This window comes from Trichosurus vulpecula, chromosome 3 (assembly GCF_011100635.1).
Source record: "Trichosurus vulpecula isolate mTriVul1 chromosome 3, mTriVul1.pri, whole genome shotgun sequence".
Lineage (NCBI taxonomy): Eukaryota > Metazoa > Chordata > Mammalia > Diprotodontia > Phalangeridae > Trichosurus > Trichosurus vulpecula.
The window spans coordinates 354,174,282-354,246,370 of NC_050575.1; the positions used below are offsets into that span (position 1 = coordinate 354,174,282).

A 72,089-nucleotide genomic window follows, 5' to 3' on the forward strand; every position below is an offset into this window, starting at 1 on the left:
AAAAGAGGTAAAAGAGAAGAAGATCAGCAAAAAGAGCATTATGGTAATGGGGTGTATCAGGAGGGCCGAGTTTATAATCTCAAAGAGGATCATAAACATGTCTGAAAGGTTCGGAACCGCCGGATATAAGAAACTCTCAAAGTAGAAGGCAGAAGAATCAAAACATTTATTTAGGCTCCACAGTAACCAACCCATGAACCAGAAGCCCCATTTTGATATGTTGATCAAAATCTTCCAGGCCCAATAAGTACGCCTTGCAAGAGTAACCAGGAGGCTACAGAGAAGCATGATTGCGTAAAGCAAAATCATGCTTCCCCCTCGATGGTAATAAGATTACCCACTGGCCTGAAGTCTTTGTTCAGCTTCCTCCCGTAGATCAGCTCTGCTACTGGCAGCTCCTGCCTCAGCTATGTCTGTGGCTGAAACTGACGTAACTGTCGTAACTGCCTCTGTAACTGCCTCTGGCTCCAACTGTCGCTGTAACTGTCGCTGTAATGGCCTGAAGTCTTTGTTCAGCTTTCTCCCGTAGGTTAGCTCTGCTACTGGCAGCTCCTGCTTCAGCTGTGTCTGTCGCTGTGGCTGTAACTGACGTAACTGTCGTAACTGCCTCTGTAACTGTCGTTGTAACTGTCGCTGGCTCAAACCGGAAAAGGAAAAGAAGAATCTTCAAGCTGTCCTCTCCCCTCTTATAGGGTTTTTGACATCATCAAGCTCCGCCCAAATGACCAGGGCCGATTGGTTCCTGAGTTGGCTCCTCCCCCTAGGGTAGACCAGGTTCTGGAGCTAACACCTCCCCTCAGCCAGCCCCATGACTCATCACACAGGAAGTTCTGGTCCTGCCCCGGAAGAGCAAGCCCCAGCGTCCAGGGAAGCTCAATGAGGTAAACTGAGTCATTCAAAGAAAACAAAGGCCATTCTGGCTACACTCCACCCCTTGTTATAGGATACATAATCTAATCAGCCATGTATCCTAGAACATACATTGTGATCCAATTACAAAGGAAACTAAAACATATCATTCATTATAAAGCAAAACATATCATTCAGTGACATTCCCAAACATTGGTTTACGATTCAAATGTGATCCACCCCTAGGTCCCAGCAAGATAATCTCTTCAATCAATCATCCCCAAAATAATTATTAATAATTCAAATGTCCACCCCTAAATCCTTGTATCCATTACATAGGATCAATAATATCATAACAATAAAACAACACAGCAAGGATAACACAAAATAAGTAAACAGAACACTATCATCATTTCCACCCCCCTTGAACGATTGGGGCTCAAAATCTTGGGGTGAGGGGTGAAGGTCTCATTTTCCATAGCTTCTTCATGCTGAAATTGGATGTAGAGATGGCCCTGCCCCCAAAAAGTCCCATTCCAGAGGTCATTTCTTTAACGAGCTGGCAGGAATTCCAAGAATGCTACATGCTTAGGCAGTCACCGGAAAGTGCAGGGTGCTTAAGCCTGAAGGAAACAAAACTAGCAACAAGGTTAGCCAAAACAAAGGACAAAAAGAATAGACAAGTATGGACTATAATTCTTCAAATAAAATCATCTCAAGTTTGGTTGAGATTTCAGTTATGCAAAGATCCAACATCAGAGCCAAACTCAGGTAGGAAATGTTTCTTTTCAAAAGGAACATAATGAGGAAGCCAAGAGGATCCCACCCTAGATATAGACTAAGATTGTCCTCCCAGCCTTTCCCCAAATGTACAAGTTTTCATCCGTTGATCACACAAGGTCACCTTCACTCTGAGTGGCTTGTGGGCTTGCAGGAGCAGTTCTTATTTCCCTATTTCTCGTGTTATCAAGTCCTCTATACATTCTGTATAATTCATTGGTTGGAATTCCATCTATCATTTCAAAATCTACCCCTGCTCTCAATAAAGCAGTAAACATTTCTTTCCTTGTTACTCTCCTTTGGCGCCAAGTTTGCTGGTTATTCACCCTTCTCTCTCGAGGAGATCTATCCCCTCCCCAGTCACCTAAGTCATGTAACTGTAAAATCTTATTTATCACTGTTGTAAGACGGCTCCCTACTTCTCCAAGTAATAAATTCAAAATTAGTTGTTTATAAGCAGGGGGAGCTGTCCTAATTATTAAATTCCTATGAGGCAGTTCCATTGAATCATTGTAATATTTGTCTGCAGTTCCTACCATAATGGCAGTCTTCATTACCTCCTCCTTTAGTCTCATGATACAATCTCTAAGTGAATACCAGGGTCTGTGCTCAGTGGGCCACATAGAATCAGTAGCATATCTCTTATTGCATCCCACAGCGGCTAATGCCAACAGAGTAGTCCTGCTATCACCATCTCCTTGCTGATGATGTTCCCTAAAAGCTTGTTGAACTAGAGGATCATGGCTGATACCTATGAATCTCATGCAGTCTGTCCCATCTACTGATATTCCACCGGCCCCTTGATCACTGAGTCTTACCATCCAAGATATCAATGGTTCTCCTATTCTTTGGCTGAATCTACTCAAAATATCTGTGACCTCTTGCGGTGAGAAATCTTCCTGAATTTCCCTTGTAACTGAATCTTCACCTCGGGTTTCTGTCTTCCTCCTTTGTATGGGTCGAGCCCTTGTCTGATCATTTAACCATCTCCTATTCTCTGTGTGAGGCACATCCTGAACCCCAGTAGTGTTTTGTGCCTCAGCCCCTAACATTGTCTCATTCTCTCCCCACTCACTTCCTCTGCCACCATGGCTAGGACGAAGCAGGCAGTCAGGCTCTTTCTGGGCTGGGTTGAAATGCACTCTGGGCTTTTTTGGTCTCCTGTTGCTCTTAGCCACATTAATAGAAAAGTTCTCATTTGAGTCAGTTTGGTCTTCTGCTATCTGAGATTCCCCTTCTTCCTGTGGGGTAGGAGTGCCCCCATGTCTTTCACTTAATCTCAATCTTTCGTATACTAGCCGGTAGGCTGATAACACTATCCAGCTTTGCCTAGATAGTGATGCCCCTGACTGAATCCCAACTTCTCGTAAACACTTTTCCAAATCCCTAGGATCTCCTCTCCGTAGCCTTGGTTCCCAGTTTTCACAGGGTCCAGCTTTTTTAGCCAATTCTTTTGCTAGGGAGGAATAAAATGGATCCTCCCATCCTGGGATATTCATCTCTTCCTCTGAAATTGTTCTGCTTCTAAATAGAGATCTTATACCTAGCGATCCTGTTCGTGACGCCAAATGTATCAGGAGGGCCGAGTTTATAATCTCAAAGAGGATCATAAACATGTCTGAAAGGTTCGGAACCGCCGGATATAAGAAACTCTCAAAGTAGAAGGCAGAAGAATCAAAACATTTATTTAGGCTCCACAGTAACCAACCCATGAACCAGAAGCCCCATTTTGATATGTTGATCAAAATCTTCCAGGCCCAATAAGTACGCCTTGCAAGAGTAACCAGGAGGCTACAGAGAAGCATGATTGCGTAAAGCAAAATCATGCTTCCCCCTCGATGGTAATAAGATTACCCACTGGCCTGAAGTCTTTGTTCAGCTTCCTCCCGTAGATCAGCTCTGCTACTGGCAGCTCCTGCCTCAGCTATGTCTGTGGCTGAAACTGACGTAACTGTCGTAACTGCCTCTGTAACTGCCTCTGGCTCCAACTGTCGCTGTAACTGTCGCTGTAATGGCCTGAAGTCTTTGTTCAGCTTTCTCCCGTAGGTTAGCTCTGCTACTGGCAGCTCCTGCTTCAGCTGTGTCTGTCGCTGTGGCTGTAACTGACGTAACTGTCGTAACTGCCTCTGTAACTGTCGTTGTAACTGTCGCTGGCTCAAACCGGAAAAGGAAAAGAAGAATCTTCAAGCTGTCCTCTCCCCTCTTATAGGGTTTTTGACATCATCAAGCTCCGCCCAAATGACCAGGGCCGATTGGTTCCTGAGTTGGCTCCTCCCCCTAGGGTAGACCAGGTTCTGGAGCTAACACCTCCCCTCAGCCAGCCCCATGACTCATCACACAGGAAGTTCTGGTCCTGCCCCGGAAGAGCAAGCCCCAGCGTCCAGGGAAGCTCAATGAGGTAAACTGAGTCATTCAAAGAAAACAAAGGCCATTCTGGCTACATGGGGAAGTTCAAAATACAAATTCAGAAAAAGGAAATGGCTCCAAAATATCTACAAGCTAAGCCTCAATGAAAAAATCAATTTCAGAACAAATCTAATCAGAAATCCTGCAAAAGACTAAGAATTAAGAGCTAAAAAATTATTTAAAATCAAAATGAGACATGCAAAGAAAAAATGGGGAAAGAAATGAGAGCTATAGAAGGAAGATGTGGGAAGAGAATTAACAGCTTGAAGCAAGAAGTACAAAACTTTATCCGAGAAAATAATTCCCTGAAAATTAGAATTAACCAAAGAGAAGCTAAGGATTCCATGAGACATTAAAACATATTGAAAACATAGAGAACATAGGAACAAATAGAGCTTTTCTTAACATGATAAGTACTTTCTATCTAAAAATATCAACAAGCATTATCTATAAGAGGATAAGCTAGGAGCATTCCCAATAAGATCAAGGTTGAAACAAGGATGTTTGTTATCATAATTATTATAAAATATTGTGCTAGAAAAATTATCTATAGCAATAAGAGAAGAAAAAGAAATTAAGTAATTAGAATAGGCAATGAGGAAGTAAAACTATCACTCTTTGCAGATGATATGATGGTATACTAAAAGAAAACTAGAGAATCAATTAAAAAATCTACTTGAAATAATTAACTGTAGCAAAATTGCAGGATATAAAATAAAGCCTCAGAAATCATTGGCATTTCTATATTTTACCAACAAATCCCAACAACAAGAGATAAAAAATGAAATTCCATTTGAAATAACCATAGATAATATAAAATACTCAGCAGTCTACCTGCCAAGACAAATCCAGGAATTACGTGAACATAATTACAAAACTTCTCACACAAATGAAGTTATATATGAATAGCTGGAAAAATATCAATTGTTCATGAATAAGCCAAGTAAATATAATGTCAATGATTTATCACTGCAATACCAGTTGAACTACCAAAAATCATTGTATAAAGCTAGAAAAAAATAATAACAAGATTCATCTGGAAGAACAAAAGGTCAAGAATATCAAGGTAATTAATGAAAAAATGCAAAAGAAGGTGGCCTAGCCATACAAGATCTCAAACTATATTATAAAGCAGAAATCATTAAAACTGTCTGGTACTAGCTAAAACATAGAACGATGGATCAGTGCAATAGGTTAGGTACAAAATAAACATGAACACAAAGAACTCAGCTTCTTGCATAAGAACTCACTACTTGACAAAAAAAACTGCTAGGAAACTGGAAAATGGCATGGCAGATATTATTTATTAGCTATAAACCAACATCTTATACCATGTATCAAGATAAGGTCAAAATGGGTACATGATTTAGACATAAAGGATGAGACCTTAAGCAAATTAGGAGAGCAAAGAATAGTTTACCTGTCAGATCTATAGAGAAAGGAAAAATTTAGGACCAAGCAAAAGACAGAGAACATCATGAGATATAAAATAGATATTTTTGATTATATTAAATCAAAAAGATTTTTCATAAACAAAATCAATGCACCAAGATTAGAAGGAAAGTAGAAAGCTGGGAACCTTTTTTTTTTTAAACAAATGTCTCTAATAAAGGCCTCATTTCACAAATATATAAAGAAAAAGTTAAATTTATAAGAATACAAATCATTCCCCAGTTGATAAATGATCAATGGATATGAACAGGCAGTTTTAGATGAAAAAAATCAAAACCATCAATACTCATGTGAAATAATGCTCTAATTATTGATTAAGCAAATTAAAACAATAACACCTCACACCTATCAGATTGGGTAATATGGCCCCCTCCAAAAAAAAATAAAAGAAATTGATAAATGTTGGAGAGGATGTGGGAAAATTGGGACACTAATGTACTGTTGGTGGAGTTGTGAACTGATCCAACCATTCTGGAAAGCAATCTGTAACTATGTCCAAAAGGCAATAAAACTGCATACAGAGAGAGAGAGAGACAAAGACAGAGAGACAGAGAGAAAAAAACAGAGAGAAAAAGATAGAGAAGTTCTTATTTGTGCAAAAATATTTATAAAAAGTTTTTTTTGGGGTGATGGCAAAGAATTGGAAATTGAGGAGATTCCCATCAATTAGAGAATGGCTGAATAAGTTGTGGCATATGAATGCAGTAGAATATTATTGTGCTATAAGAAATGGCAAGCAAGTGGATTTCAGAAAGACCTGGAGAGAATTACATGATTTAATGCAAAGTGAAGTGAGCAGAACCAGATAACATTGCAGTAATAGCAGCATTGTGCAATGATCACCTCTGAATGAATGCAATTATCCAAGACAATTCCAAAAGACTCATGATGGAAAATGCTGTACACATCCAGAGGAAAAAAATTGTTGAAGTCTGAAGGCATTTTTAAGCATACTACTTTTACTTTCTATATTTTTTGTTTTTTTTTCCTATTGGTCTGTTTCTTTTTCCATAACATGACTAATATTGAAATATATTTTACATGATTGCACATATATAACCTATATCAAATTGCTTACCATCTTAGGGAGAGGGGAGTTGAGGAAGGGAAGGAGAAAATTTGAACTCAAATTTTATTAATGCATATTAAAATTGACTTTACATACAATTTGAAAAATAGAATGCTATTTAAAAAAGAAATATTGATAAAAAATGTCTCTGAACAAATTCTAGAACTGCAGAACCCATAAAATAGCAGAGGGAAGCAGGGCTCCAGCCCAGGACAGCCTGGATGGTCGCTGGGTGAGGTCCATCATGCACGGAGTTGGGAGCAGAGGGGAGTGGAGCAGAGCCCAGTGTGGGTGGCAGCAGGACCAACCAGACCCGGAGTCAGGCAGAGCGGGCCCCAGCACCATGAATCAGTGAGTTGTGGCAGTTAACAGACTTCTCAATCCACAAACACCAAAGACAACAGAGAAGGTTACTAGGAAAAGCTGCAGGGGAGAGAGTGGAAGGAGTTTGTGGTTTGGCCATACCCCAGGGGCAGCGGGGGTGGTGCAGCTACAGAACTACAGCTGCAGCTGCTTCTGGCCCCAGGCCCACCTGTTGGGAGGAATTAAGTGACAGATCAGAGCAGGAGTGCAGAGCCTGCTTAAGATTTTCCTCAGGTTTAGGTTGGCTGTTCTTGGGGAAGGAGGAGTGCTGCTGTGGCAGAGCTGACTGTAATAGCTCTGAAAACAACAGCGCATCCCCTCAAGCTTGGAACAAAGTACTCTTTACTCTACAAAAGGTCATACCCCGACGAAAAACTCAAGGGTCAAGTAAGTTGGCTGGGAACATGGCCAGGCAGTGAAAATGTACTCAGATTCAGTCTCAGACTTTGGAATCTTTCTTTGGTGACAAAGAAGACCAAAACATACAGCCTAAAGAAGTCAACAAAGTCAAAGATCCTACATCAAAAGCCTCCAAGAAAAACATGAACTGGTCTCAGCCCATGGAAGAGCTCAAAAAGGATTTGGAAAAGCAAGTTAGAGAAGTAGAGGAAAAATTGGGAAGAGAAATAAGAATGACGTAAGAAAACCATGAAAAACAAGTTAATTACTTGCTAAAGGAGACCCAAAAAAATACTGAAAAAAATACTGAAGAAAACAACACCTTGAAAAATAGACTAACTCAAATGGCAAAAGAGCTCCAAAAAGCCAATGAGGAGAAGAATGCCTTGAAAGGCAGAGTTAGCCAAATGGAAAAGGAGGTCCAAAAGGCCACTGAAGAAAATACCACCTTAAAAATTATATTGGAGCAAATGGAAGCTAGTGACTTTATGAGAAATGAAGATATTATAAAACAGAACCAAAGGAATGAAAAAATGGAAAACAATGTGAAATATCTCATTGGAAAAACCACTGACCTGGAAAATAGATCCAGGAGAGATAATTTAAAAACTATTGGACTACCTGAAAGCCATGATCAAAAAAAGAGCCTAGATACTGAAGCAAAAGAACATGCTAACTTGCTATTTGGCAAATTCAAAGGTCCCAGATATTTAGGCAAGAACTTAAAATTTGACAAAAACTATTGGGAAAATTGGAAATCAGTCTGGAAGAAACTAGGTATTAATCAACATCTCATGCCTCACAAAATCTCAAATAGGTATTTGATTTAGACATAAAGCATCAAATCATTAAAGTAAAATGAAGAGCATGGGAAACAAATACTAGTCAGATGTATGGATAGAGGAGGAATTCATGACCAAACAAGAAAGAGGGGTTTACAGAAAGTACAATGTGAAATTTGATTACGTAAAAATTAAAAGTATGTGCATAAGCATAATCAATCCATGTAAAGTAGAAGAAAAGCAGGAAACTGAGAGGCAGAAGAGGGGAGAGAGTCTTTGTTGCACATTTCTTAGACAAAGATCTCATTTCTTAGATATATTGGGAACTAAGACAAATTTATAAGAGTAAGATTCATTTCCCAACTGATAAATGCTCGAAGTGTATGATGAATAGCCAGTTTTCAGGTGTAGAAATTCCAACTACTGGTAGCTACATTAAAAAAAAAACTGTTCTAAATTCCTAATATGTAGGGGAAAGCAAATTAAAACCACGGTGAGGTTTTGCTTCAAACCCATCGAATTGATATGACCAAAAAAATAAAAGGAAAATGACAAATGCTCAAAGGGTTCTCAGAAAACAGGTCCAACGTTTGTGGTTCTGTGAACTGGTCCAGCCACTTGGGAAAGCAATTTGGAACTATTCCTCAAAAGCTATTAAACCGTGCAGAAACATTAGAAGATATACACACACATACATACATATACATATGTGTGTATATACATGAACTGCTACAAATTAAAGTGAGCAGAACAACGAGAAAAATTTATTTAATGATGTAAATATTGTAGAACAAGCAAATTTTTAACTAATCAAAACAATGACCAACCACAATTCCAAAGGACACATGATGAAAGATGCTGCCCACTTTCTTTTAGCAAGGTGATGGACTCAGAGGATAGACTGAGGCATAATTACTGTATGTGGCCAATGTAGAAATTTGTTTTCTTGACTATACATATTTGTAACAGGTTTTGTTTTTCTTGTTTTCTCAATGGGGAAAGGGAAGTGTTGGAGGGAGGAAATGTGGACTTCAATATAAAATTAAACTAAAATTAAAAAATAAATAGATATTTTGTTGATATCTTTTTTGTTTTATATAGTCAACATTTCTGCATATATCCCTTACTCTACCATTTGATGAGTCATCCTTTATAACTAGAAAATATAAAGAAAAAGTGAAAAAAATTTCAACAAATCCAGTCAATATATTTTTTTAAAAAAATCTGATTATATGTACAGTTTTCCATGCCTAAGAACTCCTTTCTCTACAAAGAAGAGTATCTTTGCATGTTTCTTATTTAGGGCCAACCAAGCTGGTTCCATATTATTTCACAGTATATATCTTCAATTGTTTTGTGATGATTCTTTCCATTTACATTTTTAGTCATTGTGCTACGTTTCCCATCTCTTCATACTTCCCTGTCAATCAATTCATCCGTCTTTCTATGCTTCTTTTATATTAAAAAATTTTAATGTTTTTAAAAAGAAATATTCCATTATATTAATGTGCCATTCCTCAGTCTATTAGCATCTATTTTTGTTTTGATTTCTTTGCTCTCACAAAAAAGTGGTGTCCGAATGATATTTTTTTTTCATAGAGCATTTCTTGTTCTCATTGATATGCAACTAGTAGTGGAAAGTTTTGGCAAGAATGTAGGGATGTTCTAGTTGCTCCCTTTGCATAATTTCAAATTTCTTTCCAGAATAGTTGTAAATCCAAACCAAACCAAACAAAACAAAACAACACAGTTGTATACCTGTATTTCCACAACTTCTCAAACATCTTTCTGTCTTTTGTCATCTTTGCCCATTTGTTGGGTATTAACTGGAATTGAGTGATGTTTTGATCTATATTAATCTTTTAAAACAAATATTGATTTTTTTTACATTACTAAATTTCTTTTAGCATCCTCCTCCTTTGTTTTCCCCAGAAGGACAGGAAGAATATAGTTTAAAAGAACAAAAACAGAGAGAAAAAACAGCCATCATTCACATCAAAAAGTCTGAAAATAAATTCAATGTTTTGAATAAGTCAATATGTGTTGCCTCTGACCTTGTTGCTAATGAGCATCTACCATTCTTTTCTACCATGAAAAGTGCTGCTCAAAAGTTTGTAGAATAAATGGAGACATTCTTCTTATCCATAAAGTTCTTGGGGTATAATACCTAGTCATTTCATCTGAAAGATTTCAAAATGCTTTCCAAAATGGTTGCACTGATTCACAGCTCCACCAACAAGGCAGTAGTATGACTCTCTTCCCTCAACATATGCAACATTGACTAGTACCAATTTTTTAAGCTTTTTCATTTTTTTAGGTGTGAGGTAAAACCTTAGGGTTGTTTTTTTTCTTTGTGTATCTTTTATTTTTTTGTTATTTAGATCATTCTTTCATATGGCTGTCAGTGGTTGATAATTCCTTTGAAAATTATTTATTAATATTTTTGTTGATATACCTATTGGGGAACACGCACAGTGTCTAAAAAGACTTAATACAGCTGTAAAGCAATAATGCTGTATATAATTCATATCTATATTTAGAAATAGATATGCAAACACACATGTATATATAAATATGCATATATTATGTATATAACAAAATTTGTGTGTGCCAAAATACACACGCTTGCATGTATGTATTTGTGCAAATGTTAGTTGGATCACTAACCCTGATGTGAGAAATATGAAATAAAGGATTTTTTTCCAAATGAGTTATTTAATTGGAGTTCTTATCATAGGTTCACTAGTTATTTTTGTTCACAGAATCAAATTTATTATTTTATTCCCTCTACCTTGTTTCATATTCTCTCTCTCTCTCTCTTTCTCTCTCTCTCTCTCTCTCTCTCTCTCTCTCTCTGTCACTCTCTCTCTCTCTGTTACTTCTTTCCTTCCTCCCCTGCTAATAGTCCCATTTTCAGAACTATATCTAATAATCATGAATATTGGACATTGCTGCTTTACCTCTGTATTTATTGAGAAAAGTTCTATTATATCCCCATTTGATATGATGATTGTTTGGGGTTTTAGATAGATAATTGTATGATATTGAAATGCCCATACATTTTTAATATTTTTAGCAAAAATGAATGTTGCATTTTTGGAAGTCTTTTTTTCCCATATCTATTGGGATAGTCATGCCATTTTAGATCATTTTGATTAATTGATTATGTTGATTAATATGATCAAGTTGATTGATTTCCTAATATTGAGCCATCCTTGCATCCCTGATAAAAGTCTATTTTGGTCAGAGTGAACAATTTCTTAGAAGAATCACTGTAGTCTTTTTCTGCAGGATTTTATTTATAATGTTTGAATTGATATATGTTACAGCTACTGGTCTACAATTCTTTTTTTGTGCTTTCTCTTTCTGTGGGTTAGGCATTAAAATTATAGTAGACTCATAAAATCAATCTGACAGGATGCTTTCTTTCCCAGCTTTTGAAAGTTATTTGTGCTGTATCTGGCACTAACTGTTTTTAAGTGTTTGATAGAACTGTCCTGTAAATCAATCAGAACAATGGGTTTTTTCACCTGTCTTCGGTCATTCCTTTCCAGATAGTTCTATTTCCTTTTCTGAGAATGGGTTACTCGTGATCTCTAGTTCAACATCTGTTAGTTTTTGTGTTTTGTCATTTTAAAGGTTTCCCACTATTTATTTTGCATTCTCTATTTCATTACTATATAATTGTATAATGGATTCTAACAGTTCTTTTATTTATTTCTTCTACCTTTGTCATTATTTTACCATCTTAATTTGCTATTTTGTTGACTTGATTCTCTGTCATCTTCTTTTTAATCAGTTTGCTATAGGTTTATGTTTATTAGTCTTTTCAAATAAAACATGCTTTAAGATGTATGTATCATTTCCATGTTTTTTTTTTTAATTTCCAGTTTACTACTTTGTTCTTTAATTTTTAATACCCTTTGTTTGTGTTTTAGGTCTATCTGTTGGCTCTCTAAATTTATAAATATACATTCACTTCATTAATTCTTTCCTTTGTTAATGTATGTTTGTAAGAATATATTAATACCACCCTCAAGACAGCTTTAGCTACATCCCAGAAATTCTAGCATGCTGTTTCATCATTATAATTTTTTACATAATTATTGTTTCTGTGATTTCCTATTGGACCCACTCAATATTTGAGATTTTATTTTTAAGTCTTCATGTGGGCCTGTATTTTTTGTTTGTACTCCTCCTGCTAATTACTATTTTTATAATGTTATAGTCTGTGAATGATGTTCTTAGTATTTCTGTGTTTAGGGGATGGGGGTGTGAGAGGGGTTACATTTGTTTGAAATATCTCTGTACCCTAATACATAGCCAGTTTTTTAAATAAAAAATTCATGTAGTGCTAAGAAATATGTATACCCTTTTGCAGTCACATTTAGAAGAACCATTAATTTTAAGATCTAATTTCTTCAGCAATTTGATCAGTTTTCTATTTTTTATCATTTTGAGATCAATTTGCTAAGGAAAATGGAAAGGAAAAAATTTAAATATCTTGCTCCTATTGTATTGCAGCCAATGTCTCCTTGTAACTACATTATTTTTATTTTTTTTCTTTGGAGCATATAAGTTTAATACTGATAATGGATTATTGACTATGGTTCATTTTAGTATAATGTAGTTTTGTTTATACCTTTTATGTATTAAGTATTCATTTTTTTCTTTGTCTGAAAGCATGAGTACAACTCCTGCTGTTTTGGATTCACCATATTTTTCTAGACCTTCATTTTCATTTTGTGTTAATCTTCATTGTTAATTTTTTTGTGTGTGTGAACAAAAAATTGTTAAAATATGCTTTCTTAATTCAATAGTTTTCTTGGTTTCAATTTTATTAATATCTCCTTTGATTTTCAGTATTTCTAATTAATGGAGTTGTGAACTGATCCAGTCATTCTGGAGAGCAATTTGCAACTATGCCCAAAGGGCTATAAAAATGTTCATACCCTTTGACCCAGCAATAGCACTTCTAGGGTTGTATCCCAAAGAGATCACACAAATGGGAAAAGGACCCATGTGTACAAAAATATTCATAGTGGCTGTTTTTGTAGTAGCAAAGAATTGGAAATCAAGGGGATGCCCATGAATGGAGAATGGATGAACAAGTTGTGTTATATGAAGGTAATGGAATACTATTGTGCTATAAGTAATGAGGATGATACAGACTTCATAACAACCTGGATAAACCTACACAATATAATGCTGAGTGAATGGAGCAGAGCCAGGAGAACATTATACACAACCACAGATATATGGATTCTGTGATGACTAACGCTGACAGACTTTGCTGTTCTCAGCAACACAAGGTGCAAAGACAACTCCAAAAGACTCACAATGGAGAATGATATCTACATCCACAGAAAGAACTATGGAGTCTAAATGTAGATTGAGGCACACTTTATGCTTGCCTTTTTTTCCCTTTTTTTTTCCTCTTTTGTTTTTGTTTTTGGATTTTTTTGGTTCTGTTTCCTCTTTCTCATGATTCATTCCATTGGTCATAATTCTTCTTCACAACTTGATTAGTGTGTTATACACAGAAGATATATTGGATTCCATGCCATCTTGGGGAAGGAGGTGCAGAGCGGGGGAAGAAAACCTGGAACTCAAAATTATGTAGAACAGATTGTTGTAAACTAAAAATAAAAACTCTCAAAAAATAAATACGCTTTCTTATCCAATCTATGAATAGATTACTTAGTCCATTCACATTTAAATGTATGGAGTTAGATTTATATTTCCTCTAATTTGTCATATTGTGTGTGTGTATGTGTGTGTGTGTATACACACACATAAATATGTATTATATATGTATGTATATGTGTGTGTCTTTATACATACATATGTAAGTGTGTATGTATTTCCCAATCAGGATTTTTCCCTCTTCATCTGCAAACACATTAATATGTCTCATTCTATTTTAAGGCAGCCCTCTTGCCCACAACTCTAGTCTCCTCACTTTCAAATTCCAGTCTCATGTTTTTGCCCTTTTCTCCAATTTTGGTGTTTTGCCTAAGTGGTTAGTTTCATTTCTCTTGCTTACTTTTATCCAGTTATTTCATTCTTCTATTCTTTTTTCTTCTCAGTTAAATATTCAAGTAATATCCTTCTTTACCACCCTTTCAATTTGCTTTGATCGTTTGTTTTTTTTTTTTACTTAACTTTCTGCCCTTTTTTTTCTAAAAATAAAAGGATTTATTTCCCTCATTCACCTCAACGTTTAGTGTTCCATTTCTGAATATTCTAGGATTTCATTCCTTAATTTGTGATCTTCATATTTATTTAATCTTTGTTTATTCTCCATATTACTCACGAAATTTAAACTTTTGAGATGCCTATTTTGAGTTCTCCTAAATAGTTTCTATTTACCTTGGAGAGATTGCTGCCTTATCTTCCCCACTCCCTTTTTTGGGGGATGGGGGGATTAGGCATCACTGTTAGAAATAGTAGTTCCTACAGGTGACAAAAGAGGATATTGCCCCAATGTAGGAATTTTCCTTTGTCCTTGATCACAGTGTTCATTGTTGACTCTTGCTTTTCCCTTCATAGTTTTTCCCCATCTGACTTGAACTGTCCTCCCAAGTTCCATGTCTTACCACTTTTCAGGATGTCAGTTGTTCCCAGGAGTAATGATTCCCCTCCTTCTCAGGAAGGATGAGTGACCTCTCTAAGAATCAAATCCGTGGAGATCATACCCACTGTATGGTTCCCAACTCTTTTTTTCCCATAGAAACATTCATCAGTGGCACCCTATTACCACCACTGAAACAAGGTTGCCACTTTTCTTTCCCCATTTTCAGTCCCTCCCCTGCCTCTTTACTCATTACCTGGTAGACTCCTTTCTCCCTAAGGCAATACAAGGGTTATTTTTCCCTCATTTTTTGTCATTGACTTAAGAGACATAATGTATTCTGCTCTATTTTCTTCCTCCCATTCCTCCTTTGCTGTACCATCACTTATGAGCTGTGTGACTTTGGAAAAGTCATTTAGCGTGTTTGTGCCTCAATTTCTTCATTTATAAAATAGGGATAATAATAGTACCTTCCACACAAGTTTGTTTTAAATGATGAATTAATACAGGGGTGTATATGTGTATATACATAACATTTGCAAATCCTAAAATGTCATACAAATTGTAATTGTTATTACTGTTAAATTTAGTCTGAAAAAATATTAATTCACATGTGAAGTCTTTTGAGTTTCAGTTCCTGGTGTTTCACTTCTCCACCTTCAATTCCATTTGACTTATCTTTCAATCGGTATTTCCTTGACTGCATTTAGAAGGATATTTAATCTGTTGTTGTTTTGTTGTTGCTGTTATCTTTGGATGTTGTATTTGTTTACCTTTCTTGTATCTCTGTTATTTGAGGTATTTGCAAAGCAAATAATTTCTTCAGATTTGATTTTCTTTCCAGAAATATTTTAATGCTTCTTTTATTTTGTTAAACAACCATCATTTTTCATTAATGGTTCAGTTCAGTTTGGAAGTGTAAGTCACCATTGGTTGTATATTTATTTCTTTTGCCCTTTAGAACATAATCCATTCCCTATTGCAGTTTCTGGTATTAATTGTTTTTAAGTCTGTAGAATTTTCCTGTTAATTCAACAGAATCCAAGGCTCCTCACCCCTACACCCAGCTTTGAAAATTCACATTTAGTTTGGTTTCCCCTTCTGACATGTGGTTAAGATAACTATTTGGTTTTCTGTTAGTTTGGGTGTTTTATAAATATAAAACATATAAGAAATCCTATTTCTTTTATGAACTCATTTCTGTTAACATAAAATTCTGTATAGTAATTTCCAATAATTCTTTTTATTTTTCCTGGTTTTGTTGTGATTTCCCCTTCTTCATTTTATATTTCATTGATTTAATTTTTTTGCCCTTCCTTTTTTTTAATCGGGGTGACTAAATCTATATTAATTTTTGTTACTCTTTTCAAAGGACTGACTTTCATTTTTGTTTGTCATTTTATAGCCTTTCTGGTTTCCAATTCTGTTTTTAGCTTATTTGAGGTTTATTTGTTGGTATTCCAAATTTTAAATACATATTCAGTTCATTAATTTTTCTCTTTTTCCTTTTTTTTTTTTTTGCTAATGTGGTTTCTCTTTTACCTCAAGCAACCCCCTTTTCTGTTTGTCATCTCTTTCACTAGTTGTACCTTTCTAAAATTTCTTCCTTTTGTCAACTTATCAAAATCTTCTGTTATTCCTCTCTTTTCAAAATTTAATTAAAATTCTCCTTATCATACCCTTAAATGTCTTTGATATCTTAGGCTTTTCTTTCTCCTTTCCTGCTTTTTTTTCTAAACAGTATTTCTTTAACTTGTCCTTTATATTAATTTTTTTGCCTATCTCTCTATTCTAAATTTTTTCTTTGATCCATGATTCTTATACTTGTTTGTCCTTACTTTAGTCTCTGTCTACCTCATGAAACTAAAGCTTTAAATTAACTAATTCAAGTTCCCTCTTCTAACCAATTTCTCTTTTATCACCTTGTAGATTTTATCTCTTCCCCTTTTATATTGTTGTTTTGAGCAACTTTTGGAAGTGTCATTTCCTGAGGGAGATAGAAATGTCGTAACTAATGCTTCAAGGTAGAAGATTGCCCGTGTCACTGATTATGTCATTTATTTTTACCTCCCTGCTCTTCCTGTAATCTTTTTTTATTAATTTGCCATGAAATCTACTCTGAGTCCATGCCCTTTTAACCTTCCAGGGGCTTGTTAAAACTCTGATTCTCCTTCTTAACAAGTGGAATGATGTCCTTGGAGATACAACATTCTCCCCGACGGGTTAATCTCTATGAGCACCAATTTCCTGTAGATTATACCCAATGCAAAGTTCTCATCTTTCGCTAGAGAATGTCTCTCCTCTTATAAGAATGCTCTGAAGTAGGACTTGCTCCAGCTACTGAATCAATGTTTTCCCTTTTCTTCCCCCACATTTCCATCTATCCCATTTCAACCTAATCTACTCTGCATAGAGCCCAAACCCTGCCACTCTGTGGTTTATGTCTGCAAAAGTTTTGGTTCACATGTAGGCACGGTGCTTTGTGGTATATAGTCCATGGAGTTTTAGGCCTATTCCACCACCTTTATTTCTTTTTTTTATTTTTGCTTTCACCATTGTCTCCTTGTATACTTTTAGAAATAAATCTTTTAATGATCCCTCTTTTAAAAAGGGGGGTTGTAACACCATAAATGTCTTTCACTTTCTAGTATTTTTCTCCCCTTCTATTAATAGTCTCTAGAATCTGGATATTGCATTTCATTACTTGTTCTTTCTTTGATAGATGGATTTGTTTACATTACTTTTCCTCTTCTTGGGTTTTTACAAATTGAATAACCTCTTCATTTTTTTTTTGGTAAAGATGCTTCAAATTATCTCATACATGAAACATCCATCTTTTTTCATTGATAATTAGGCTCAGATTTGTAGGGGCTAACTCCAAATTTCATTCTGTTTTCCTTTGTTCTTCAGAACATTTCTTTTTTGGCTTCTGGTGATTGCAAAATAGCCTTGTGCTGTTAAATTGTATTTTCTTTTATATTTGAAGATCTTTCTCTTGGTTACTTGCAGAATTTGTTGTTTCTGATCAGAATTGTTAAATTTAACTTCATATGGCTTCAGAGTTTGCATGATAAAGGTTTTTTCTGGAGATGATTGGTGAATTATTTTGATTAACATTAATTTTGTAGATTTAAATATGTATATATAACATATCTGTATATATAACATATCTATATATAACATATACATATACAACATGTATGCATAGGTATGTGTATGTGTATATAAAATGCTTATTTTTTTGAACTTCTATACTTCTTTCCTGATGAGAGTTTAGTTTGAAATCTTCCTGTTCTTCCAGCCTCATCAAATCTCTTAAATTAAATGGCATTCAATTATTGTATTTCAAAGAAATCACATCGTATTTCAAAGAAGTGTTGGTTTACTGTGTTCTTCTATTTTTCTTTTCCAGTTTAGTATTTTCCAACTTCCAAGGTCCCATCCTTCTATATACATCTGTTCTCTCCATGTTTTTCACTCAAAGAAGGGCCTCTTTAAGACAAAAGCTTTTCACTCTCTTTTATCCCAGTCTTCTGTCTGTACATCTGCACATTCTGAAAAAGCCTCCATTAGACATATTTTTGTCTTTATTCCTTCATGTTGTTTAATAAGGAGTTCTTTTTGAAATAGGCTTATTCCTAAAAATATCATTTCATGAAATAGGCAGTATGATGTGGTAAAAACTGTTCTTTAAACTAAGTCAGGCGTTAAAATTCTCCACTCTGTCCTTTCCATCACCATTGAACCTTCCCCAAGCCACTAAATATGCAAAAAAATGCTAAGATCCTGGCTTTGGATCTATGTGCCACCTTCTCCACTGCTAGCAACTCCCAGGAAGCTCTGACTTTTATCTTCTGGAGTGGGCTACAATTCTGGGGTATATGACTTACATTCAGAGGGTCTCTCCAAATTGCCCATTGTGCAAAAACAGTATTTGTTTGGAGTCCCCTGTTGCTTCTAGTCTCCCAATATAGGAACATACTTAGGTATCTTTCTATTACTCTCCCTTTTATGGGGTAGACAATACTCTTTCTCCCCTCACATTCCACTCTCTTCCAATATCTTTAGCCTACTTTCAAAGAACCTTCCAAGAAACTAAAGAAGTTAGTATGTCAATTGCCTCTCACCCACACTTGCAGAGAGTGCACGTCCCACTCTTTTCCATTATCTGAATCTCCTCTTCTCACTTGAATGCCATCTTCAGTGTTATTCCATGCAAAGTATTAATTCACTTAAGAAGGAAGGTTGATTTTAATAAGTAGAATATTAATTCAATTATTCTCCCTTAGCTCCCCTTAAATCTTTATCTTCTTAGGTAATTTTCCCTTGATTATTCCTCTTTAGCCTTCAATCAATGTTTTGTTCTTTTAAAACTAGCTTTCTCTGGCCCTAAGAGAAGGAAGGAATTGATTCGATTAATGTACTTCCCTAGCCTTCTTGTATTTATCTTATTTGATGTATTTTGAAGCCAGTTGCATATATTTTTGATGGAATTAAACAAATGACTATCTTTGTTTAAAGGTACATCTTTTTCCCCTAATAATTGGAGGTGGCATGGCTGGGTAGCTGGGTGTATTTTGGGGAAGAAGGTGTATTCTGATCTCATTTACTTTGGAGAACAAAATGACTTGCCTGTAAGGGTAATATGTAATAATCACAGTATTTATTCTAGTCTTCACAGTCCTATTTTGTTTTTCTCTCTTTAATATTACCTAACCTTCTATTAGAAAAGGTAACATTGAACATGGCAGCCAGAAAGCAGGGACTTGGGTGAGCTCCCTACCAGGTCCCTCCAAAAACCTATAAAAATGGCTCTGAACAAATTCTAGAACTGCAGAACCCACAAAATAAGACAGGGAGGCAGGACTCCAGCCCAGGACAACCTAGATGGTCACTGGGTGAGGTCTATCATGCACAGAGCTGGGAGCGGAGGGGAGCAGAGGGGACCAGAGCTCAACGTGGGCTGCAGCAGGACCAACCAGACCAGGAGCCAGGCAGAGCAGGCCCTAGCGCCATGAATCAGTGAGCTGTGGCAGTTACCAGACTTCTCGACCCACAAACTTCAAAGACAACAGAGAAGGTTACTGGGAAAAGCTGCAGGGGAGAGAGCGGAAGCAGTTCATGGTTCAGCCACTGCCCCAGGAGCAGCGGGGGTGGTGCAGCTACACAACTACAGCTGCAGTTGCCTCTGGCCCCAGGCCCACCTGGTGGGAGGATTTAAGTGGCAGGATCAGAGCAGGAGTGCAGAGCCTGCTTAAGAATTTTGTCAGGTCTGGGTTGGCAGTTCTTGGGGAAGGAGGAGTGCTGCTGTAGCAGAGCTGGCTGTATAGAAATAGCTCTGAAAACAACAGCGCATCCCCTCAAGCTTGGAACAAAGTAGTCTCTACTCTTCAAGCAGTTATACCCTGATGAAAAACTCAAGAGTCAAGTAAATTGACTGGGAACATGGCCAGGCAGCAAAAACATACTCATATTCAGTCTCAGACTTTGGAATCTTTCTTTGGTGACAAAGAAGACCAAAACATACAGCCTAAAGAAGTCAACAAAGTCAAAGACCCTACATCAAAAGCCTCCAAGATGGGGCAGCCAGGTGGTGCAGTGAGTAGAGCACCGGCCCTGGAGTCAGGGGGACCTGAGTTCAAATCTGGCCTCAGACACTTGATACATGTACTAGCTGTGTGACCTTGGGCAAGTCACTTAACCCCGATTGCCCTGCCAAAAAGCAAAAAAAAAAAAAGCCTCCAAGAAAAACATGAACTGGTCTCAGGCCATGAAAGAGCTCAAAAAGGATTTAGAAAAGCAAGTTAGAGAAGTAGAGGAAAAATTTGGAAGAGAAATGACAAGGATGTGAGAAAACCATGAAAAACAAGCTAATGACTTGCTAAAGGAGAACCAAAAAAGTACTGAAAAAAATACTGAAGAAAAGAACACCATAAAAAATAGACTAAGTCAAATGGCAAAAGAGCTCCAAAAAGCCAATGAGGAGAAGAATGCCTTGAGAGGTAGAATTAGCCAAATGGGAAAGGAGGTCTGAAAGACCACTGAAGAAAATAGCACCTTAAAAATTATATTGGAGCAAATGGAAGCTAGTGACTTTATGAGAAATCAAGATATTATAAAACAGAACCAAAGGAATGAAAAAATGGAAGACAATGTGAAATATCTCATTGGAAAAACCACTGACCTGCAAAATAGATCCAGGAGAGATAATTTAAAAATTATTGGACTACCTGAAAGCCATGATCAAAAAAAGAGCCTAGATATCATCCTTCAAGAAATTATCAAGGAGAACTGCCCTGATATTCTAGAGCCAGAGGGTAAAATAGAAATTCAAAGAATCCACAGATCACTTCCTCAAAAAAGATCCAAAAAAGAAAACTCCTAGGAATATTGTTGCCAAACTCCAGAGCTCCCAGATCAAGGAGAAGATACTGCAAGCAGCCAGAAAGAAACAATTTGAGTATTGTGGAAACACAATCAGAATAACACAGGATCTAGTAGCTTCTACCTTAAGGGACTGAAGGACTTGGAATATCATATTCCAGAGGTCAATGGAGCTAGGATTAAAACCAAGAATCCACTACCCAGCAAAGCTGAGTATCATGCTCCAAGGCAAAATATGGATTTTCAATAAAATAAAGGACTTTCAAGCTTTCTCAGTGAAAAGATCAGAGCTAAACAGAAAATTTGACTTTCAAACACAAGAATCAAGAGAAGCATGAAAGGTACACAAGAAAGAGAAATCCCAAGGGACTTACTAAAATTGAACAGTTTTGTTTACATTCCTACTTGGAAAGATGATATGTATGATTCATGAGACCTCAGTATTAGGGTAGCTGAAGGGAACATGCATATATATATATATATATATATATATATATATATATATATATATATATATATGTGTGTGTGTGTGTGTGTGTGTGTGTGTGTATGTGTGTGTGTGTGTGTATGTATATATGTGTATGTATATATATGAGTATATATAAGTGTTTGTATGCATGTGTACATATATATAGACAGAGGGCACAGGGTGAGTTGAATACGAAGGGATGATATCTAAAAAAATAAAATTAAATTAAGGGATGAGAGAGAAATATATTGAGAGAGGCAGAAAGGGAGAGATAGAATGAGGTAAATTATCTCACATAAAAGTGTCAAGAAAAAGCAGTTTTGTAGGAAGGGAAGAGGGGCAGGTGAGGGTGAATGAGTGAATCTTGCTCTCATCAGATTTGACCTGAGGAGGGAATACCGTACGCACTCAATTGGGTATCTTACCCCACAGGAAAGAAGGAGGAAGAAGATAAAAAAGGGGGGATGATGGAAGGGAGGGCGGATGGGGGAGGAGGTAATCAAAAACAAACCCTTTCAAAAAGGGACAGGGTCAAGGGAGAAAATTCAATAAAGGGGGATAGGTCAGGAGTATTGTGGAAGGGTTTTACATAATGATACATAATGATATGTTGAGTTGCTTGCCTTCTTAGGGAGGGTGGGTGGGGTGGGAAGAAGGGAGAGAATTTGGAACTCAAAGTTTTAAAAACAGATGTTCAAAAACAAACAAAAAAAGTTTTTGCATGCAACTAGGAAATAAGATACACAGGCAATGGGGTGTAGAAATTTATCTTGCCCTACAAGGAAGGGAAAAGGGGATTTGAGGGGAGTGGGGTGACAGAAGGGAGGACTGACTGGGGAACGGGGCAACCAGAATATATGCCATCTTGGAGTGGGCAGGAGGGTAGAAATGGGGAGAAAATTTGTAATTCAAACTCTTGTGAAAATCAATGCTGAAAACGAAATATATTAAATAAATTTAAAAAAACTGAAAAAAAGAAAAGATAACGTTAAATTTATTTTTTAAATAATTTTTTCTGATCTAAATACCAATTTAAGTAATATGATAGTAGGCATCAATATGTTATAAAGTGGACATTTACTTAACATTCTCGGCAATGTTTTTTTAAAGAAAAATGTTGCCACGGTACCTGCTGCATTGTCAGGTATATCAGAAGAGACAAGCCTCTAGATTACCTTCTTCAGCCATTCTTCTTGTTGCTGTTGTTCAGTCATTCCGGCCATGTCTGACTCTTTGTAACCTCATTTAGAGTTTTCATAGCAAAGATATTGGAGTGGTTTGCCATTTCCTTTTCCAGCTCATTTTACAGGTAAAGAAACTGAGGCAAACAGGGTTAAGTGACTTGCCCAGGGTTACACAGCTAGTAAGTGTCTAAGACTGGATTTGATCTCAGGAAGAGTTTTTCTGACTCCAGGCTCTGACTCTAACCACTGAGCAACCTAGCTGCCCCTCAGCCATTCTACATCAAATTTTATTAGAAACTCATCACTTTTAGGCTTTTTAATGATTAAAACACAACCAGCAATGTAAATATTTCTACATTGTATTCATGTCAGGACCATAACCATTGTTGAAAACTCACTTAGTAATAGGACTAGAAGGAGAGAGATGGAAGGACTAAGGATTCTTGTTTTTGTATCTGAAGAATCAGGTTAAAAATACTATGAATTTTTGAGGGATACAGGAGTAAATCTTAGGATTTTTATGCTAGATGGCCTCCATCTGCTCATCTTCTTGGTCATCTTCTGGTTTCAAGTTTTATCTCTGATTCTACCATGTTGTATGACTGTGGGCCAGTCATTCAACCTTCAAGCTTGAAAATTCCATCTGTACATTAGAAATAATAATATTTATGTTTTTATGAACAAAATATTTGTAAACCTAAAAGCACTATATAAATTCAAATGACAGAGGTGATGATGGTTGAAGCAAGGGCATTAATGGTGATTAGGATCATGATGTCCCTGTATTCCTCATTGGTCTGACTTAAGGACAGTGAGGACCTACACACACACACACACACACACACACACACACACACACACATAGACACACACACAGACATACACACATAAGCTATATTTCATCAGAGGTTGGTCTACCAATTTTTTTTAAGAATAGATAAATATTCTCCCAAAGCAAATAGGTAAGACACAGTAGAGTATAAAAGCTATTATATTGATAGAAAAAAAGCTTTATTAATGAGCCATCTTTTGAATTAGAAAAAAGGGAAAAAACTAACCTCCATGAAATGTGTGCTTAAAAAACCTTGTATGAATAATTACCCATTGTGAGCAGTTATGTAAGTATTGTTATGTGAGTAAATTCACAAGATGAATTCTAACATGTTACAAACAGCACAACAATTTTGTCAATAATAAAATATTTTACTAGCTATTGGTGACCTTGTAAAGAAGATCAAATATAAATGTTGCTTGTTATATCCTTGATTTAAAGTGACTTCTTGTATAGAAGTATGATCCTCTAAAATAAATTTTGTGATCTTATATTTATAGGAACAAATAAAAATACTGTTCTGCAGAAAAAAATAGAACACAACAGAACAGGGCAAAATAGAACTGGATTTAAAGTCAAAAGATCTGGGTTTCAAATCCTGACTTTGTGACCATCTTCTGTGACATTAGTCAAGTCATTTCAACTCGCTGAGCCCCAGTTTTTTATATGTAAAATGAAAGAGTTGGAGTAGGTGATGGCAGACAGAATCACAGTGACCTCATTCCAATTTAATCCAACTAATATTTGGTCATGAATCATTAATTAGAAAATATCTAATCAGTGATTATCTAAAAATCTTTACTTAAAGACCTATATCAAAGAACAACCTATCCCACCCCCCCACCCCGAGGCAGCCAATTCCATTTCAGACAACTCTAGTTTTTAGAGAAATGTTCTTCACATTGAGCCTATCACTTCCTCAGAAACTTCCAGATGCTGTTCCTACTTCTGAAGCTTAGAGCCAAAGAGACTTAATCTAATTCATTCTTTGTATGACAGCCCTTCATATACTGACATCCAATATTTTAAATTTTCTCTTTTTTTCACATTAAACAACCCCATTTCCTTCAAATGATCCTCAAATGACAAGGTCTTGAAGCCCCTTACCATCATGCTCACCATTCTATAGAAACTGTCCATATCATCAATGTCCATCCTAAAATGTGACTCTAAATTAAACTCCTTTGTTCATATCACAGCAGAATGCTATGAAGTTTAGAAAGGTCCAAAGACATAGTTTCTAGGTAAATAGTCATTTTATTAATAATGCTAGCATTTTATTAATAAAAGAGGCCACTGACACTCTCAAATACCAAAGATCCCTCATGGCAGTGGGCTCACAGTTTCTATGCCCTTGGTAGAGTAGGCATTCCTGAGGGTGGCAGTCAACTCTGATTAGTTAACAATTAATGAGAGAATGAATATGACAGTGAGAAGTGGAATCACTCCAATGAGAGGCTGAGAGAGGGGCATTATATCACTCTTTGACAATGAGAGTATCTCTACCCAGACCACCCCCAACCTTGGGCAATCTAGATGTAGCATCTACCCCCACCCCAACTTGTTTTCTGGAATACAATGGGCAGGAATTCACCTTAGATAAAACAGTCTGGATGGGATAAATTTTTGGCAGAGGTCAGAAATGTCCTGCAAAGGCTGGATTTTGAACAAGAAAATAGGACAGGGAAAAAGCCTAGATAATCCCCATAATTATAGGACAGGGAAAAAGCCTAGATAATCCCCATAATTTAGTTATTAAAAATCATTACAGTGCAATAGAATTATTACCTCCCCATTTCTGGCTAATAAGTCCTGAATGCAACCTTATTTTTAATTTTTTTTTGTTTTTAGTTTTCAGCATTCACTTCTATAAGATTTTGAGTTCTAAATTTTCTCCCTCTCCCTCTGATCCCCTCCCCAAGATAATATGCAATCTTATATAAACTATACATGTACAATCATATTAAACATATTTCTACATTAGTCACATTGTGAAAGAAGAATCAGAACGAAAGGAAAAAACATAAGAAAAAAGAAACAACAACAAAAAGATAAAATAGTATGCTTCAATCTGTACTCAGACTCCGTAATTCTTTCTTATTTCCCATCGTGAGTCTTTTGGAATGGTCTTAGGTCCTTGCATCACTGAGGAGAGTTAAGTCTTATCAAAGTTGGTCATAGCACAATGTTGCATAGCCTTTATATTTTCTTCATTTTTTAAACTATCGTATCATATCGTTAACTCATGGGACTCACAGAACCTTCATTTTTTGTACCAGAGGGACAGTTGTCTAACTATGTTTCCGCATTTGTACTGGTGAAGAAGATTTGTCAACCAAATGATGAGATTTTATATTATCCATATTAAACTTAGATTTATGAGTTTCAGTTCCCTATCCCAGCTTGTGATGATTTTTTTTGGATCTTGATTTCATAAGTCAATATTCTAGTTATCTCACTGTCTTGTCAAGTGCAAATTTAACAAGTGTGTCATTGATTCCTTTAATCAAGTTATAAAGGTGTTAAAAAGTACAATGCCAAAAACCAACATCTAAGACTATCAAAGAAAGCATGAAAGACCTCCTTCCAAGGTGACAGAGGCCCATTAAAGACAATTCTTAAGTACAGCCATTCAGCTGGTTCTGAATCCACTCAATTCTACCATCATCTGTTTCACTTTATTCATCTTGTCCTCAAAGATATGAAAGAATTTGCCCAACAATATGCAGGTGAATGACATAGGTGAAGATGTACAGAGATATTCTGCTCTACCAGCCTGTTGAGCCATTCAGAAGAGGGCATATGTCTAGCCTGACTTGACTTTGATAAAACTATGCTTAATCTTTGTGATTTTAATTGACGATGTTTTAAATGTGTTCTAGATTTTTCTAAGAATAAAAGTCATATTCATTGTATAGTTTATAGAGTCCACTTTTTAATTTTTGGAAATCAGAACTTTTGTCTATCTCCAATTCTACATCACCTCTCCCATTCTCCAAAATTTCTCTTTCAATTCTAAAATCACGATTCTTTGACACTGCCCCAAAACAAAGGTAGAAAAAAGCTGTAGAGAATAATCCTAGCAGCAGCTCAAGTCCTCCAATCCTCCAAGTGCCTTTACTCCCTTAGAAGCACCCTAACTAGAAACCTTTACCCTAAGCCTACCCAGGTTATGATTACATGAAAAGTTCCTACTGTCACAGATGCTAGGCTTCCTTTAATCCATGCCACTGGTTCACCTTGGTCCATAAACCCCTCTCCAATGTCTAGCACAAAGAGAGGTTCCCAGGAACTCCATACAGTGCTTCACTCAAACCAGATCAGCTGACTTCTTCAAGAGCAACTGTTCAGCTCTTAATCCACCCCTCTCTTCCACCTCTTCCATGTTTCTGATGAATAAACTCATACCCATCACATATGCTTTCATTTTCACTCAGACTACTCCACCACCTGCCCCATTGAGCTGTACTTAAGACTTAAAAGAACTAAAGAGCTGTGTGCTATGACAAAGTGAACTAAAGATGGACATATGGGAATATACACATACATACTCTCCTACACACACCAAGAATAAATAATACATAACAAAATAGGTGAAGGGAATCTCTAAATCTTGAACCATGCAACTCTCAACCTTTCATATTCTTCTCCTTTGGTTACCCTATAATATAGTCAACCCAATATTCTGTCTCTTGTCCCTGTCCAACACTTTGCTGTCTCTGTGACATTATCATGCCATTTTTAATTCCTGAATTATTCTCCCAAAATTATGCCTCCTGAAACTCTACCCTTTGAAACCCATCCTTTAAATCCCAAATCAAATGTCAGCTCTTACAGGAAGGCTTCTCTGATTCCTTTCAGTTGTATTGTATTCTTCATTTCTTCCACCTCACATAGCATGTTGTACCTGTCTTACCCTTTTATTATATTCTAATCTAATATATATAGTATATATATAATATATTACTATATGTATTTATAGAAATATATATTACTATATTATATGTATATATATTACTATATTATATATATATAACTATATATGTAGTAATCAAGATTATGATTTCATCAGTATAGAGAGCTCCAAGAAGAGGAGTCTTCCTAATAACGCATATCACCAATTGCTCTGGGATTTATAGTCCCAGAGAGTTTCTTGGAGCACTGAGAGTTTCAGTAACTTGCCTGGGGTTACATTGCTAGCATATGTCACATATAGGGCCTGAAGCCCAGTTGTGGTACAGGAGAATTTCAGTGAAAAGCAGAACAACACAAGGATAACAGGTAAGAAATCTGTATTACTACTCACAAGGAGAAGAGGAGAAAAGATGCCTACAGATCTCATCTCAGTTCACAGCCTCCGTGCCCCTAGTCCCATTGAAATCCAACATAGAGTCTCATGGCTTCGGGACATTCAGCGCTTTTCGTATTCTGGTCAAAGTCCAGAGCCTCTCAGTGCTCAAACTTATACAGGTTTTTAGCCAAAGATTCAAATGGTACCAATAGGGGAATGCCCTGCTATAAGGGAAGAAAGTAACATAGTTGAGACCAATGAGTTGAAGGTATTTTATAAATTACCTAAAAGACATGAGGAATTCAATACAAATGTGTAGAGAATTTCATTCTGATTTTGGTAATTCAGTAAATGGCTGGGGGTGGCAGAGGGCACTTTATATGTATTTGTATGTTTGTGTATATGCACATGGATATGTTTGTGTATATGTTTATGTGTATGTATGTGCATATGTGTATGCTTATATATATGCATGTGCATATGTACCTGTTTATGCATATGTACGTGGGCATATGTACATGGGCATGTGTATAAATATTTGTAGATGTATATGCATATGTATATGTGTATGTGTATGTATATGTGTATGTATATGTATATGTATATGTATATGTATATGTATATGTATATGTATATCCTGAAGGACTAGGGCTATGTCATCACTTAGCACAGAGCCTGGCATAGTAGGCAATTAATAAATATTTATTGATAGATTGTTGCTACCAATCAAAATAGCTTTCACCAGCTCCCACATTTGACCAGACAAATAAGTAATTAATCAACAAGCTCATATCAAACACTTACTATGTGTCGGGTGTTGTACTAAGCTCTGAGAACAAAAAAAAAGTTCTTGTCTTCAAGGAGCTCACATTCCAATAGGGAAGAGAACACTTACCTAAATAGGTACATACAAAGCATGACCACTAGGTGGCAGCATGGTGCATAGAGTGCTGGCCTGGAGTCAGGAAGACTCATCTTCCTGGGTTCAAATTCAGCTTCAGACTGGTACTAGTTATGTAACCCTGGGTAAATCACTTAACCCTGTTTGCCTCACTTCCTCATCTGTAAAAAGAAGTTGGATATGATCAAAATGACTGAACAACAACAACAACATACAAAACACGTAGGTTGAAAGCATTTTTTTTTAAAAGAGGAACTAGCAGCTGAGGGGGTGTTTGAAGTAGAAGGATCTGGAAAAAGCTTCCCGCAGAAAGTGCATTTGAGCAGAATCTGAGAGAGAGGCAGGTTTTTTAAGAGGTTGAGGTGATGATGGAGAACATTCCAGGAATGTGAAACAGTCAATACTAAGGCATGGAGAGAGGAGTTAGAGGCAAAGAACTGGAAATTGTGGGGATGTTGATCAACTGAGGAATGGCTGAATAAGTTGTGTTATATGTTTGTGATGGAATACCATTTGACTATAAGAAATAATGAACTTGAGGATCTTAGAAAAATATGAATAGACATGCATGAAATAAAGAAGAGTGAAAGGAACAGAACCAAAAGAATGTTGTGTAGAGTAACAGCAACATTGTTCTAAGAACAGATTTGAACAAATAAGTCATTTTGACTATTATTATAAATACTCAGATCAACTACAAAGGACGCATAAAGGAAGATGCTATCTGCATCCAAAGAACTAATAAATAGAAGTATGTATAAAATGATTTAACATACACACAAAAACACACACACATTTGCACATTTACATACATGCATACATATTTATGTCTAAAGCCATCTCTAGGGCAGGGGGGAGGGAAGAAAAAAGGGAAAAAAAGAAATTTACATGATAACTTTACTACAAATTTAAAAGAAATAACAAGTTCTATATAATGGATTTTCAGTTTCATCTCTTTTTTGTTATATTATGTTATGGGAAGGCTTGTTTTATTCTATAAATTAAAAATAAAATAAATTTTAAAAATTAAATATATATTTTTGTATATATATGCATATATAATTGATATCTTTTATCTTTACATTACCTACAATTCCTCTATATCCTTCTCTCTAACTCCTTTCCAGAGAAACATCCCTTTAATAAGAATTTTAAAAGAGGAAGAAAAAAAATTTCAGCAAAACTCCCATTCTTCACGTTACTTTCCTCTTAAGCTGAAATGTAGCATTTTGCAGGAGTGAAATTCCACTAGGAAAAGAAGCCAAAAATTTTGAGAAATCCAGAAAGATAAAGGAAAGAAAAGGGAGACACAACTTGACATATTGATGAGGTACTGGTCTTGGGAAGAATTAGATTCAGATCTTATCTCAGACATTTGCCAGCTATGAAACCCTGCACAAGTCAATATACCATTCTGTGCATCAGTTTCCTCATCCTCAATAAGGATATAAAATGGAATGATCTCTTAGCTCCCTTACAACTTTAAATCTATGATCCTACAGTATAGAGGGTGGGAGTAGTGAGCAGAAACATTCTATCTCTGCAAATGATTCCAAATCCCAGTTAATCATGAAAATTTAGCTAAGAAAATGCGTCTTGGAAAGAGGTCTTCGCAGCTGCACACACAGACATCTAATCCAAACTCACATCTAGTCTTTATCAAAGACGGAAAATAAAAACCTCCTTAGTGATTGCCCTTGTCCCCTGGCTATTGTTTCATTGGCGAGAGCAAAGAGGTTGAAGAAAGGAATTCTGCTGTATCTCCCTGTTAGAAAATCAGATCCCATGTTTACAATGCTCTTCCAAACCTCAATATTTATCTGGCATATTTAAGGTAAATGTTCAGTTGTTAAGAGCCTGCTGCACTTGCCTAAGAGCAGCCCCTTTTGGGAAAGATTTTCACCAGGATGTATGCTGTGTTTAAATCCATGCAGCTCCTTCCCGGGGATGAGGGGGGAGAGCTTCGAGCCTCCTGTCACTGGATCATGGCACTGGTGGTAGCATTTAGCTTTATTTAGGTCCACAAGTATCTGGAGAAATGAGACCTAGTGAACAATCTGAGCAAATGGTGGCAAAATTGCTTTTCTTGGAGAAGTGATGGGAAGATGACAGATATTGTTTTAAAGCAGCTTTCTGGTTCACAGAACCTACTGAAGAAAACATGGCAGGAAAGGAAATAGGCTGTTAATATGATAAAAGTGATGGCTTGGAAAGAAAGGAGGGGGAAAGCATGGCATCATCTGACAATAGCTGTCACTCCAAAAAGAAGTGGTAAAATATTTATAGGGATTTCTCCAAATCTCTCCAATTGTGATATTAGTTTTTTTTTTCTGGCATCCTGCTTATAGATTAATTTTATTTTACATTGATATATAAAATGACCAACATTGTGAATTTTATAAGACACCTCTAATTAATGGTGGCACTCCTTTATAAAATAGCTATTAAAAGATAAAGTTAACAAGTTTTAAGGAATATACTTACAGAGATTTATCAAATCCTTATAATGAGCTGCAGCAATCAGTCAGACAACTAGCATTCCTTAAGCACATACTAAGTGTCAGGCACTGTGCTAAGCACTGAGGATACAAAGAAAAGCAAAACAACCCCTCAAACAGAAAACAGAACTCGAAGCAGATGCAGCCTGCCATGGAAAGAGGGCACTGGATTTGGAGTTTGGAAGACCCAGGTCCAGGTCCAAATCCCAACAAAGACCCACTCTAGCTATGTGACCCCCAGACATTCACTTTGGTTCTCTTAGCCTCTGTAAAATGAGGAGGGTGGGGTCGATGTGTATTCCCTACTTCATAGAGTTTTTCTGAGGCTTTAATGGGAAGGGAATAAGGATTTATAATGCGCCTAGTATTTTCTGGGCACTGAGCTAAATGCTCAATAAATGTATCTCATTTGATTCTCACAGAAATATTGTGAAATAGATGCTGTTTTTAATCCCCATTTTACAGTTGAGGAAATTGAGGCAAAACAGTGTCCATTGTCAGGCAACTAGTGATTGTCTGAGAGCCTAGAATTGAATTCTGGGCCTCTGACTCCACATCCAGTTCTCTCTCCATGGTGCCACCTACCTGCCTCATCTGGCAGCTGGCAACTGACTGGAGCAAATAAAATAAAATACATAAAAGCTAATTGAGTCCCTTCCTTTATAAGGCACTCAAGTATCATCATCTGCATGAAGCATCTTCTGATTTCCCCAACTTATAGTGCCCTCCCTCCCAAGCCACTTTGGATTTAACTAGTTTGTACGTAAGCATATTTATCCCCTTTATTTTTCTTCTGTATATATTTATATATGTACTTATTGTCTTTATCAGTAGCATAGAAGCTCTTTGCAAGTCAGGATCATTTTAATTTTTTGTATTCATATTCCCAGCATCTAGCACAATACTTGGCACATATTGGGTACTCAAATACATGTTGACTGATTTTTTAAAATAGTTTTGCAAACTTTAAAACACTACACAAATTCTACTTGTTATTCATTACTGAATAGGAGATTAATGCCATTTAAAAATATATATTTTGTCAAGCCATTACCCAATTTATGGGCACCACCTCAGTGTTTGGTTCTTCTTAACTATGAAAAGCGCTCATTTAAGTATTCATACATTGTACTCTATCCACTGTACCACTTAGCTGCCTCAAATTTAAAAATAAAGGACATATGAAGAAGGACACTATGTGATCCAGAGAAATAACCAATAAATGGAAGTATATATAGAATAACTTTACACATATGTACTTATTTGTGTCTAATGGTAGCCATCTCTAGAGTGGAGCAGGAGGGGAAAAAAAGGAAAAAAAAGAGATTTATATGATAACTTTACTATATATTTATTATATTATGTTATATATCATATATCCATATGATACATAATATACAGAAATGTATTACATAAACTATATTGTATATAAATTTAAATAAGTAATAAATATATATTTAAAAAGCAAGTTATACATAATTGATTTTCAGTTTCATGTGCAATTGCCTTTTTTATTATACTGTTATGGAAATGTTTATTTTATTCCATAAAATTGAAATAAAATAAATTTCATTAGCAGAAAAAAAGGAATATAGTGGAAATATAAGAAATAGGTCCTGCTTACAATTTAGCTAATGGAAAGTCCAGAAGTTCTCTTGGTTCGATACTAAGCTTTGATAAATATTATATAATACCTCTTTGGTCAGTTTCTCACTGAAGCAAAGGTAGGTGCAAGAAGATAGTCAGCTCCAACATACTGTTACCAACCAGTATAACCATAGATGACACTTATAACATAAGCTTATTGTCTTGTGTTAGTACATAGTTACAAACTGTGTGGAATTCCTGCACCGATTCAATCACCAGAGCCAGAACACGGTGAGGGTAAATCTATTTTCATAACAGTTATCTCTTCAAAGTCAGATGATTTGGTCTTCTAGCCCTGTCAAAATGTATTCAGCAACTAATAATAGGAAAAGAAAAAAAAAGAAAAAGAATGGCAAAAGCAGAAGATAAGTTGTCATTTTTAGACTGGAAATCAAATATGCAGAACTTTAACTAGGAATTTTGTCACTAAGGTCATCCTCAGATCACCAGTGGCAGTCAAAGCCTAGGGGTCATTTGAATAGGGACTCCAGGTGTGGAGTTCCTACCTCATGCTATGGAAACAGAGATGCTTGGATGTCCTGAGGACCCATTTGGGGAAGGTATTCTCAGGAGGAATGGGGCAGGATAAGGAACTCACCCAACAGAGAGATAAAGGTATAGATATATTTTGTATGTCATGAAATATATAAAATATGTTTGTTTCCATGTACACATGTATACATTTTATATGGGTTTGGCTACCTCTGACATAAATATATGTTCTTTCTACGTGTGTGTATTCTGTTTTCCACTCAGTTAATTTTGATGACATTGCCCTGGCTTAGAAACAGCTTTGCAAATGTGCTGTTGTTGCAGTGTTTATTTCTTCAGATGTGTTGTAGGCAGAGTTTGCCTTGGTTCTTGAGCCTAAGAAATAGTTACTTTATTTATAAGATATGCCTTAGACTCCTAGAGTTTTTTATGGACTAAATTCTATATGATATCACAACCATCTCCCTCCTTCCCATATCCTCTGAAATGTGCTGATTGGAGTAATGCACTACTCTTCCTTCTCACTAGCCATTTAACAGTATTCTTCTTTGCAAGACTGAGGTTCAGTGTTTATTTAATGATAAAGTAAGCCATTCTTCATGTTTTGATAGTAAGGAAAAGTAATGCATAGCATGAAAGAGAGATTTGAAAGATTCGTTTCTCTTTATTTTGGATCTTGAGGAAGATTGATACTTGGGGAAGCAGTGTCATGCAGAGGAAAGACCATTAGTGCTGGAGTCATTGTGGGACCCAGAGTCAAATCCCATTTATTACCTATGTGACTTTGGGCAGATAATTTGACCTCTATAGGCCTCAGTTTCCTCCTCTGTCAAATGAGGGTTGTTGAACTAGATGGCTTCCAACTTTATGTCTATAATCCTATGACTTTACCTGCAGCATGCTGGATGTAAAGGCACATGTATTCTATCAGTATCGTAGTATTTGAATTATTCATTTTTGATATGTGTTTCTTCAGGATATTCTACCCTACTGCTACTACCTACCCAGCTACTTGAGAGAAGAACTATCTGAAAGGGGTTTTGGCTCATGGATTTGTAAGTATCCCTGTTTAATTTCTTTGTAAGCTTATGAACACCCTGTCACCCTTATCCATGAAAGTTTGGCCCTGATTTACCATCAGATGTTCAACTTTCATTAGAATCAGGCTAAGCTAAGCTAAAAAAAAAAAGTCTCTCTTAAAGGTCAGGGTCTTTAATTAAATGAAAAACACAGGCAGTCACATTAGCAAATGGGAGGGGGGAAGAAATGACTATAAAGCATGTGCTCTTTCCAAGAGACACGCCAGAGATGTCAGGAACACCCAGATGACCCCATGCAAAGACGTCACAGCCCCACCTCATTCACTCTCTGACTGAGAGAAAAATGAAGAGTTTTCTTTAGTGAGTTTTCACAAACAAACTAGATATTACCTCTTATTGGGAAGGCCTTGATTACGACCATAGCAAAGATTTTAAGTGCATTCCCAGGACTTCTATCTCTTCTTATATGTAGTAGTCCTCTTCCCCCCACCCCAGGTTACCCTACCTTTATTTACTTTGTACATACATGTACACACATATGCACATTGTTTACCTATATCTGCACATTATCTCATCAGTCAGAAATCAGGCTCCTTTAGGGGAGATATTGTATTTTAGCTTTGGATCCCCAGAGTCTAGCACTGTACAAGCAACCATAGAAAGCAAGGCAAATGGTTCCATAGATACCCAATGCTCAGCTGTGAATGTATCTGGTGACCAAAGGAAAGTCCAATGCTGTAAAGATCAATATTGTGTAGGAACCTGGAATGTAAGATCTATGAACCAAGGTAAACTGAATGAGGTCAAACAGGAGCTGAAAAGATTAAACATCAACATCTTAGGTGTCGGTGAACCTAAATGGATGGGAATAGGTGAATTTTTTTTTAAAGGTAGCATGTTGATAGAATTAAGAAAAGGCAAAATCTTACAGTATGTGGGTTTTCTGATGAGAACACAATGTCAGCACTGATAACACAGATGAGGAAGTAATGTCCTTTGTCACAGAATTCTGTCATAACTCAAGCCGGAAGAATCAGGGAAACCCACAATGCTCTGACTTCGCTGCCTGAGTAAGCATAGCTCTCACCAGGAGGAGGCAACTGAGGGGAATAACAAAGGCTTTACTTAGAAAGACTGAAGCTGAAGAAAGGAAGGTGAGGGATTTTACTGGCAATGTTTATATACTAAGCAGAAGTTGTGGGGCAGGGTGGGTACGATGGCAAGTAGGGGAAGGGTACAATTAAGTTGCAAAGTATAGTCTTGGGTTCAAGAGGTTTCTTCCAAGTTATGAAGCACTGCTTCTTTCCCATTCCCCCCCTTCCTAAGGTCCTCCTTAGGTCCTTCTTAAGCTCTGGTCCTCCCTCTTCTGAGGGATATGCGGAACATAGAAACATGGTGTGAATATAAGCAACAGCTATGGTTGTGGGGTGGCTAGAAAGTGAGCAGCAGGTCCAGGTGACCTCTCTCTATATATACACTCTATATCTTCCCAGGCCAAAGCCAGTTCCAGGAACACCACTACTGCCTCAGTTATTTGAACTGCACTGTTGAATCTATCTGACAGCTTGAGGTGTCCTCCTCCCCCCTCCACCCAACCTCCCACTCGGGTACAGTTTTATTTGTTCTCCAGCCCAGTAGCTTATCCTGAAAACTTCTTGAAATAGCAGAGTCGACACACAGAGTGATATTTGTCAGCACCGCCAATCACTTCAACCTCTTTCTCTGTCTCCGGTCTCTTGCTATAAGCAGTTTGCTGAAAGCACTCCATGCACACTGCTGTCAGTTTCGCTGCATTTTCTTCCAGTGGCACCAAGTTCAGGATATTCCCAAATGTCTTCCTCTGAAAGTTCCCATCCAGTGATGCTATAATCAGTCTTCCCAGCATTTGCCATGGTCTCACTGAATTCCACAATATCCAGAAAAAAAAACCCTCATCAGTGCCAATGACAGTCACAGCCAGAGCATCTTGGGCCACATCCTGAAGTGAGGAGACTAGAAGTCCTTTCATAGTGTTCTGGTCACACGTGGAGAAACTGTTGCTGTATTGAGTGTCTTTGGCATACTTGATCACGAGGCACTTGTGCCAAGCAATCTGGAATTGCCAGACTCTGCATATGAGTTCTGTGCTTTTCCCGAAGAACATGGGGCCCAAGATCACCTGGATCTGCTCCCACATCTTGCTGTGGGAGCCAGGTAGCATGGTGGCCAAGTTAATGCAGTTCATCTTGAGTCTGGAGCAGGCAGAGAAGTGGATTTACCTGGTCACCTTGGCTGTACTCCTCGGGAATAGGTGATTTTAAATCAGATGATCACTATATATACTGCTGTGGGCAAGAATACCTTACAAGAAGTAGAAAAGCCCTCATGGTCACTAAAAGGGTGAGAAAAGCAGTACCAGGGTATAATCTCACAAATGACAATGATATCTATTCAAATCCGATGCAAACCATTCAACATCACAGGAATACAAGTCTATGCTCCAACCACTGATGCCAAAGAGGCCTAAGATGATCAGTGCTATTAAGACCTACTTTACAACATCTTCCAAAAAAGATGTCACATTCATCATAGGGGATTTGGAATGCTACAGTAGGAAATCAACAAAATGATTGGAATAACAGACAAGTTTGGCCTTGGAGTGCAAAATGAAGCATGTCAGAGACTAATAGAGTTTTTGTCAAGACAACTTGCTGGTCATAGCAAAAACTCTTTTTCAACAACCCAAAAGATGACTCTACACATGGACATCACCAGATGGTCAATATCAAAACCTGATTGATGATATACTTTGCAGCCAAATGGAGAAAAGCTCTATACAATCTGTAAGAAGACCTGGAGCAGACTGTGACACAAACCTATGCTTCTTATTGCAAAATCTAGACAAACTGAAGAAAGTAATGAAATTCATTAGATTGTATAGGTATGACCTAAATAACATCCCTTATGAATATGAAGTGGAGATGATAAAAGATTTAGGGGTTTACATCTGGTAGACAGAGTGCCTGACACTCACCTTGCCCACAAAGGTCCGTATAATGCAAGCTATGGTTTTTCCAGTCGCAATGTATGGTTGTGAGAGTTGAATTATAGAGGAAGTTGAGTGCCACAGAATGAGCATTGTTTAATTGTGCTGCTGGAGAAGACTTTTGAGAGTCCCTTGGACAGCAAGGAGGTCAAATCAGTCAATATTTAAATTAATTTAGGCCATTCACTGGAAGGTCAAATACTGAAACTGAAGCTTAAATACTTTGGACCCATAATGAGAAGACAGGACCCATTAGAAAAGATCATGATGTGGTGAAGATTGAAGACAAAAGGAATGGGAGACAGCAGACGATGAGATAGATACATTGTGTCATGGAAACAATGAACATGAACTTAGATTTTGAGAGATAGTGGACGATAGAAGGGACTGGCATACTCTGGTCTATGGGATTGCAAAGAGTCAGACATGAATGAAAAACTGAAGAGCAACAACAACAACACAATCTGTCAAATCCCAAGGTCAGTTAAGCTTATATATTCTGAGTGAACTTGAAAAAAAGGCAATTTTGCTCAGGGCCAATATTCAAAATCAACTCTTCTTTTATGAGGGATCTTAAAGATACTATTGGTAATGGCATTTCATATATGTGTGTGTGTGCATGTGTGTATATGTATGTATATGTATATATATAGTGAGAGAGAATATGTATGTGTATATATATATATACATTTCTACGTGTGGATGCAGATGTATGTATATATGTATATACACCCACATATAATGTCTGTATGAGTGTATGTATGTATATATATATATATATATTTTTTTTTTCTGTAGTAATCTTGATCAGATTTCAGGATCTGAAGCTATATTTAGGCAGTTGGGAGCCCTACAAATGTCTAGATATAATATTAATCTCTACAACATCTTAATATTTAAAGTTATTGAACAAAAAATCAAAATGGAGCAGGTACACAGGAATAGACAGAATCATTTTGGCTTTTATAGTGGTGAGCTAGTAAATGTTTAACAACTGGCTCTCAGGAAAAAATATATATATACAACATACTTTTAGGTTTAATCTGCATTAACATTTTTTCCAAAATTTTCTTAAGTCTAGACATTCAACAGGAAAACAAATGTAAATATATATACTGAAAATTTAACAATCATTTCTCGAGGGATAGTTCTAATTGATTCTAGACCTGCTTTAATTGCACTCAATTTACAGAAACCATAGGATTTTTGTTTGCACCGTAAGCATCTTCCTTTTAGAAGGAAGAGAGAATTGGGGAAGAATGAAGAGAGAAGGGGAAACAAGAGATGAGCGACGAAGGGGAAGAAGTAAAATGAAAAAAACTGGCTTTGACCTGTGTGTATAGTTCTGAAAAGCTCAAGGCCCCTTTTTCCTTGAACCACCTACACCTTCAACCCTCAATAGACTCTTGAGTAAACTCCCCCAAACTCCAATGTGCTTCATTGGGGTGGAGAGACAGATTCCCTTTCCCCTATACTAAAAGAGCAATAAATTGGAAAAGAGATAGTCTCAGAATAGCTAAGTGTCTATTAATAGAGATATCAGGAATAATAAGGGAATAAGTTGAAATAGTTATCACTTTAATCCTAAAAAGGGACTCACAACATGACTGAAATTGTCATTTTTCAAAAACAATCTTCACATTCAGTTCAATAAACATATTAAGCAACTAATATGCACAAGGGAAAAAGAAAAGAGAAAATTTTCACCCTCAAGGGGATTATCTTCAATTTCAGGAAATGTACCCAGATAAGGAAAAGAAGCCATTTATAAGTAATATAATTCTAGGAGTTAAAAATTTGTAAATGGAGGCATGAAGATAAGCCTCATAAAGGAGGTTGTATCTGAGATGCACTTTAAAGGAAACTAGGGATTCAGAGAGACAACGATAAACTAGTACAATCCAGCTATAGGGAAATATTGATCATAATAAGTAAAAATGCCCAAATTATTCACTCTCCTACTGAGTCAATGTATCTCCAATAATGTGAATAATAAAATTCTTGAATGCATTTCTGTATTTTGATTTTGATCTCATCACATCTAGAAATGTGCAAAAGTAGACCCCCACCACCACAGGGACACATTTATTTCTCAAGTCACATGAGCCAGTAAGAGTCACAGTGCAATATTCTTCCCTTGCAAATGCTGATGCTAAACTTAAGGTCTAATTTGCAACATCTATCAGGTATTACAAGCTCACACTCTTCTTAATTAAACTGCTAGGCTATCTCAGTGGTCTTTAGGGATGGGAACAAAGCCAGCACAGACATTTCCACTTGCATAAAAAAGGAATTAGAAAAGATAGGTTAAAGAAACCAAAGTCAAATAGCCAGTTAACTCTTTCAGGCAACTCAGCATCAGGTGTTGAGAGTGAAAAGGACTTTAACAGGTTGACACCATCATTACCATGGCAGAAAAGTGTTTTCCTCATCCCTCTCAGTTAACAACATACACTGGATTAATTTTGCATATCCTTATCTTTGTACATATTCTCTCCTCCAAGAAAATTCAAGTTCTTTGAAAGTAAGCATTGCTGCATGCATGTCTTTTTATTCCCAGCTTCTACTGCAGTGTTTGGCACATAGAAGACACTTAAACATTTGTTGATTGATTAAAATTCCAACTTCAATTTGCATCTTGGCATTTAAACCAAACTCTCTCTGTCTTCATGTTTATGATAGAGAATAGGGAATATCAAATGCTTCTACTAAAAAGAAATGTAGAACTCTTACGTATTGGTCGAAAGGGACCCTGGAGATAATAATGGGCATAACAATTGAAAGTTTGCAAAGGATTTTCATAGATTATTTAATTTGAGCTTCATATTATCAACTTTGTGAAGTAGGTACTAAAGATATTATTATCTTTTCTTTCTTTTATAACTTCTCATTTCTCTGTGATTGCTAAGTCTCATCTTGATGATATTTGAAAAAGAATGAAGAGATGAAATACTATAATATTGGATATAATTAAATTCAATAAGCATTTATTAAATGCCTCTAATAGTGCCAGAACCATGCCAGGCACCAGACGTAAAAACAATAAAACAAAATTGTACCTGCTCCTTAGTTTCCATGGGGTAGGAGAAAAGGAGAAAAAGGATGACTGGAAGTCTATCAGGAAATACCTCATTTTGCAAAAAGCAAAAGAAGGCTGTATCTTTAAACTATAGCTTGTCACAAAAGCGTTGATCACATTAATAATGGAATAGTTTGTGATAATTTGGAAGGGGAAAAGTGCTTACTACAAACCAGTACAAGTTCATCAAAAATAAATTATACTACCCTAAATACATGCTCCTTTTCAGCCTGGTTACTAAATTGGCAGCTCAGGAGAGTTATACGAATTTTACTTGCTTGGATGTTAATGAAGAATTTGACCACGTCTCTCACAGTATCCTTATTGATAGGAGGGAGGAATATGGTGTGTATGATAGCACCATGAGGTCAATTTGTGACTGGTTAAAGAATTTACCTCAGAGGTCCATGACTGTCAAGTTCAATGGAGGTTATTAATGCTCTGCCATTATATTCTGTTTACAGCCTTATTCTGTTCTTTTCAACCATTCTGTCAATGCTGAGGTGAAATGAAGCTTTAAAGGGTATATAATGTGCAGTATAACAGAATCTGAAAAGATCTTGACCAACTGAAACAATGGTTTGTATCCAATGAGGTGACATTTAATAAGGATGAATTGAAAAGTCTTACAATTGGGCTCAACATGTCAGTTGTCAGATCATATAATGAGCAGTGGGGTACATGAAAAACATCAGAGGTTTTTAGTGAAATTCGATTTAATAGGATTCAAAGAATAACAGGACAGAAACTAGAAATTATGTCACCAAAGGATGCATACAAGGACCTAGAAATGTTTACTTTGAGAAGATATATGTGGCACATAATCACTGTCTTTAAGTATTTTGAGGGTTTTATTTTATTTTATTTATCTTTTACTCTTCTTCCCACAGCCCCTTCCCCATTATTTTTTTTAAATAAAAGCACTCACATTAAGCATTCGTAGTCCAGAAAAAAAAACATATTTCCACACTGGTCACATCAAAATAATCAGGTCTCATTCTAGACTTCATGTCCATCACCCCTCTGGCAAGAGATGGGTGGTATATTACATCTTCAATCTTTGGGACTCAATATCTATGACTGTTCCAAAAATAATATAAAGTTTTTCAAAGTCATTTTTCCTGTATGAGATTGTTGTCATTGTGAACATGGTTCCCTCAGTTGTCTCCATTTCCTTCTGTATCAGGCCTTTCCAGAGGATATTTCCTCTGAATTCTATTTGGCACTTTTGTAATTTCTTATAGCCAAATAGCATTCCATTCCATTGCTAGATCACAATTTATTTAGCCATTCCCCAATGAGTCAACTCCTCCTGAGTTTCTAATTTTTGGTTACTATGAAAAGAGCTATTATAAATATTCACATATGTATGGGTCTTTTTCCTCTTTCTCTGAACTCCTTTGGGAATAGGTTTAGTAATAGGATTTCTAGGACAAAGGGCATGCAGACTTTTATAACTTTGGAGGCATGGTTCCAAATTGATTTCCAGAGTAGCTGAACCAATTCACAGTTCTACCAACAGTGTTTTGTCACAGTCTTTAAACATTTGTCATTTTTAAAATCATCTTTGATGAGATGATGGGTGCAAGGTGGAACTTAAGAGAAGTATTAATTAGCATTTCTCTAATTATAAGTGATTTGGAACATTTGTTCACATGATTTATTAATAGCTTGGATTTTTTCTTTCAAAAAATGTCTGTGCATATCCTTTGAACATTTATATATTAGGGAATGGTACTTAGTTTTATAAATATTAATTCTCTATATGAATTAGAAATGGGACCCAAAACAAAGAAACTTACTGCAATTTTTTTCACAATTACCTAGTTCCCTTCTAATTTCAACTACATTAGATTTGTTTGTGCAAAACATTTCAATTTTATATAATAAAAATTGTCCACTTTATTTTATGTAGTCCTCTCTATCAGTTGTTTTACTTATGTTCTCTTCCTCTATCCATAGAGCTGAAAGGCAATTTCTTCCCTGTTCTTCTAATTTTGCTTGAGATGTCATCTTTTATATCTAAAGCATGTATCTCTATCTGAAGTCAGTCTCGGTGTGTAGTGTGAACTGTTTGTCTTAACCTGATTTCTACCAAATTGTTTTCTAGTTTTCCAAAGTTATTTTTTATTTTTTTTGTCAAATAGTAGGTCATTTCCAAATAAATGGAGTGTTTCAGTATATCAAACATTCTGCTGTTGTGTTATTTTGCTTCTGCATTTTTTTTTACCTAATCTGTTCAAATGATGGAATTCTATTTTTAACCAGAACCAAGCCACTTTTTAAAATTAATTATTGCTTTATCGTATAGTATGAAATCTAGTATAACTAGATTCCCACCACACCCCTGGCTTGGGAATGTTTTGGGTTTTTTTTTTTTTGCTCCCCCAGATGAATTATGTTATTTTTCTAATTCTATAAGAAATCATTTGGCAATTTTATTGTATTACACTAAATTAGTAAATTAATAAGGTAATGTCATTTCAACATGCTTGCTCAACCTACCAATAAGCAATTAATATTCATCCAATTATTTAGGTCTGTGATCCTTACTATGGCTCCTTGGCATTTGGCTATTTGTAATATCTTTTTTTTTTTTTACCTGGAAGATCTAGACTTTGGCTTTGATGTTCCTGGGAGTTTTCATTTTAGTTTGAGGTTATAGGCGTATTCTTTCTATTTTCTCTTTGTTCCCTGATTCAAAGAATTGTAGCCAATTTTCATTTATAATTACTTAAAATATAGTGTCTAAGCTACTTTGTGATATTATTTTTCAGATTGTTTGAAAATTCTTAGACTATTTTTTCTTGACCTGTTTTTGGTTACTTGTTTTTAATAATATATTTCTTATATTTTCTTCTGCATTTTTTGTAATTTTGTTTTAGTATTTCTTTTTTTCTTATGAATTTATTTATTTTCAATTTCAACATTCACTTCCACAAGATTCTGAATTCCAAATATTCTCCCAATCCCTCCCCTCCCTCCACTCCAGGACAGCATACATTTTAATTACCCATTTCTCCAACCTGCCCTCCCTCCTATTACCTCCCATCACCTTCTGTTATCCCTTTCCCTTTTATTTTCCTGTAGGGCAAGATAGATATCTATACCCCATTGCCTGTTTATCTTATTTCTCAGTTGCATGTAAAAACAATTTTTAACATTCATTTTTAAAGCCTTGAGTTCCACATTCTCTCCCTTCCTCCTTCCCCATCCACCCTCACTGAGAAAGCAAGCAATTCAATATAGGTTATATATGTGTAGTCATGCAAAACACTTCCATAACAGTCATGTTGTGAAATACTAACTGTATTACCCTCTATCCTGTCCTGCCCACCATTTATTCTATTCTCTCCTTTGACCTGTCCCTCCAGAAAAGTGTTGCTTCTGGTTGCCCCTTCCCCCAATTTATCTCCCCTCTCTCATCCCCTCCCCCCCTCCAGCTTTCCTGTAGGGTAAGATAGCTTTCCATACCCATTTGAGTGTGTATGTTATTGCCTCCTTAAGCCAAATCTGATGAGAGTAAGGCTCACTCATTCCCTCTCACCTCCCCTCTTTTCCCCTCCATTGTAAAAGCTCTTTTTTGCCTCTTTTATGTGGGATGATTTACTACACTCTACTTCTCCTTTTCTCTTTCTCCCAGTACATTCCTCTCAACACTTAATTTTATGTTTTAGGTATCACCCCTTCATATTCAGTTCACCCTGTACATTCTGTCTACTTATGCACACATGCACATGCAAACACACACATGTGTGTATGTGTATACATATACATACGCACATGTGTGTATGTATATACATATACACATACATATACATAAATATATACATACGCATATATGTACACTTATGAGTGCACATGTGTGTACACACTTACATGTGTGTATATTCCTTCTAGCTACCCTAATACTGAGAAAGGTCTCTTGAGTTATTAATATCATCTTTCCATGTAGAAATGGAAATAATAAGTCCCTTATGGCTTCTCTTTCTTGTTTACCTTTTTATGTTTCTCTCAATTCTTGCATTTCAAAGTCAGATTTTCTATTCAGCTCTGGTCTTTTCAGCAAGAATGCTTAAGAGTCCTCTATTTCATTGAAATTTTGGTTTTTTTCCCCCTGAAATATCATGCTCAGTTTTGCTGGAGGGTGATTCTTGGTTTTAATCCTAGCTCCTTTGACCTCTGGAATATCATATTCTAAGCCCTCCTATCCCTTAGTGTAGAAGCTGTTAAATCTTGTATTATCCTGATTGCATTTCCACAGTACTTGAATTGTTTCTTTCTGGTTGCTTGTAATATTTTCCCCTTGACCTGGGAACTCTGGAATTTGGCTACCATATTCCTAGGAGTTTTCCTTTTGGGATTTCTTTCAGGAGATGATTGGGGGATTCTTTCCTTTTCTATTTTACCCTCTTGATCTAGAATATCAAAGTGGTTTTCCTTGATAGTATCTTTAAAGATGATGTCTAGGCTCTTCATTTGATCATTACCTTCAGGTAGACCAATAATTTTAAAATTATCTCCCCTAGATCTATTGTCTAGGTCAGTTGTTTTTCCAATGAGATATTTCATATTGTCATCTGTTTTTCATTCTTTTGGTTTTGTTTTGTGATTTGTTGATTTCTCATAAAGTCATTAGCTTTCATTTGCTCCATTTTAATATTTTTTAATTTAATTTTTATTTTTAGTTTACAACACTCAGTTCCACATGTTTTTGAGCTCCAAATTTTCTTCCCCTCCCCACCCCCTCCCAAGACAGCATGGAATCCAATATATGTTATACACATACCTTTGCATTAAACATAATTACACAATAGTCAAGTCATAAAGAAGAATGATGATCGATGGAGTGAGTCATGAGAAAGAAGAAACAAAGCCAAAAAATATAAAAAAGAGAGAAAGCAGATAGTTTCCTTCAATTCGCATTCATACTTAATAGTTCTTTATTGTGATGTAGCTAGCTCTTTCCATTATGAAACCTTTAGGGCTCCATTCTAATTTTTAAGGAATTATTTTCTTCAGTGGTCTTTTGGACCTCCTTTTCCATTTGGCTAATTCAGTTTTTCAAGGCATTCTTCTCCTCGTTGGCTTTTTGGATGTCTTTTGCCATTTGGGTTAGTCTATTTTAAAAGGTTATTTTCTTCAGCATTTGGGGGGGGGGGAGCAGTTCTCCTTTAGCAAGCTGTTGACTCATTCTCATGATTTTCCTGCATCAGTCTCATTTCTCTTCCCAATTTTTGCTCCACTTCTCATACTTGATTTTCAAAATTCTATTTGAGCTCTTCCATTCCCTGAGACCATTTCATATTTTTCTTAGAGGCTTTGAATGTAGGAGCCTTGACATTGTTTTCTTCCTCTGGTGGCATGCCTTAATCTTCCTCATCACTAAGTGGGTAAAAAAAAACCATCCTTTCACCAAGAAAGTAACCCTCTATAGTCTTATTCTTTTTCCCCTGTTTGCTCATTTTCCCAGCCAATTATTTTACTTTTGAGCTCTTTCTTAAGTGGAGAGTATACTGCCCCAAGTTTCAGGGGTTTTGTGCAGCTGTTTTCAGAGATATCTCTAGGTATCTGTAAATTCTCTTTTCCTCCAAAGTGGTATGATCAAAAGAGAGGTGTTCACTCCTCTCCTGGCCTGTGCTCTGGTCTGTGAGCAAGCACAAGTGCTCTTTTCTGCTCTGGAACTGCAAGGAGGGTTCCTTCTCTACATCTGCCACCAGCTCCACCATGTCAGCCTCCTTCTCACCCCAGGACCACCACCTAGCACTGGGACCCAGCTCAACCACTCAGTTCTCTACAGACAAAACTGTCTGTAGGCCGAGAGCTCCAGAAACAGCCACTGCTGTGGCAGTGTCTGCCACTGCCCTGGGGCTAGGGCTAGGGCTAGGGCTAGGGCTAGGGCTAGGGCTGTGGCCCAATCATGCTTCTATCTCACCCAGGTGAAAGAGCTTTCCCACTGACCTTTGAAGCTGTCTTTGGCATTTGAGGGTTGAGAAATCTAGAAATCACAGCAGCTGCCAGTGATTGAGGGCCCTGAAGACTGATCTAGTCCTGTCTGTGCCAGCACAGCTCATGCTCGGCTGTGCTCCTCTCCAAGCATGGTGCAATAGACCCTTCCTGTCAGCCTTCCAGATTGTCTTGGGCTGGAAATCTGCTTCACTCTATCATTTTGTGCTTTCTACTGCTCTAGAATTTGTTTAAAGTCCTTTTTACAGGTATTTTGAAAGGTTGTGGGAGGGAGAACTCAATCAGGTCCCTGTTTCTATTTTTCCATGTTGGCTCTGCCCCTGTGTTTTAGTATTTCTTGACATCTCATTGAATTATTTTCTCTTAGTATCATTCTCATGTTCAAGATATTGAAAGAAGCTCTAATGCTACCACTGTCCTATGTAATGTTCAATTCTGGGATGAAATGAAGCACTATGAAGTCATTGAACAGTTAACAAAAGAAATTTAATTTTTTTTAACAGCAGAGATAATAAGGATACAGTGCCATTTAGTTTCTCTTGACATAGCCCTCGTATTCTCCATATGGAAATATGTCTGATCGTTAGGGAAAGCTATAGTGATGGACAAGGTAAATCTTGTTGTCTTGAAAGTCTAAGAAGCCCAGACTCTTAATGACTTGAATTTCTTATGCCCCTAGATAACCAGGAAGCAGTATCAAGGAAGCTGGGGTCAGACAGGTCCTGGTGGCAGCTTTGCCTTCTTTTAGGAAAAGTTACATCCTAAGAATTAGGGAAGAGACAGATACTGGGCTTCCCCATATTGTGACTGGGTTGGAAAGATGAATTATGGAAAGGATGTTTCTATCATACAAGACATTCAGTCCTTGGGTGATATTTTCTAATATTTATTAAAAGTTGTCAATTTCCCTTGCCATTTTTTCCTTGCTAACTATTTCAATTTATATCTCACGTGTCATGTCTATCAGGACATTCTCTCTACCAGGTAGCTCTCCTGACTTGAACATTTTCTTCTCCACATTTTTAATTGGACTCAGGACATCATACTTCCTCAGGGTTTGCCTCCTGGGTCTCTCAGTCCTCAGAGTACTCAATATTTTTCTTGATTTCCTCATTTCAGCAGTCTCAGTGTTTAGAGTTTGTTTCTTCATCCTGAATGGAGAGGCAGACCCTGTTTGATCATGAGTATAGTGGCCAAAATTTCATCTCACTTTCAAGGTACTCAGACTGCTCCTGTACTTGGCTCTTTTTAGATAATCTTTGTTGTCAAAGGACTCTTGTGTTTCAGGCATCATAAGCTAGGTTCTGAGGGTAAAATACAACAAAACTGAAATAATCTGTACCCCCAAAGACCTTACATTAGCCATCTAACACTCAGATGCACTGCCTAATTGGATCCCTTTCTTTTGGCAAAGATAGGATAACCACTAGTCAGCTATATTGTCAATGGAACTGTATTTTGTCAGGAATGGGTTGGACTATGTGGGTCACGAAGCTTCTCCCAATTCTGAAATTCTGTGATTTTATGATCCTGTTCTTTTACGCTTTGGGGGGGGGTTATGTCAGCTAGACAAATATAATCTAACATAACACTTGATAATCACATAAAGTTTATGCAGACAATGTGCTGAGTGAGATTCTAGGGAGGAAAGGTCATTAATATGTCAGACCATTTTTATCTGTCAACACACTCCCTGAAATGGAAGTGAGGGAGCTGGTATAACTACATTTGTCTGCTGATGTGTATTTGACTATTCTGAAAGAAATATTGGAAGCCTGAATTGGAATGAACACTTATTCAATTCACAATCATATGAAAATGGTATGTACCCAGAGAATATTCCTGAACTTGGACTCTATTCAGCTTGCAAAATTTAATAAGCTTTTATTGCTTTTAAAGGTACTGTTGTTTCAGACCTTTTGAAATGAATTTGTTGTGTGGTTTTTTTTCTGTTTTACAAGACAACTACATATTATTGGAATGATAAAGCACAACATCTTGGTTCATTTATTATCCACAGAGGAAAGCTATTTTTATGACCTTTATGTTTAGCATATAGCAAAAGCACAGATTGCACCAAATTTATTTCAGGCATGACTAGGAAGATTCATATACATGAAGAAAGGAGCATGAAAAATGTAATCTTAAATGCTAGTGAATGAAGACTTGTGGAAATTACATCACCAAAACCCATCTTCTCACAAAGAGGAGATCATGAAAATAGAATAAGTGAAGAACTTAAAAAGAAATTTTAGGATGAGTGATGGATATGATTAAAGTAATCTGTACAGAAGAGCTTAATTATTGAGGGGCAAATGAATTTTGAGAGTAGATTTAAATAATCAAGCTCTGTGCAGATGAGTTGTTTCTTGAACTATTGCTTATTTTGGGAAAGTAAGATGCTCTATCCTAAGAACACCTTTATTTTGCAAATTTTAAAAAATGAGCCAAAAGTTTTACATAACTCTTTTCCTAAAAGAACAAGAAACTATATCTTTAATGGAAATATTTGCTTAATTAAGAAATTTGTTAAGATGACACTAATATATCTGGCATATTTTCAACTTGTAAGGACATTATTGGTCAGTAGTTTTCAGTGGTGTTTGACTCTTCATGACCCCATTTGGAGTGTTCTTGGCAGAGAGCTGGAGTGGTTTGCCATTTCCTTCTCCAGCTCATTTTACATATGAGGATACTGAGGCAATGTTAAATGACTTACCCAAGGTCACACATCTAGTAAGTATCTGAGGCTGGATTTGAACGTAGGTCTTCCTGACTCCAGGCCTAACACTATCCACTGCATGACATAGTTGCCCCTAAAAAATAAGCATGTTACTGAAGATACTGACATAACTAATATGTGTTTTAAAATATTAAAACATTTGCTAGAACACAAGAAAGAACATATACTTTTAATAAGCTTAAGGACAAGGACTGGGGAAAAGCACATCCTATACAATTACATATGTTTTCTATTTAAATCACGTTTCAGCTTTAAAATGTGGAAATATTCAATTGATGAAACAGCAAACATGAAAGGATAGTTCAGTCTGGTTAGTCTATAGGAAGTCAGTCTTGAGTTCATGAATACTTGGGTTGAAATCTTGCTTCTAACACACTGTTGGTGTGACTATGATTAAGTTACTTAATCTTTCAGCATTTTGGGTTACTTTGCAAAACTCTTACAGATCAGTGGCTGATGAGCATTGATAGAAATAGTGGAAGTTTCCTGTAACTAAGAGATCACAGCAGTGAGGAAAAATACATAAAATTGATGTAAATGTCAGCAGTACTATGAAAGTCTGACTTTCAAATAATATAACCTCTGTTCAACTCATCTTAATAACAAAGAAGCTAGGTCAATGTTATTTTTTTTGCAACATTGTCCTCCAGTTTACTTAGCACTCTTGGAATCCAAAAATTCTTAACAGTGCGCTGAAATGTGGGTGAAAGGTCTCTAAAACCACTCTTTAAACTTTTCCCTCTTTCTTCCTCATATTAATCAGAGCTTCCTGACTAATATAAAGATTACCTTTATAATCTCAATATTGGCTAGACTTGGAACTTTAATTATAGCATAAACACTAATCAGCCAGGATGTCAAAAAACATTTAAGTGCCTAGGTTCTAGGGATATAAAGAAAGACCAATTAATGTAGTACTCTTTCGTGAAGGGATCAAGATGTGAAATATTTACATGGGGGAAGGTATTTACCTAATTTTACACAATTACACAAGTGTGAAGTATTTAAATGGGGGAAGGTATTTACCTAATTTATTTAATTCACCATATGAAAGAACATTCTGATCCATTGACTGAGGAAAGTTGATTTTAAATCCATATTCTGCCACCAAGTACATATGTGACCTTGGATAACCTTAACCTAGGAAAGAACTGGGTTTCATTCTTCAATCTGTGAAATAAAGAGATTGGACTAGAAGTTCTCTAAATGCCCTTCTATCTCAGACATTCTAGGATTTTGTGTCTTGAGTTAGAAGATGCTCCAACTATAGGATTTGGTGTAAAGTCAGTCTAAATGACAAGGACACCATACATCGTTTGGGTATAAACCAGTATTTTTTTGTGCTGAATTCTTGATATTTTATTTCTATTTCCACTGCACCACTTATAATTTGTCTGTAGAAAAGTGGCATGGCTATATGATAGGTACAGAGAATAGCTTTAGGAACAATCCCAATATTTTATGCAGAGTCAAGATATTTTTGAAATGCTCTTGAGAGAAGACAAATCATCATACAGTGTGCAAATCAAGAACTCCCCATCAAGGAAATTGAAACTATGTGGGAAGACTTCTTCAGTATTTTAAGTACTCACAGTCTCTCTAGGATTTAAAACACAGTATTTAGTCCTAGCCATGCCATCCTCATCTCCATCTTTTTGGAACTTAGATTTGTCCACAGGCAATAGATCTATGGTTAATCACTAGACCTCTACTCAAAGGCTTTCTAGCTTGGTATGAATGGGTGATGGAATGAAATAAATAGAATGAAAGACTTAATTAAATGAATAGAACCAATGACTGAAAAAAGTATATCATTAACCACTTACTATGAGGTAGAAACTGAACTAAATGCTAGGGTTAAAAATAAAATAAAAATGTCTAGTATTTGTATAGCTCTTTGAGTTTTGCAAAGTACTTTATAAATAATATGTAATTTTACCTTCACCACAACAATGGAAGATAGGTGTTATTATTTTTTCCCATTTTACAGATGAGATGACTGAGGCACGGAGACAGTCACTTAGACAGGATCACGTAGTTCGCAACCCTCTGAGGCTGAATTTCAACCCAGATCTTCTTGCCTGCAAGTCCAGTGCTCCATCTATTGTGTCACTTAATGAAACAGTCTTGCTCATAAGGAGTATGTATTCTAATTGGCAAGAGAATACATGGTACAAGGCAGGTGGTGGACAGTGAAGAGTGTTTTGCAGAGATGTTGAGCGGGGAATTAGGAAAACCAAAAACCCAAGTCTTATCCAGCACTGTGGGAGAAGGGGGGAGGGAAGAGAGGAGAGCTAGATGGCACAGTGGACATAGTGCCAAGCCAGGATTTGTGAAGACTCATCTTCCTGATTCTGAATCTGGCCCCAGACACTTCCTAGCTCTGTGACCCTGGACAAGTCACTTCATCTTGTTTGCCTTAGTTCTTCAACTGTAAAATGAGCTAGAGAAGGAAACCACTCCAGTATCTTTGCCAAGAAAACCCCAAGTGGAGTCGTGAAGACATAACTGAAAAAATAAATGACAATAATAATATCCAAGATTAGTTGTTAATGAGATTACTGTTTCCAGAGTCAAAGGTGGAAAGGAGGTTGGAATGGGAAAGCAAAGAGTATGAAGACAGACTGGGGAGCAGGATGGTAGCTCTGGGTGGGGCTAGATATGGTGAATTCTCACCAATCAGAAACCTAGGCGTCCAGGGCAAGAAAGGAGTTCTGGGTCAGAGAGAGGCTGGAGCACAGGGGTATGGCCTGAAGATGTCTGTGGAGCAGACTAGTGAGTCTGTAGGAATACATTCCCATGCTTATACACTGCTGATACAGCCTTCAAAAGCTCAGAGACATTTCCACATCATGATGAGCCATTAGAGAATGTCAGTGAATCTTTGAAACTACGTGCTGGTGCATGTAGATCAAAAGCCAAACTTGGCTCAATTTTGCAGATATCCATTAAGCATCTGCTGTGTATAGGTCACAACACTGAACATTGGGGATGCAAGGGCACAAATGAAGCAGGATCTCTCCTCAAAGAATAGACCTTCTACAGTAGCGATTATATGATCACAGATAAAGTCAACAGAAAATGATTTGATAAAGGAAAAGACACTGACAACTAAAAAGATTAGACATGGCTTCACATGGAAGTTGTCAATCAAGCCGATTCAGGAAAGAAGATAAAGATGGTTAGAGATGGAGAGAGGAGAGGGGGCATTTGCTTGTGCAAATGAGCAGTGATGGGAGGAGATGGAAGGTAAAGTTTAGGGAACAGCTAGAAGTCCAGATTTGCTGGAAATTAATGTGATGAAAGGCACTATTCTACAATAAGGCTAGAAAAGTAAGTTGGGGGCAGATTGTAGAGGGTTCTCTATGCCGGAATGAGGAGTTTGTATTGTACACTAACTACTTGACCCTTGTGACCTGGAAGGCCAGGCAGGTTTTATTTCATGTGAGGTTTTGTCTGGGATAAATTGGACCCTTTGCTTTTGTGGGGACCCCTAGAGAGATCCTCTGCCTGGAACTTTTGATTCTACAGGCCTTAAACTGTGAGATTCTAGAGAAATTTGGCAATTTGTTTAGGCTTACGAATGTACAACTGATTTATTTTTTTCCAGTGAGTGTTACTTTATAAGTTAGTGTTATTATTATAACTTTGCAAATTTTTCCTTTGTTGATTGCTTGACTGTTTAAATATTGATACCTTTGTGTATTCTAGAGTCATATATAAGTATTGATATTTTGATACCTTTGATAGATTTAGCAGAGTTCCTGGAATACAGTAGGTGTTTAATAAATGTTCATTGACTATTATTGAGTCCCGAATAAGTACTGATATTAAGTTTAGTGTGAGAAATCTGGAATATCTAGATTATTCCTACTTAGGAGAAAGGTTCATATTCTTCATTTTGCATTGAGGCCAACCTAGATTACTTGCCTTTTGTGAAAGCAAAAAGCCCTATATCTTCTTAGGATGAGAGTGCCTGGCCTCAAATCCATGAGTGGCTGACATTCTTGGCTGCTTCTTTGAGCTGTGTCTTACTGTACTTTGGGTGCATTTATAATTCCATTTGGTTTACCCTGGCATTAGCAAAAATCCAGGGGAGAATTTGGGGTACTCTTTAGGATAAGGGACCCAAAAAATTGCCTGGAAACCAGTGGTGTTTTCCTATGCTAGAGAGACCCCTAGAGAATTTTAGCATGCCCTGTGTAGAAAGGGGTACTTTTTGATCAGTCACCAGTCGAATGGCCTTATGCCCTGAAGGAATCATTGGAAGAACCCATGACTGTTTTCTCATTTGAGAATGAGATGACACTGAATCAGCTCAAGATCCCAAAACCCTGTGCGAAGAACTCCATGTGACTTGGAAAGCTCAGGGTAGACCAGGTTTCTGTTCAAGATAGAAGTCAGTTTTGTTTTCTTTTCTTTGTCTTTTGCTTGTGGATTGTGAAAGCGAAAACTGAGCAAGCAATTTGGTAAATGTTGTAAAATCCCTCTTATTTTGTTGATTTATTTGTAGAACTTTGTATTTGAAGATAATTGTGCTTTTTGTCTGTACATGTGGGATTGTATATTATAACGTAACTTTGGCTGTTGAAAGATTTTACTGTACGGCACTGGGAAAGCAAGTGAAAGGACATTTTTTATGCCTCCCCAGAGACCATATGTGAAGAACTGTTCTGAATTTGGGATGAAGTCTGTGTTTAGAAAAAATGCACCATTGCTTATTTTCAGGGATAGCAAATTTTAAACAGAGGGAAATGTGTAACTTGGGTTTGTCCAGGCATGTCCAAATTGCCTGTCAGGGAGGTACAGTGAGGGGTCTTTGGTGCATGTCCAGATTGATGAATGTAGAGGATTCTGCCTCTCCTACTACATGGACGAGTACAGCCACCATTGATTGACTATGTCAACAGAACTGGTTATATCTTTAAAACTGAAGAGACTTCGTACCTCTCTTTATTTTGCCTTGTTTTTTGGCTTCTGTTCTTTCTTGCCTACATGGGTGCCACAAACTGAATCTGTGAGAGGGAAACCTGAATTTTCTTTTACCCTTTCTAAGAAACGAGCTTTACGGGTGTTTGATTCTGTTCTGTGTTTTTGCTTTCCTCACTGTCAGGTGCCGAACTTGGAATCTTGAGTCCCAGGCACCCTGGCTTCTCTGGGCTTCTCTGGCAGGCTGGCTGGCTCCATCACCCCACCTGCCATCCTGGCTGCAAGCTCACCATAGCTTCAGCTCCCAGGTCTGGTAGGAGTTGTGGGTGGGGAGATTGGGAATTATTCCTCCAGAGCTCCTGGGTTACTGTATTTTATCCTAGAGGGAGTGAGGATGCAAAGGATTTTTGAGAGGGGAAGGATAATTGGACAAACCTTTGACTAAGGAAGATTATTTTAGCCAATAAATTGGAGAAGGAAAAGACTAGAATCAAGAAAAAAAAAACATTTCCTTATCAAATCCTTCCCTATCCGTTAAAGACTGATTCAAATATGCCCTCCTAACTCAATTGTTCTCTGATAGCCCAGTTTAAGAATCCCCTTGGACTTTACACATAAAAGGTTTAGAGGTGGAATAGACTTTGAAAGCAATTTAGTCCAATCTCCTTAATTTTACATTTTAAAGCAGACTCAGGGAGGTTCGACTTATCCAAGGACACACAAAAACTAAGAAACAGAGCCAGGATTTGAACCTGTATGAAATAAATGAGCCTTAAATTGTAATATGGTATGGTCTTAGGGCATAATCACCTAAATTCTTTAGCTCCTGCCAAGAACAGGTGTACATACTTGAAATCAACCTAAACAGATTGTTCTGTCAATATTAGGTCTATGTTATCAGTGTGCCTAAGTCCTGATAAACCTACCAAGAAAGAATACTGTGAATTATAGTTCTGAGAAATACTGCATTATACATGTTACTTTAGGATATCTATAAAACCTACTATTTTCTTACCTATAGAAAAAGAATACTGTTGCTATTTTTTCTCATAGTTTCTTGCATGTACTCTGAATGTGGCTATTTTCTTCTTTTCAATAAAGTTTCTATTATTTCAAGGATTTTCTCCATTCTTTTCAACCTAACAATTTCAGGTTATCTACTTCCAAATCCAGTGTTCTTTAATGAACTTAAAATGTATTATTGACTATTTCATTTATTGGTGTGTGTCTTGTCAATATTCTAGGCTATGAATGGGTAGTTGGTAAATTTTGAATTGAGACATAAGCCAAGGAAGACTTACAGGCAGCAGATCATCACAAGAAATCTGCACTTTATTTAGTAGATGAAAGGGCATCAACATAGGGTTACTTTGTTTAGATAAATGGTCAAAATACATGTAACACAGAGAGACAATAGGAAACAAGAATGAATTTATTAAACGATAATGTCCTACTCATGAAGACATTATTTTGAGTGGTTTCTTCTGATGCCAAAATTCCTATTGAAAAACAGACATCAACTCACCAGTCACGTTAGAATGGATTTCTCACTAACGAGCCTTCAAATAAGTGGTCTTGCTAATCTGAGTACCTCAGCCCATCACTAGAAAGCAAGCGAAAGGCAGACACATTCCAACTAGACAGAGGACAGATAGAAAATTACATCTGTGAATTCTAATTTCAGCTCCCCTGTGACCTCATTTTCTGTTCTAGAAAAATCACCTGAGCAGCCCCTGATTAAAATTTCGTATCTCTTGAATGAGTCTGTCCAAATTATAAAGCTGTAGAAGGTGAAATTATGTGAAGCAGGAAGAGAGATAGATCTAGCCTCAAACTCTGTCATTGACACTTATCACCTAAGTGAAAGTAGGCAGCTAGGTTGGACAGTGGATGTGTGGGGAAGAAGAGTTCAAATCCATCCTCAGACAATTACTAGCTGTGTGACTCTGGGCTTAACCCTGTTTGCCTCAGTTTCCTCATTTGTGAAATTGGAAGAATAATAATACCTCCCTTCCAGAGCTATTATGATAAAATTAGATATTTGTAAAGAACTTTGCAAGCCTTGAAGTGTGATATAAGTGCTATAATTAGTAACTTTAACATATCACTTAAATTTTCTTCTTCTACCTCCCAGGTTTGTTGTGGGAATAAAAATAAATAAATGTATGTAAAGTACTTTGCAGAAAGTAAAGTTCTTTATAGAACTGTGTTCCTCTGTACCTACATACGTGTGTGTGTGTGTGTGTGTGTGTGTGTGTGTGTGTTCCTTTATAATTCTTTCTCTTTAGGGTCAGTTAGGTGGTGCAATGGATAGAGCACCAGGCATAGAGTTAGGAAAAACCTGAGTTCAAGTCTGATACTTATTCACGGTATGACCTTGGAAAAATCACTTAATTTCTGTTTGCCTTAGTTTCTGCATCTCTAAATTGGTGATAATAATAGCATCTGGCAAATATTAAGTACTATATAAATATTAGCTATTGTTATTATAAATTAGCACATTTTAACATGATCATTAGGAAACATAGTAACAGTAATAATAATAATGAGAGACATCAAGATGTAATTCATAGTGTAGTGGCATAAAGTGTAATGGCTTCAAAGTGACAAAGAACTGGGTTCAAATCCTGCCTCTGACACACACTGGCCATGTGATTCTGTGATCATTAAATAATTAAGTAATGTGTCAGCTGTCAGAAAAGTAACAGCCAGAGTCACCTCTGTTATCTGAAATAAAACAAGGCAAAGAGGAAGTTGCTGACTGGAATTCCTCTCACCCATCAACTTACAACTCTCCCAAAACATGGGGACTATAATGCAGCATTTGGTTCTCTTTAGAAAGTAGTTAAAAATCTGTCCCTTTCCAAATGACATTCTATTCAATTTTCCTCAAAATGTGAGTTAACTGTTCATCTAATCAAGGAATATAATACCTCAGGATAACAATTAAAATCTCTCAGTTTCTCTCTTGAACTTTCCTCAAAGTATAATAAATCAGTTCCATTCTCAATAGGAATGATAGTTAAACTTCCTCAGTTTCTTTTTGGAATGCGAGTTAAATTTGAATTTTCTGAAATTGTCTTTCCACATTCTCTAGAAAGATGAGAGTGAACTGCCTAAATCTATTCCAAACTTGTTCTCCAATGACAGCTAACTGTCATTCTCTCATAGGTTCATTTACCATTGGCACTTAACTATCCAAGTCTCTGCAGGAATGAAGTTCTGTTATTCCACAGTCAGTGTCTCACACACTTTTTCTGCCATAACATTTAAATGTCAATCCCATGATTCTTTGCATTTTTTTTAAAATTTAAGTGACAGTATCCAAATTTTCAATGATACAGAGTTTTCAAGTTGGAGTTACTAGGAGAGAGAGAGAGAGAGAGAGAGAGAGAGACAGACTGACAGAGACAGAGACAGAGACAAAGAAAGAAAGACAGAGATGAAGAGATGAAGGGATAGAGACACACAGAAGAGAGATGCAAAGAGAGAAACACACAGAAAGAGGATAAATTCCCTCCTTTTCTCCCTCTCCCAACATTTCCCTTTCAGGACCCTGGATCCAACTCTTGAATTCTCAACTCTTGATCTTAGAGTTTCCTGGCACTGGATAATCACACTATTTGGTTTATTTTTATACATAAGTCCAGTCACATGATGTTACCTTGCAGCATCATCTGCTTTTATCCTTTAGCCAATGATCTATAGTCCTTTCTAATTGATTAAGGACTCATCTACATTTTGTGTTTCTGGTATAGAGAAGCTCAGCAACAATGAGCTTACACTATGGCAAATATATTCTGCTGATCAGTCAGTTCAAATGAGGTGTCTGGATCTTCTGTGATTCCACTAAAAAATAGGGTCCTCTTTCATTAATGTTGACTTATCATTTGATGGTTTGCTAAGAAAACTTGAAAGTACTTTGGACTTTCTCATGGAGTGTTATGTAAACAGTCAGTAGAACTTGGAGCTCTTGCTGTAACAAGTATTTGGAGTAACATGGTATAAATCTGATTTTTTTTTCCCAAAGTAGCTCGTTCCAATGTGTTGTTTATATTGTACACCTGAAGGGAAGAGATTTTTTGCTAATAATATGTACATTCCTCTGCTAGAATGTTTCTCTGATTCCACATTGTGGTATGGAGGTAACCTTGGGTTCCTGAAAACACTTCCATGCCACCAGGTACTATTTTTTTTTTTGCTTACAGCAATTCATCAAAACAACCTCCTTTGGCCTCAGACACTTACTAGCTATGTGATCCTGGACAAGTCACTTAACCCTGATTGCCTCAAAAAAAGCCTTGTATGAAGGGGTTACCACTTGCATTTCTGCAAGGAGAAATTGTGTGGATTAAATCACAAGTTATGAAGGAACCTGGGTGAGAAAACCACCAATCATTTTATGAGCCCAGCAGAAAACCATTAATCTCAATGGTACCTTTAAAAATTCCTAGGACCAAGGTATTGGTTACCCTCATTGTGTGATATAGTTTCCCCTAACTTTCCTTTCCCTCAGCTCCTACTGTATTCTTCTTCCCCTGTCTTTCCATTTTTTTCCTTAGATCAGGGCCCAACAAAACCACTCAGATCTACAGACTAAAACCCGTTCTTTTTCATACTGTGATAATGTCTGTAGCATCATTGCTTTCCTGGTGATACTGTGAATTTCATATTTTTTTTACTCTTTAATAAAATGATCTAGTATTTTTAGCCTAGTGTAAACAGAGCAGTTTTGTCCATCTGTGGGAACTACTATCTCCTACTGCAGTCTTGAGGGTCCCAGCTAGTGTCAGAGAGCTTGCCTGCTTAGTGATCTCCATAGCAACAACAGCCTTTATCTTGCAAGGAGTACTAATGTCAGAAGGACCCCATGGTTCCTTAGAAGGGCATAGCAGTCCTAAAATAGCACCCTTGGCCTTTATGCAGAGAAGCACAGGCTTTAATTAGAAAGACTTTTTTTAAATGAAACTTTGCCATAAGGTTGGATAGCTGTATACTGCTTCTTCATAGGATCATCTCAAATAATCACTGATCTAGATTAAAGACAAACCCTTCCAAACTCTCAGAAAGGGCTGCTGCTGGTATTAAAGCAATAAAGTAGTTAAAAAGTTAAAACATATTATTTGATTTCCTTTTACTAGGGAATGAGAGTATATGTATGTATGTATATATATGTATATATATGCATGTATATATATATATATATATATATATATATATCTTTTTTAAAAAATCATTCAGCAAAAATCTGCTTTTCTCCCTTCTACCCCCACACTTAATTATGGAGAATGAAGGAAAAATAAAACTAGTTTTAAAAAAGCATGTATTGTTGAAAGAGGCAGAACCAAGATGAAGGAGTAAAGTCAGTGCTTCACTTGAACTCTCTCCAATTTCCCTCCAAAGAACATTAAAATATCACTTCAAAATGAACTTTAGAGCAGCAGAACCCCCCAAAAAGGACAGCATGAAATAATCATCCAGCCCAAGTCAACTTAAAAGGTCAATAGAAAAGATCTGTCTCACTGGGGTGAGAGTGGAGTGCCTTCCAGTGCAGGCCATACCTTGGTAAGCCATCAGCATATCCGGGAAGCCAGCAGCAGAATGCACCCTGAGAAGCCAAACCAGCAGTGCCCTAAAAGCAAGCAGCAGTGACTTCCAGAGCTCTCAGACAGCAGACAGTAAGGGGTAAGACAACTGGTCAGAAGGCATAAAGCGTAGCACAGGTCAGGAGAGAAGTGACTGCACATCTCCTTAGATCATACAAATAGGCAGGAAAATGAGCAAACAACAAAAAAGAACCTAAGTATAGAAAGTTACCATGGTGACAGGGAAGAAGAAAAACCACAAACCCAGAAGAGGACAACAATGTCAAATGGCTACATATAAAGTCTCAAAGCAAAAAGGGAACTGGTTTCAGGTAAAATAGATTTACTGGATGAACTCAAAAAGACTTTAAAAATCAAATACGAGAGGAAGAGGAAAAATTTGGAGAATAATTGAGAATGATAAAACTTAATCATTTAAAATGAGTTAACAGCTTGGTAAAGAAAGCACAAAAATGAAGGGTAAAAGATAGGTGAATGGAAGAAGAGGTACAAAAGTCACTGAAGAAAATCACTACTGAAAAATTAGAATTGGACAAATGGAAACTAATGACTCCATGAGGCAGTAAGAAACAATCAAACAAAATCAAAAGACTGAAAAAAATATAATAAAATGTGAACTTAAGAAACAATCAAACAAAATCAAATTACTGAAAAAAACATATAATAAAATGTGAAATTAAGAAACAATCAAACAAAATCAAAAGCCTGAAAAAAGTATAATAAAATGTGAAATATCTGATTAGAAAAATAACTGACCTGAAAAATAGATCCATGAGAGATAATTTAAGAATTATTGGACTACCTGAAAGCCATGATAAAAAAAAAAAACAGCCTAGGGAGCAGCTAGGTGGCACAGTGAGTATAGCACTGGTCCTGCAGTCAGGAGGACCTGAGTTCAAATCCAGCCTCAGACACTTGATACACTTACTAGCTGTGTGACCTTGGGCAAGTCACTTAACCCCAATTGCCCTGCCTTCTCCCCTGCAAAACAAAATAGCTTAGACAACATATTTCAAGATATTATTATGGAAAACTGCCTTTATATTCTAGAACTAGAGGGTAAAATAGTGATTGAAAGAATCCACCAATCACCTCCTGAAAGACAAGCCAAAATGAAAACACCCAGGGATATTGTAGCCAAAATATCAATATATAAACTGCCCATATGAACAGAAGAGGAAATAGAATACCTAAATAACTGCCTCTTAGTAAAAAAAATGAACAAGCCATCAATGAAATTGCAAAGAAATAATCTTCAGGACCAGATGGATTCACAAGTGAATTCTACCAAATATTTAAAGAACAATTAATTCCAATAATATATAAACTATTTGGTAAAAAAAGCAAAGATGGAGTTACTTCAGATTATTTTTATGACACAAATATGGTGATGATACTAAACCAGGAAGAGCAAAAGCAGAAAAAGAAAACTATGGACAAATTTCTCTAATGAGTATTGATGTGAATTTTTAAATAACACACTAGCAAAGAGATTATAGCAATTTATCACAAAGGTCATATACTACGAATAGGTGGGATTTATACAAAAGCAGAGCTCATTCAATATTAGGAAAACTATCAGCATAATCGACCATATCAATAACAAAACCAACAAAAATAATATAATTATCTCAATAGATGCAGAAACAGCTTTTGACAAATTACAACACTCATTCCTATTAAAACATTAGAAAGCATAGAATTAAACGGAGCTTTCCTTTAAATAATAAGTAATGTTTTCTAAAATTATCAGCAAGCATTAGCTATATTGAGGATAAGCTAGAATCCTTCCCAATAAGATTAGGGGTGAAGCAAGAATGTCCATTAACACTACAATTTAATATTGTACTAAAAATCCTGGAAGAAAAAGAAATTGATAGAATTAGAATAACCACTGAGGAAATAAAACAACGATTCATTGCAGGTCATATGATGCTACAGTTGGAAAATCCTAGAGAATCTCCTAAAAAACTATTTGAAATAATTAACAACTTTATCATATTTGCAGGATATAAAATAAACCCACATAAATAATCAACATTTCCATACATTACCAACAAAGTTTATCAGCAAGAGATAGAAAGAGAAATTCCATTTAAAGTAACTATAAACAGTATAAAACACTTGGGATTCTACCTGCCAAGACAAACCCAGGAACTATATAAACACAATTACAAAATATTTTTACACTATTAAAGATGGATCCGAACAATTGGAAAATATTAATTGCTCACATATAGACAGAGCCAATATAAAAAATAATGATTCTACCTAAATTAATTTACTTATTCAGTGCCATACCAATCAAGCTTCCAAAAACAAATATAGAGCTAGAAAAAATAACAATTAGTTTAGAAAAACAAAAGTTCAAGAATATCAAGGGAATTAATGAAAAAAATGTCAAGGAAGGTAACCAAGTCATATGATATCTCAAACTGTATTATAAAGTGGAAATCATCAAAACAATCTGGTACTGGCTAAGAGATAGAGTGGTGGATCTGTGGAACAGAATAGTACACAATACACAGTAGATAATTACCGTAGTAAGATGGTGTTTGATAAATGCAAAGGTCCTGGTTTTGGGACAAGAACTCATTGTTTGTTGGAAAAATTGCAAAACAATTTGGAAGAAACTAGTTTTAGACCAATATCTCACACTATATACCATGATAAGGTCAAAATAGGCACATGATTTAGACATAAAGGGTTCTACCTTAAGAAAATTAGAGGATCATGGAATAGTTTACCTGTCAGATCAACGGATAAGGAGAGAATATATGACCAAACAAGAGATAAAGAGCATTCCAGTATATAAAATGGATATTTTGATTTCATTACATTAAAAAGTGTTTGCCCGAGCCAGCTAGGTGACACAGTGAGTATAGCACCGGCCCAGGAGTCACAAGAACTTGAGTTCAAATCCAGCCTCAGAAACTTGTCACAATTACTAGCTGTGTGACCTTGGGCAAATCACTTAACCCCTATTGCCCTATGTTTCCCCTTCCAAAAAAAAAGTGTTTGCCCAAACAAAGCCAATCCAGCCAAGATTAGAAGAAAAGCAGAAAACTGGGGGATTTTTTTTTTTACATTTACAAGTTTCTCTGATAAAGTCCTAATTTCTCAAACATATAGAGAACTGAGTCAATGCATAAGAATATGAATCATTCTCCAGTTGATCAATGGCAAAAGGATATGAACAGGCAGTTTTTAGATGGAGAAATCAAAGCTATCTATAGTCATATGGAAAAATCACTATTGATTGGAGAATTAAAAATGAAAACAACTCTAAGGTACCACCTCACACCTATCAGATTGGTTAATATGACAAAAAAAACGAAAATGACAAATTTTGGAGGGGATGTAGGAAAACACATTATTGTTGAAGTTGGGAATTGATCCAACCATTCTGGAGAACAATTTGTAACTATGTCCAAAGGGCTATTAAACCGTCTATACTCATTGACACAGCAATATCATTACTAGGTCTGTATACAGAAGAAATTTTTTTAAAGTGGAAAAGGGCCTATGTGTACAAAATTATCTATAGCATCTCTTTTTGTCATGGCAAAGAGCTGAAATTGAAGGAATGCCATCAATTGAGGTATGACTGAACAAGTTGTGATATGTGGTTGTAATAGAATGCTATTGGACTATTTAAAAAATGATAAGCAGGATGCTTTCAGAAAAACCTGGAAAAACTTACATGAACCAGTGCAAAGTGACGTGAGCAGAACCAGGAGAACATTGTACAAAGTAACAGCAATCATAAAATGATCTACTGTTAATGACTTAGCTATACGCAATACAAACATCTAAGATAATTCTGAAGGACATAAGATGGAAAATTCTACCCTCCAGAGAAAGAGTCTGAATGCTGAACAAAACATACATTTTTTTTTCCTCTTTTTTGTCTATGGTTTGTTTATTTTTATTTTGTTTTGTTTTTTGGTCTGTGTTTTCCTTCACAACACGACTAATACGGAAATGTTTATAATCTATGTCAGATTACTTGCCATCTTAGGGAGGAGTTGAAGGTGGAAGGAAAGGATAGAATTTGGAACTCAATTTTTTAAAATGAGTGTTAAAAATTGCTTTTACATGTAATTTAAAAATATTTTTTAAAAAGTATAATCATGAAAAACAATTCCACATCAGCCATGTCCCAAAGACAAATATTTATGTGTGCATATTATACGTAATATGACATATATGATATAATGTGATATGTATGTATGTAACCTCTATAAACATCTATGTGCATATGTGTAGTATGTATTTATGTGAGCATGTATGTTTATCTGCATTCTGAATCCTTTGCCTCTCCAACAGGAGGTGGGTAGCACATTTCAACATTTGTCCTCTGGAATCACAATCAGAGTCCCTAATTCTTTAAAAGTCTTTTGTCTTCTATTTTGATGTAAGTTTGTGAAATCGTTCTCCTTGATCTAATCATTTCATTCTGCATCAGTTCATACAAGTCTTTCCAGGTTTCCCTGAAATTGTCTGCTTCATCATTCCTTATAGCACAGTAACACTCCATTACATTCATACAGCATAAGTTGTTCAGTTATTCCTCGTTTTGTAGGTACCTCTTCAGATTCCAATTCTTTACTAACTCAAAAATATCTATAAGTATTTTAGTACATCATTATTTAGTATTTTTTCTTTACTTAGAATTAATCCCTGCCTTAATCTGCCCTCCTCTAATCCTACCTTCTCCTGTTTCCCCTTTTCTTCCTGTTTCCTTGTGGAGTTAAATATCATTTTTATGCAACCTTTGTATGGGGGAGTATTCTTCTTTCCTTTTACCAGTTCAGATAAAAATAAGGTTTAACTGTCCGCCACTGCCCCCCAAATTTTTCCTCGTTTATATGGATATCTACTTCTACATCCGAATTTTGTAAAGTAATTTCACCTAACTCTCCTTTCTCTTCTCCTCCTAGTATATTCCTCTTCTCTCTTTCCATTGTTATTTTAAGGTTAAAGCCAACAAAACCACTCTCAGGCCTTCTGTCAAATTAGACTCCCTCCATAAACCCTGATGATAAAGTTCAGAAGGGACACATGTATTATATCCCCATATAGAATATAAGCAGTTTATCCTTCTTTAATTCATTATGATTGTTCATTCTTGTTCACCTTTTCATAATTCTCTTATTTCGTGTTTTTGAACTTCAAAGTTTCTGCACAGTTTTGTTTTCAAAATAAAATAAATGCTTGGAAGTCCTCTCTTTCATTATTGATCCATTTTGTCCCTTATATGATTATGATCAGTTTGCTAGGTAAGCTATTCTTGTTTGCAAACCTATTTCCTTCAAGTTTTGGAATATCTTATTCCAAACTCTCTGTTTCATCAAAATGGTGGCTACTAAATCATGGGAGACTGACTATGGCTTCTCAACACTTGATTTTTTTTTCTTTTTCGCTGCTTGCAGTATTGTTTTTTTTTTTTGTTTGACCTGAAAAATTCTGATCTTTTGCTATAAGGTTCTAGAATTTTTCATTTTGGGGTTTCTTTCAGGAGGTGACCAGTGGATTCTAACTGCTCGTTTCTCTCTGATTTTAAGAAAACTGGGTGATTTTCTTCCAACGATTTTTGAAATATGATGTCTAAGCACCTTTTTGGGGAGGGTGTCATGGCTTTCAGAGAGTACAAATATTTTCTTTTTTCTCCTTGATCTTTTTTTGCAAGTCAGTTGTTTTTTTTTTTTTTTCCTGTGGGACAACTTAAGTTTTCTTCATTTTTCAGTTTTTAAAATTTGTTTTGATATTTCCTGGTATTTCATGGAGTTCGTTACTTGGACAAGATTTTGTATTTTTTGTACTAAGCTATTCATTCCTTTTCCTATTCTTTCTTTCATAAATCTCATTTCTTTTCCATTTTTCTTCTAACACTCTCATTTCATTTATTAGGTTTTTAATAACATTCTTACTTCTTCTTTTCCAGGAATTCCGCTGAATTTGTGCCTACGTAGTGCTTATCTTTTAATTTTTGTATGTAGCTGTTTTAGAATCATTCTTTTCTTCTGGTTTATCTTTTTAAGTGTCTCTAACCCTATAATAGCTTTTTATGGTGGAATTCTTCTTTTGTTTATTCATCCCTCCAATCTAGTTCTTCATTTTGGATTTTAATATTATTAGGGGTCAGATTCTGCACACTTCTAGAGGAAAGATCTGAACTGGTCTTTTCGCTACTTCCTTGGTGTGCTGAGTGTTGTCCTAGGATTTCAGATACAGCTAAGGTTAGGGACTTGAAAGCTTTCAGTTATCCCAATGAGTTCCAATCCAGAACAAAGTTTTATTGGTATCTCTTGTTTGAGTTCTACAAGTATCTGACTTGGGTTTGTATCTGAGAAACAACAGACAGCTGCTAGACTCAACCACTATCAATCAGCTAGGAAGGCCTGCCCATTTAGAGTGACAGGATCTATAGGCTTCCTTTTGATCTGGGATTCCTGTTATGATTCTTCTACAGGCTTCATAATGGGTTAGAAGCAAAAACTGAGACCTTGCTCTGCCCCTGGGATCTGAGCCACATTCTGCTCTTTGCTTCTGAACGTTTCTCTTAGTTCACTGCCTAGGGTCTATAACTGGCCCTTACCCCCAAGCAAGCTGCTCCTAGGTGCAGTTCCCCTTCTCACTACACCTTGAGGCTGTGATTCAGAATCAGGTAGTGAGTGAAATTGCCCAGGGTCATCCAACTAGTTGTTTCAATGATTCAGCTAGCAGCTACTGTGGCTGTGTAAAACCAACAACCAGCACAAAGAATGCTGCAAGCTCAGCTTCTTTTGATTTGCTTTACTAAGGAAAGCAACGTTAAGGGGTTAACAATCTTACTTTAATCCAACATACAAATATAATTTACTCAGCTCAGAGGGAAAAGCCAGCACCCTGAACTTCAGAGCAAACACAAACAAATTACAAACATCAACAGACAAATCTTGTCTGATTCAAATCTTGACTCATAGTTACCAGAGTTTAACAAAGTCTGAAGATCCGGGTATACAAGCTGGAGGGTTGTTAACTACAGCTGCCTGGGGTTTCCAGATCAGCACACAGCCGATAGTGAGAGCCCTAAGCAAATAGCTCTGTCTTCTCTTATTTATGCACTCTTTAGCCATCATCAAACATCATCTGAGCGACCAGAACTTAAGCTCTTACTATTGGACCTGGAGATAGCAACTCCCCTTAGGATCCATGTGACCTAAAATTGTCACAAAAATGCGACTTAAACCCACATGGTCTAAAAGCCTCTGATGTCACAAACATGTTACTCAAACCCATGAAAACTAGGCTTTTCCTTGAGGCAAGGAGGTCATCAAGGACTTCTAATTTAATGCAGGAAACAAAGGCCAAACTCTTCAAGGGCACTTGGTTGAATAAGTGCTAAGAGCCCATCTTGATTCCCAATACACTAGTTAAGTGTCAGAGTCAGGATTTGAACTCATGTCTTCTTTACTCGAATCCCTGCATTCTTTCCATTGCCTGTTAATGATTCACAATAAAGAAAATATAATTTAACTTTTTTAAAAAGCCAATAAAAAGGCTTGTGATTTGATTAATTCTGTTGGTATTAAGTAACCACATTTTAACTATGTCCATGATGCACCATTAGAAGGAGTGGCTGGCTGTCTTAGTATTGAGAGAAATGGACACAGTATTTGGTGTGATAGGTTGATAGGTTGTCTGGTCCTCCAACTTCGAAGTGAAATCAGGGGAGTAAAGGTCTTTACTGGAATGTGTTTCTCTCTCTCTCTCTCTCTCTCTCTCTCTCTCTCTCTCTCTCTCTCTCCCTCTTTCTCTCTCCCTCTCGCCATACATGTGTCTATAAACACACACACACACACACACACATACACACACACACATATATATATATATACATACATATTTATACATACACACATACATATATATTGTTCTTGTTCACTCATTTTCCAGTCATGTCCAACTCTTCGTGATTCCCTTTTTTGTGGTTTTGTGGTTTTCTTGGCAAAGATACTGGAACGGATTGCCATTTCCATCTCCAGCTCATTATACAGATAAGGAAACTGAGGCAAACAAAATTTAGTGACTTGCTCAGCATCACACAGATAGTAAATGTTTGAGGCCTTATTTAAACTCAGGAAGATGAGTCTTTCTGACTTCAGGCCCACCAGTACTCTATCCAGGGCGATATAGATAGATAGCTAGATAGATAGACAGATACATGCATATGCACATAATAATACATGTATGTATGGACATATACAAATAGATATATATGCCTATGTCTATATGCATGTGTATATGTGTATACACACACTCACTCTCTGTTTTTTTCTCCAATTAAACCATTCATTTTTATTAAGTGAAAAAAATAAAAACAAAGTAAAGAATTTGTTGCAACAAATGTTAGAGGGCATCTTTGTTGAATTTTTTTTTAGTCAATACTAGTAGTATCCATGTTATTTTGTAAAGATTTGTGAAAAGTTGTCACTGGTATTACAAGTTCTTGGAGAAGGCAGCGGAATCTGCAAAAAGAGAATTAGAAGACCTAGTTGTGTTTCTGTTTTTGCCATTCCCCGGCCATATGAACTTTGACCTGAGTGGAACATTTTAAACTGAGGTCAAAAATCCTCACTGTATAATTAAAGAAACTTGAGCCACCTTCCTCTTCTGGTTTTTTTTTTTTATTTTCTCTAAAAAATCTTAGTACTAATGCTTTCTCAGCAAATGGTATTTTTTCATAGCTACATATTACCTCCTCTTAAATCTCTCCTCCTCAGAGTGTCATGGGGCCAAGGCTACAGCAACCACTTACTAGATTACTATGGTATTATTCCTTGGACCTCTTCCTTGAAGATCACTCAGAAGTATCATGAGAGACAAACGGAACCTATTATTCTCTTTTGTTGAGTTGGCTGACTTCACTATACATTTGTTTACACACTTACTACAGGCATTTTGAATTAGTTAAATCCCTAAGAGCCTTTTGTGGGGTGAGTCCTAGTTGCTTTTCCAGTTCCCTTGTACTAAAACATTTGTTGACATGCTCTGGCAACAACTCCAAATTGCCTTATAGGAGGAATGACAAGTTAATACAAATAAATTGCTCTGGGCTCTTCAGAAGAATAATGCTTTACAAATACACGAAAGTATCATTATTAATTCATCTTATGATCAGAATCGAAGCTTTAAGAAAAATCTAGTCTGGTACAACTCTGTTTAGGCTTCCTACTAAGAAGTCATGGAGTTAACCTCCTCCTCAGGTGGTGCAGTGGATAGACTGCTGGGTCTGGAAAGAGAAAGACTTGTCTTTATGAGTTTAAATTTGGCCTCAGGCACTTCAGAGCTATGTGACCCTCAGCAAGTCACTTAATCTTTTCATACCTCAGTTTCTCCATCTATAAAATAAGCTGGAGAAGGAAATGGCAAACCACTCCAGTACCTCTGCCAAGACAACTCCAAATGGGGTCACGAAGAGTTGGACACAACTAAAGAACAACTGCCTTGATAGTATAAATACAGTAATGTATTAATTAATTTAATTTAATACATAGAGATGGAAACTTAGGCACTTCAGCTTATAACTCCTTTTAAAAAAAGTTCATGTGATGCTTAAGTCAGATTTGGATGAAGAGAGACCATCTACATTTTTCCTAAGTATTGGTGAGTTTCACATTTCTGTGCATTTTTAAACACCATTTGCAATAAGCTGAAACATTAGTTCCTACCTCTTTCTCCTTTCTGTCAAAAGGATTTCCTGCTGCTCTATCCATTTTTCAACAGTTTCATGAAATAATTAACAGGCCTGGCAATGTTTTAAAGTACAAACCCACTAACTATACTTTGAAAAAAAAACTACCTTTATCCTCTTCATTCAAAAAGAAACTAGTTGAGGATCGAGCCCCAGGCCTCTCATCCCAGGATGTGAGTCTGGGAATGCAGAGCCTGCAGCTATGGGAGCAACTAGCCCAGAGGCCTGCAACCCCAGGCACACACAAGTGCACCGGACCAAACCAGCAGTGAGCAGCAGAGAAACCCACCCAGCACACCAATCTGGGAGGTCTCTGGGAGAGCCAAATGCCGGAGCAGGAAGAGGCCCAGGAAGTACTAGATACAGCCGCAATCGAGCCCCAGGCCTCTTAACCCAGGATGGAGTCTGTTGGAGCCCAGAGCCTGTGGCCATGGGAGCAGCTAGCCCGGGGGCCTCCAACCCACAGTCTAAAGGTTTGAAACTCGCCTTCTTGAATTTCCGGGAGCCATGATGTACAGGTAAAATGGCTCATATCCCTCCCTTGAATAAACCCAGAGGATAAAACCTCAGGAGAGACAGAGGAGCTGGAAGAGGGGGCTTCAGTAGAGAGAGAAGTGGGGGAGAGGGCCCTTCCTGTAGTGGCAGAAGGAAACTAGTGCAGGAAGAGAGGTGTCCCAGCAGGCTCCACCTCAGCAGAACAGCAAGAGTAACTGAGCCCCAGGTGGTGGAGCTAACTAACATCAATGCCTGGACCCCAAACTTGACTTTGCACAGTCAGGGGAAGTGGCAGTTACCAGCACAGACAAGAACTGAGAACACCCACCCTGTAGAACAGTCCTGGGAAAGAGGAGACCCCACCAGCAATCAGAACACCCCTCCCCCACACTTCACAAAACCAGAAGCCATAGCAAATAAAGCTAGATCCCAACACAAGAAACTTGGGACAGAGCTCCCTAAGCCCCAGAAGCAGAGATCCACTTCAGAAACCAGGAGGAAAAAAAAGACACCATGAGAAAGAATAGCAAGAAGCTTTCAAAGACCATAGATTCATATTATGGAGACAGGGATAATCAAAATACCAATTCAGAAGAGGACAGCATGGACACTACACCCGCATCTGAAACCTCAAAAGGGAAAGTGAACTGGTCTCCAGATCTAAAAGCATTGCTGGAAGATCTCCAAGGAGGACTTTAAAAACCAAATTAAGGAGGTAAAAGAAAAAATGAAAAAAAAATTCAATGAGCCAAACACATCTTTAAAAGGTAAAATCGGGGAATTGGTTAAGGAAAATCAGAAGATAATTGAAGAAAATATCTCATTGAAAAGTAAAATCAGCCACATGGAAAAGGAGATAGAGAAGATAAAGGAAAAAAAACATTCAAAATTACAATTGGGCAGATAGAAGCCAACGATTCTATGAGACATCAAGAATCAGTCAAAAAAATCTAAAAATTGAAAAAATAGAAGAAAACATGAAATATCTGATTGGGGAAAAAAAAAACAACTGACCTGGAAAATAGGCCCAGGAGAGACAATCTAAGAATTATTGGTCTACCTGAAAGCTATGATGAAAATAAGAGCCTGGACAGTATCTTCCATGAAATCCTTAAGAAAAAGTGCCCAGAGGTCCTAGAAACAGCGCAAAATTGTCATCGAAAGAATCCATCAATCACCCCTTGAAAAAGATCCCAAAATGAAAACTCCAAGAAATATCATAGACAAATTCCAGAACTACCAGGTCAAGGAGAAAATCCTGCAAGCAGCTAGAAAGAAACAATTCGAATATCATGGAACTACAGTCGAGATCACGCAGGATCTTTCAGCTTCTACATTAAATGATAGGAGAAATTGGAATATGATATTCCAAAGGGCAAAGGAGCTGGGACTACAGTCAAGGATCAACTGCCCTGCAAAACTGAGCATAATTTTTCAGGTGAGGAGATGGATATTCAATGAAATAAGGGAATTCCAGACCTTCCTTATGAAAAGGCCAGAGCTCAACCGAAAATTTGATCTCCAAATACAAAACTAAAGAGAGACATCAAAAGGTAAATGGGGGGAGGGAACTCACTAGTTAATCAATAACACTAATTAATTACATCCTTATATAGGATTATTTTGTTTTATATAAGTTATATATATATATATATATATATATATGTCAATCTTGAGAACAGCATACTTATTATGACAATTGAAAGGGATATTCATAGACTGTGGATATCAGTAAAAATAACTGACATTATGATAAAAATATAATTATAGAGACATAAAGGGATGGTTCTGGGAGAAGAGGTAAGGAGGTAGTAGAAAAGGATAAATAATATCACATGAAGAGGCACAAAAACATATTGTAGTACAGGAAAAGGAGGGAGGGAGAAGAGCAGTATTTGAGCTTTACTCTAATCAGATTTAGTTAAAGAAGGGAATAACATACCCTGATAAGAATAGAAATCTAACTCGTCCTACAGGCAGTAGGAGAGGAAAGGGGGAAAAAGGGAGGGGGTGGTCAGAAGGGAGGGAAGAAGTAGCAAGTGGAAAATGGTAAAATAAGGGAGGGGACTCAAGAGGGATGGTAAACTGAAGAAG

At 36.6% G+C, this 72,089-nt stretch overlaps 1 pseudogene; it reads right to left on the reverse strand.

Moving 5' to 3' along the window:
* Positions 1-36,051: 36,051 nt before the first annotated feature.
* Positions 36,052-36,636, reverse strand: LOC118844988 (annotated as a pseudogene).
* Between the last annotated feature and the right edge of the window lie 35,453 nt (positions 36,637-72,089).